At 37.9% G+C, this 72,089-nt stretch overlaps 1 protein-coding gene and 1 pseudogene across 1 annotated transcript; one reads left to right on the plus strand and one right to left on the minus strand.

Annotated features, from left to right (window-relative positions):
* Nucleotides 1-29,962: 29,962 nt before the first annotated feature.
* Nucleotides 29,963-30,295, plus strand: LOC148878944 (protein translation factor SUI1 homolog pseudogene; annotated as a pseudogene).
* A 27,320-nt stretch (nucleotides 30,296-57,615) lies between these two features.
* Nucleotides 57,616-67,647, minus strand: LOC148878945 (S-adenosyl-L-methionine:benzoic acid/salicylic acid carboxyl methyltransferase 2-like). The gene is made up of 4 exons (XM_088960294.1): nucleotides 67,490-67,647; nucleotides 66,940-67,350; nucleotides 59,205-59,459; nucleotides 57,616-57,975 (listed from the first exon to the last, which is right to left on the minus strand). The coding sequence occupies exons 1-4, from the start codon at nucleotides 67,562-67,564 to the stop codon at nucleotides 57,616-57,618; spliced, it is 1,101 nt and encodes a 366-aa protein (XP_088816420.1). The 5' UTR covers nucleotides 67,565-67,647.
* Nucleotides 67,648-72,089: the final 4,442 nt, after the last annotated feature.

Below are 72,089 nucleotides of genomic sequence, written 5' to 3' on the forward strand. Positions count from 1 at the left end.
TTCTTCTTCCCCCCTTTTTTTCTTTCTCTGTTTTGAACTCACCTCCCATCTGTCTCTCTTTCATTCTCTGTCTTTCTCTCTTCTCTTCCTCTTTTTTCTTCTTTTTCTTCCTTTGCTTCCCTCCTCATCTGTGTAAGTTTTCACAGAATTTACACTTCTTTTTTTCTTTCTTTCTTCTTGTTCTTCTTCCCTCCTCATCTTAAGGAAAATTATCTTTAAGATAAAACCAATGTCATTGACAGAACAAACTCTTCACCCAAACGGGCCCTTGGTCTAGACTCCAGAGAAGGGGTAGACTGGGAGAACTGTTGGGACTTGGAATAATTTTAGAATAAAGTACCTTGAAATCATGCCCTTTAACATTTTCTACTCATTTTAAGAGGTTGCATTGCCATTTTCAGATGGAGGTACAAACGGTTTATAACAAAAGGTTGATTAAATAATGTGATTGCCAAATACAAGAGATCTTTTCGTAAAATGCAAACTAGAGTGTAGGCTGCTCCTAGCTGAGGAGTTGCCCAGATGTTCTCACATAGTGAGCTGGATCAATCTGAAAAACAGTGCTCAGAGGGACCGGGGTGGAAGACCCAGTGAGTTCGCTACGATGTTTAAGTCAGTATTCTGTGTGTTTCCAAGATAAGTATGAATGCTAGAGAGCTTGAGTGTAAGTAATCGCGCATACCTTCGCCTTTGAGGATCGATGCCCTTATATAGTTGGGTAGCCGTGAATCCTATGAAAATGCTCCGGGATCTCCGGAATGCATGGATAAGATCCGTTCCATTTCCGAAAGGGAACAATGCACCAATTGATAAGGTTTATCACTTTCCTTCGATTTGGGCGGAGTAAAGATAAACCCTATTATTAGACATCGTGATCCTGAGAGATTCGGAGTCCGTTGAGGAAGTTTCTGGAGTTGATTACATGGTGCCTTGGTTCTTTGACCCCGAACTGGCACTTCGGGGTCTTTGGCCCCGAACTAAATTGGGTGTCGAGGTGCCTTTATGTTGAGGTGTTCAAGTTCCAGAGCTCCTGAGCTACTGACAAGGCCTCCCTTGCCGAGTTGTGTTGTACGATTTCTGCAAGTATACAGATCGTGGGCAAGTAATAGTGTGGGAATAGAGTGCCGATCCCACAGGGAAGGTGTTGTCAAGTACCTAATTTTAAGATTTCTCTATTTTTTAGAAATTAGAAATTCAATTCTCAAGCCAAATTAGAAATTGGGTGGGTTTGGGCTGAGTTTCAACCCAACCTATCTAACCCGCCAACCTGTTGATGACGGACCCATTTGGAGAAATTTAATTGGGTTGCGTTCAACACAAACCTGCTTTGACCAAATCCAATCCGTCCAACACATTAAATGAAAAAATAACAAAAAATGTAGAAGAATACAAAAATTATATAAAACACAGGAAATTGCAAAAAAAAATACAGAAAAAGTATGACAAACAGCATAGATATATAAAAGGGTAAAATTCTTAAACTACCCTTATGTTTTAGCTAATTGACAAAATGTGCCCTTACTGTTTGAAAATTGACTAGGACTATCCATACTGTTTCTGACAATAGACTAATACTTCCCTTAGCATTGATCGTTAACAGAAAGATAAAAAAGGCTATTTTACCCTTTATCTTTTTCAAATTTTTAAAATAAAATAGAAAAAGGAAAAAGAAACGCTAGTTCGTCAAACCTTGTTGGAGCTCTTGGAATTGATTAACATTTTAGGAATTTTCAAGTCTAGGATCTATAAACGCTCCATGGTGAACCTCTTGATATATTCTCTCAGCGTTTCATTCAGCTTCTGGATAACGTTGAACAAGCAGGTAGCTGACTTGGAGTGTCTCTTGCTGATAGCAAATTGGTTAATGAAGAGCTTGGAGAATTGATCCCAATTTTTTATGGAACTAGGAGGCAGTCTGGAATACCAGAGTTAGGCTTCCTCTTTTAGGATGGTGGGAAATGCTATGCACATGCTGGCATCATTTGCTCCATAGAGGAGCATGAGGGCCTGGAAGCTGTTCGTGGGCTCCACCGGGTCTGTCTTTCCCCTATAGGATTCCAAAGTTGGGGCTCGAAAGTTCTTTGGATGTGGTGCTTTAAGAATTTCAGGTGCAAGTTGGGTTTCTCGTGTCAGGCTGGGTGGTTCTGAGAGGGAGAGCATCCTGCTGGTTGCAATGTTGTTCTCCCTATGTTGGGCCTCGCTGCTCGTGCGGGCGAGCTGGACTTTTCTTCTTGATTGGTGCATGCGCTTCTTGCTCTTCCTCCTGGTGCATTCGGTGGAATTGGCAACATCGGTCCCAAGAGGAACCTTAGCTTGGCTCTCTGTAGGGGACTACTCATTCAGGGCTGCTGCATCCACTCTGTCTGGGACCTGAACCTAGCTGCGTACCCGTGGGCAAGGTGAGTCTTCAGGGTTCAAGCTAGGGCTGTTCACAGGTCGGGTTGGGTCGGTTTACTAAGGTTTTTCTAACCGACCCGACCTGGTCAGGTTACTTGAGATGGAAACTGAAACCGACCCAGTGTTAAACAAAACTGACCTAGTCAGTTTGAGTCGGGTTGGGTCGGTTTGGGTCAGTTTCGGCTCTAAGTTCATCCATGCCCCCCATGGCCCATGTGCTTGTGTGGTGCAAGTTTGGGTTGTCAGATATTTCAATTTTTATGTAAAACTGAAATATCTTTATTTAACAGTTTTAAATATAAAATATACTTAAATTAATATCAAAATATATATTTAAATAGATTAGGTTGATTTAATTTAAAATCAAAATATATATTTAAATAGTTAAGTAGGAACTAAGTCAGCTCGGTTCGGGTCGGTTTCGGTTTTCACACAAGAAAACTGAAACCGACCCGAACCATCAGTTTATGAATTTGTACAACCCGAAACCGACCGGTGCTGATGAAAACCCGACCGACTCAGGTTGGGCCAGTCCGGGTTGGTCAGTTTGGTCGGGTTCGGCTCTCTTACGAACAGCCCTAGTTCAAGCCATTATTCTGAGGAGGCAAATGCTGGCTACTCCTCAAAACCTCCTGGTTGTTGTGTGGGACCTGCTAGTCGTTGGCTGGCATTCCCTGGCTGTTAAGTGGGTGTTTCTAATTGTTGCGCGGTACTTGCTGACCATCCCGTGAGAGAGGCCAATAGATTTAGTGCGCATACCTTTTAGAGTGGTTCTGGGGTCTATTTATAGCTATCTGAGGTTTAGGTGCCATCAGAAAACGTCTCTGAAACTTCTACGGAGCTGTTTTCACAGTTTGAAGTGTGTTGGACCGTCAGTTGCAAGATTCACGCAGCAATCACAAATCACTCGCAGGTCTTGTGGCAAGCAGTTCGCTGAGTTGCTTCTATGGTCACGGTAACAGTGCTTATGAGGGCGTGGCTCACAGAACGGTTTTGGAGGAGCTTGTATTGTCGACAGGTTGAGCTCACCCCAGCTCGGTCGCACACGTAATGTTGGTTGCAATGTGTTGGCTTGTTGAGTTGTCTTGCTGAGTTGGATGATGTGTTGCCACCAACGTCCACCCTTCGGTAGCTATGCGGGGTGACCAAAATGCCCCTCATTAGTTTATAAGGGAGATCTGTGTGTATGCTTAGCCCCCTTTCAGTAGTGGCAAACTGAGAAAGAGTTCATGATCGTGGGTTGTTGAACAGGGGTTTAGTAGAAAATGGAAATCGTAGTGTGGGTGTTTCAGAGTTAGGATTGAAGGAAAGCAACAAACTGAGAAGGAGGTCCTCTATGGATTGAAGGAAAGCGAGTGTTTCAGAGATTGGTAGCTAGATTTTGTAGAAAATATTTCTGTTTCCGGGGCTGTACCGCTCGTGCACTACAATTTTCATTTCTAGATTTTGAGCCCTACATTGCAGGTTTTGTTTATAAGGGAGATGTTAGTGTACGCTTAGCCCCCTTTCAATAGTAGCAAACTGAGAAAGAGTTCATGATTGTGGGTTACTAAACAGGGGTTTAGCAGAAATTGGAAATTGTAGTGCAGGTGTTTCAGAGATAGGATTGAAGGAAAGCGGCAAACTGAGAAGGAGGCCTTCTATGTATTGAAGGAAAGCGGGTGTTTCAACTTTCAAAGTGGCCAGATTTTGTAGGAAATAGTTCTGTTTCCAGGGCTGCACTGCTCGTGCACTACAATTTCCATTTCTAGATCTCGAGGCCTACGGATTTTGTTCATAAGGGAGATTTGTTTCTAAGTTCTCCAAGAACTTATAGATTGCAGAAAATACTTATGTTCTAGGTTCTCTAGGAACACTGATTTCTATAGCTCCATAGGAATCGAGACGAGGGAGGGGTAATATTGGATTTTAAAAGAATTTTAAATAGCACGTGGTCTCACGTATATATGGGTTTTGACGGAATAATAATGGATGCTAACGATAAGGGAAGTATTAGTCAATTGTTAGAAATAGTAGGGGTAGTGTCAGTCAATTTTCAAATAGTAAGGGTACACTTAGTCAATTAACTAAATCGGGTAGTTTAAGAAAATTACCTTATATAAAATGAGAAAAAACAACAAAAATTGCAGAAAAATATAAAAATTATATAAATAAAAAAATGAAAAAAAAAAGGCTACAGAAATGGAGCCAAATTCATCAGCTCCTCCATAGAATGAGAAATGGAAGAACCGATTAAGGATGTTAAGGCTTCATTTGGTAATCCTTATTTTAAGGACTTATCTCATTTTTGTAGTTGAAATACCCATATGAACACTACGTTTTTTACACCAAAAAGAAGATAAGTCCTTAAAATAAGGAATGCCAAATGCAGACTAAGGTGACGTTTGACTACACATTTTAGAGGTCTGAATCTGAAAATGCTACCTTTCAGACCTCACCCCTTGTTTGGTTGTACCTCTTAAATTGGTTCTAAAACTGATTTTCAAATCGACCTTGGGCTGGCTCTTAACACGTTAAGACACATTTCAGAGCCGGCCCAATGTCCAAAATATCCTTACAATTTTTTGTAAATGACCCGAGTTACCCCTGATACCCCAAACCCAAAAAACCTAAGCATTCAACCTCTCTTTCTCTCTAGCTCTCTCTCTCCCTCCCTCCCTCCCTCCCTCCCTCCCTCTCTCTCTCTCTCTCTCTCTCTCTTCGGTATCTCTCTCTCCGCCCTTGTTTTCTTGCCCATTACAACTTGTAGTGGTGGCTCTCTCTCTCTCCTTGTCTTCTCTCTCTCGCTCTCTCTATTCACCCTGTCTTCCCGCCACCGCTGCTGCAACTTGCAGCGGAAACTCTCTCTCTCTCTCTCTTCGCCTTGTATTCCTACCACCGCCACTGCAAGTTACAGCAGCTCTCTCTCTCTCTCTCTCTCCCCTATCTTCCCACCACCGCCACCGCCGCTACAACAAGCAGCAGTGGTGGTTCGATGAATAATAATAATGCTTTTATTAATTATTAATTATTAATTATTTTTATTAATTAGTTTAATATTTTTTATTAAACATTCATTATTTTTTATTAAATTTAATTTTTTTATTTATTATTTATTAATTATTTTTATTAACTACTAATTTTTAATTATTTCATTAATTTTTTTGTGTAAATTGTTAATTATTTTAATAATTTTATAATCATTAATTATTTTGTTATTTTAATCATTTCATTTATTAATTAGTAATTATTAATTTATTATTTTTTATTTCTATTGTTACAATATTATTTTGAGGTTGAAAATTATTTTTTATGAGGTAATGTAAATTGAACTCAACATTTCTAAATTGTATGTTTTATGGGTAAAATACTAAAATCAGTAAATTTCAGATGGTAAATGGTTGATCCAACAAAAACAAACTTACGGATTCCGATCATCTAAAAAGTAGAAAAGCAACTATGTCTCTTTTTAGTTTTTAGATACATTTAATATCATTTTAACTTTTTAGATTTGAATTTTCAGATTTATCAAACGCCACCCAAGTAATCTATCCAGAAGCTCAAAATTGCCTTATTTATAGCGTACAAGGTTTACATTTCTAGTCCTACGCAAAAGTTTCACGTAGATGAGTTTTGCTACTCTGGCACCTAGTTTGGAGAAGAAATTTTCCTATTTTAAACTTGAAGTCTCACAACCTAGCATGAAACATTGAACAAAAAAAACATCAAACAAGGAATGGAAAAATCTCTGAAAAAAAATTGAAGAAATCCCATATTCTTCGCTTTGAAAATGTTATAAACACACTAATAAGCAACAAACGAAGAAGAGCTGCAAAACCCTATACAGTAGAAGCCAAAAACCCTACAGAGCTCTCTTGAAATTGATCTCAAGCGGCAATGGCGCAATGCGGTTTCCCTGACGCACAGTATCTCGTAGAGGTTGGCTGGTTTCCTCACTGCATCAACTCTTGTTCTTGTGATAATCTGCGTGAAAGGATTGAATTAGGCTTTTGGATGGATTATAACAGGTGAAAGACATGCAATGCAGAGATCCAGGGACCTTAACAGAGGAAATGCAATTTTCCATTGGGAATGAGATTATCTATAAAAAAAAACCTAGGGTTTCGGACATTGATTATAGAAAGAGAGCGTTAGAGAGATTTGGATAGGATTGTGATTGGGGAAGGGGCGGGGTGAAAAAGAAATTAATGGATATCCATTGGATTACCCATGACCCAACCCACCCAACCCGTAAAGTGATTTTTTATAATGGTTAATCGATCCACTATTGGCCCATGCCTAAAAATGCACAGCCCAACCCGTTAATAAGTGTTTAACTATAATATCAGAAAGATATGCAATCATTCAACTAGTATCATAAATGTGATAGTCAATTAGATTTTATTTATCAAAATTTATGGGTGGGCTTTGATTGGTAAAAACTCTTTTCATACCATGCCCTTCCCACATCATAGATTTTCCCGTTAATAAATGGGTGGATTGGGCTGAAAATTGCCACCTCTACTTGTTTGGATGGGTCCCAGCTTAGTCAGATTCAAGCAACCCAATGAGCCCAAGGTTGAGATCAAGCCATCCCACAGACTGAAATTTCAGCCCCCCCCCCACCCCCCACCCCCCAAAAAAAAAAAAAAAAAAAACAGACTGGATCAGTTCACTGCACCCTATTTTTAGTTTTTTTTTTTCAAATCTGGTTCAAAGGGGTCAGTTTAAGGTTCGTCCACCCCTGAACCACCTTAGGCCCCGAAACACCCCTTGTAGGGGAGTATTGGGAAGCCCCCGATATCTATCAATACTTTAAACCTTGATTTGACGGGCTTTGGTTCTTTTGTGATAGTGGGAAGCTAAACACTAAAGCAGTCAGAAACCCACATGAATTTAATTGAATACTAGTTGTTTGGTTACCATTTGTGTGCATGGGTATATATTATGAATTTAGGGTCACTTTGATTCGGAATTGAAATCGGAATGGTCTATTTCCATAGTCTGTTTGGTTCAGACAGAAATGGGAATGAAAATTAGAATCAATATCAATATGATTTCATTCCGAAAGGAGGGGGAAAGAATGTCCATTCCCTCAAATGGGGGAATGTCATTCCACAGCAATGGGAATGCAATTCCGATTCCGCCCAACCAAACAGTTGGAATCAGAATAGTCCATTCCTGTTTCCATTCCAGACCCTCTAGCCTGTAATAAATAGTTAGATGACAAGACTTGAATCCATGTGGCCCATCACTCAAATGTTAAATGTGACTTCAAACCATTAGGCTGTCTTCCATTAATGTGCTAAGTGAAATAGTATAGAATAATATTTAAAATCAGTATTTTGTAAAGGGAAAAATCTATTATACTAGAAAGACATGGTACCAAAGCCAAATCACCTCCGAAATTTTATGAATGCCATTTAATTGGTTACCTCTTTTATGATATCTGTTGATTGATTATAAATTTTCCGGTATCATAGTGTAAACATTAATGGAATAAATAATCTATCAAATCCATATTTTTCTAAAAAGTGATTTTTAATCTTAGAAAAGTTATAGGAATGAAAAATTAATAATAGAATAATTATTTAGTAATTAAAATTTATAAATTTGCACATAATATGCATCTTAGAATTTTTTTACATATTTTAATAAACTATTATTAATATTTTATTTTTCACTAAATAACAAAACATTTATTATTTACAAAAAAAAGATAGTTTACAAATATTCAAGAATTTAATATTAAATTGAATATATCAAATCAACTAATCTACATTTAAATCTAAAATGATTCTTTTTTATTTCAGAAATTTGATAGAAATAAAAATACTAATATTTGAACAATTATTTTAGTAAAAATTTATGAATTTGCATGTGATGTGTATCTCATAAAGTTTAATAGATTTGATATATTTTATCTTAAGGTTATATATTTTTATAAATTGTTAATTAATATTTTAATTTACATTTTACAATAAAATATTTATTGTTTGCATTTTCACCAAACACTTGAGAATTTAAAATTTAGTTGAATTTTTTTTGTTAATGTTAGAACTAAAAATATAAAATACAAAATAATTGATATAACAATGAAAACATAATGGTGGCTTATGCTTTATATCTTAGACTTAAATAGAAAATAACATAATAATAACTTTGTGCATGTATTAATTTGTAAAAATCTATATAATATATCTTAGACTCTTGATTGATGGCATTATCGATAAAGTTGTATGATATCTATGCATCCCACTATTAATTGTAATATATTTTTCATATACCATGGAAATTGGCATTTCTTATATCTATCTATCTATTTATCTATATATATATATATATATGTATATATATTTGTGTCTTATTTATGTCTATTTTGTCCTTAAATTTAGTGTTAATAATGCATCTATGAGATTTGTATGTGTTTCATTAATGTATACAAGCATATCCTTCGTCTATATCCATGTGTTTCTAAAACACATCCATATCCATATCAAAGTTGTATGATACAAAATACAATATTGATACTTTAATCCTTGAGTAGAACTTGTATCTGATTAATTGATGTAATGGATATGGATTTAATCCCATTGGATCTAATTAAAAATTATATAATAAATTGTATAATTAAGTATATATAAACATTAAATACACACTACAAGAAAAGTACATATACCGACAAATATCTTTACCGGGGGTCACAATCCGTTGCTATAGACGGTTTTTGCTAATGGATATTTGCATCTGTTGCTATATGTTTTATAAAATACCGACAGAAGCATTGGTCTGTTGCTAAAACCCTATGTATACCAATGGACATCTTTACTGATGGTCAAAATCCGTTAGTATAGATGTATTTTTATTGACGGATATTTACATCCATCACTATGTCTTATAAAATACTGACGAAGTGTTGTTCCATCGCTAAAGCTCTATATATACTGATGGTCATCTATACTAATGGCTAAACTCCGTCATTATAGGTGGTTTTTACCAATGGATATTGGCATCCGTCACTATATGTCTTTTACATTTTTTTTTTTAATTTTAGGTTTAATTTTTTTTATACTAAAATTGATATTTGAGGCTAAAAAAGACATTTTGGCAAGGAAAGAACTTGGGCAATAGTGGATTGAAAACATTATTATTTAGTGGCAATTTTAATATCCGCCAGTAAAGTTGACATACACTAGCAATTAAATAAATGTCATACTAAAAATGCCACTAAATCCTAACTTTGTTGTAGTAAATTAAGAATTCCAATCCTTTCTCAGTCTTCGATGAGAAACTCCAATTGTTGAAGAGAGAGACAGATCAAGAGAGATCTTCATTACCAAATTGGAGAAATAAGCAATGGTATTCGTGTGTTGGTTCAATGGCTTCAATTGGATAAGTAGACAAGGAGGGAAGGAGAAAGGTGTTAAGGTTAGGGCAGTGTTTCAGAAACCAATTTAAAGGTAGAGTTGTCAATGGACTACAGGAATGGCAACGGGGTGGGGGTGGGGATGGGGAGCCACTTCCCATCCTCGTCCCCACGAAAATCCCCATCCTTGCCAGTAGGGGCGAATGTTATCCCCTTCCCCATCACCACGAGGATCCCCACTCCCTATGACTTTTTTTATAATGCCAAACATTTTGTTTTTGTTTTTTATTTTATTTAAAAAATAAAAATAAAATAGTTAAAATTTACAATCCTATTAAAAAAAGATTTAAATATATCTAAACATTTCAACCATATTTCTATAAATATTAACATACATACATACATAGACATATGCATGTATATATATATATATATATATTAGAGGGGATCCCCATAGGGTGGGGATCAAGGTCCCTGTGAGATGAGGAGTGCTCTCCCCATCCCCACAAGCAAAGATGAAAATTTTCCCATCCTTGTCTCTACAAGGGAAAACAATCCCCATCCCCATCCCCATCCCCATCCCATTCGGGGCGGTTCCCTACGAGGACCAGAGAAATGAGGAAATCTGTCATCCCTAAACTGACTCCAAATCTGATTGTTCCGAATTTGGATGTTAGAAGTTGCATTTGACTAATAATTGGATTGGTGCAAATTTAACCGATTCGATCTGATTAAAATCTAAACCTGATAAAAATTTTATTATTTTATATATTTGTAGTATAATTATGTCCATAAATTAATATCATGTACAATTTTATTAAAACTAATAATCAGATTCTAATTATTTGGTAAGGTTATTATATATTTAATATTTGTAGTATAATAAATCTCTTATTCCATATTAATATTATATTATTATATATAATCTAAAAAGTAATTTTTTTTTATTTATTTAAATTTCTTTCTTTAGTTATAAATTATGAAGCAAAGTCAAATTTATAAAGTGGGGGACGTGGCTATGTTTGCGTGCAGGAAATGGCATTCATATGTGAGAATATACCGGGCATGGGGCACTTTCCCGCTAGCATTCCAGAAAAAATTAAAAAGGCATTTTTCCCACTACCTTGTATAGGTTTCCCTACCTATACAAACCTAGTATTGGTTTCCCTACCTTTTCCTTCAAATCAATCACAGCCTAAGAGAAAACAACAGGTGTCTCTTAAAAAGAAAAACAAAGAGCAAACGAGAGGTGAATACGAGATTACAACCATAGGAAGAGTAGCACAAGGAAATAAAAGTTGTCACATCCGCTAAGAGTAGTTGTTTTAATATGAAACAAGATGAAAATATTGTTAAAGAAAATAAGCTAACATTTATTTTAAGTTTTTTAAAAAATTTCAATTATAAAAAATATATATCCAATAACAGCAAAATAGAATTCTTGAGAACTAAAAAAGAGAACCATGTTTGATCATTAAGGGAAAAACTTAAAACCACTCATACCTGAGTTGAATGATAGAGAGTATTGAAACTTAGATTATTCCAAATACTTACCATATGCTACACTTGCAAGGTACCAACCAACTGGTTGGTAAGGTCTCCTGTTGGTTGTAGCGGAGACTTGGGGTCAAATCCCGCCTGCAATCGGGTTGGGGGATGGGCTACCCCCCGGGTTGTGTATCTTGAAGAAGAAATCAAACGAATACCATATTCCACAATTTGTTCACCTACTTATGTCAGATAATTTGTTCAACCATTGGATGTACTTGTGCACTCTAGCAGAAGAGCTCAAATACATCTTCCATTCTTATGAACAACTATAAACATAAGTATCTATGTTGCTACACTTGTCTTTCTAGTCATATATTTCAAATAGAGAAATACTAGAGATTATTTGTAGTGAAAAAAGCATAAGAATATATAAATGATGAAAAGGCTAATTACTAACTGGTAGCATAAGTGCCTTTTGAGTTCTAAAATTGGCCTCTGGCATTTTAAATAAGTTGATTTAGAGACAACTTTTGTAAGACTATTTTATTATTTGATTATTTTATCTATTTAATGATAAAATAATTAAATAATTTAGCTCAGCAACTTCAACTGTTATCAAACAAACAACTCTATAGTCAAAGTTAAGTCTTAACTGAATGAGCATAAACTAAATGTGAAGGGTTCAACATAGTTTATGCTAAAGTTGTATGGATTGCATTAATCCATCACTAAAGATCCTAGGATATTTTTTTCCACCTCAATACTGACAGTTTTTCGCCATTGTTATTAGCATCCAATCCATGGGTATTACACATAGGTTTATACAAAGGGATCCCATATCCTTCGATAAACCCTTATAGCTACGGTGCTTATAGTTACAGAGGGCTCAACCGTCGGTATAGTCCAATTAGAGCTATACTAACGGATTTGTTGTTCTTTAACAACAATAAATGTCTCTTCTTTTGTAGTGACAATTATGTAAAGTTTATAACTAATGAATTTAATATTTTATGTTTAACCACAATAAGGGGTTGTAGATTAAATACAATTAATGAATAGAACAACCACTTTTGCATTTTGTGGTTCCAAAAACAATATCATTTTTTGATTGATGAAAGGCAATTTCCACCCAACCTAGCCTCTGACAAGGTGGGTTTTTTTTTTTTTTTTGAAAAATGGATTTTGGGATGAAGGTAGGTTTTGGGATTTTACAATCGTAAGAGTATGGGTAAGGTATGGTGTTAGGATAAAACCAATCCTCTGCTCATGCCTTTGGAAGTTTTGACAAATAACAGTACAAGTATTAACTGGGAGCTGAGCTGTGGGCATGTTCGTATATCATTTGCGCATCAAATGATTCTATAAAGGAAAAGGAACAAATGGCTAAAATTTTAAAATGAATAACAAAGAAAGAAAGCTATAACACAATACTTCTTATTTTTTTGAATAGTTTTACAACGAGGGTAGCCCATCCCCCAATCCAGATGCAAGCAGTATTAGATCCCAAGTCTCGGACTTACCAACCAGCTAATTGGCACCTTCCAAATACTTATCATATATACTGATGATTAAGCACTATATTGGAGGTCACCTGTAGTAAAATTAATTAGTATTACTTTATAATAATATGTAATAATAAATTAAAGACAGCCTGATACTGCTAATCTTTATTTCTTTTTGGTCATGGAAACGATGACATTAGTAAATTTAGTCTCCTCCTTAGACATGCGGTCGGCCAGGATCTCTCTCTACCTCCAAAATATTTCTTCCATTAAAGCCTTCCCAAAATGATCAGCAACTAATGGTTCTGCCACACCTAGATCTCATGTATCTGACTACGATGTTTGCACCCCTGAGCTTGTCTGCTTCGTTATTACCGGGCTTATCTTCAAGGTTCCAGTTTACCCGAGAAATTTCTAGTCTATCAATGTCAAAGGATCCTTCTCTTCCTATCACATATATTCTTTATTTCCCTTGGAGATGATGTATACTTGGCAGATTAAATGTATCCATTTTTCCTCTTCGAATAATCCCTGAATAATAAACCAAGAAAGGCATTCTGTTAACAAATATATAGTTAGAAAACAGTAAAACTAATATCATCTTTATGACAATTAATTAAAGCTAGTGTTTACTATGATACAAGAAAATATATAAGCAATGAACCAATATCATAAAATTGATAATTAAGTAAACAATCAAAATTTACAGAGGGTTTTGATTGGTCAAAGTTTTTAATATATCATTAACGTAGCTGGTTGGACCAGTGACCCAGTGATGCAGTCACAATTCCATTACAGATAAACATCTAACCCACTATGCTACTAAAAACTGTTGATTCTATCAATGGTTGATTTACCCAGATGGTTAACATGTAAAAACATCTAAACTTCTGACCCTTTCAATGGATAAATAGTATATATGAGATCGCATCAGCATCCCACAGCTGGGCGTCTCACAGGCGCCCCACATAATCAAGAAATGCCATTACCATTTGTCCTCTTGCTCGTGCAGATCCTTTTAACATGTGCGGAAATAATGGGATAGATAGTTCGTCCCGTTAGCTTCCAAACTCTCCCCAAAACGGAAAAAGCCAAAATCATATTCCCACTCGCCTCTCTCGAATTTGACACCTGTTTTGTCTGTCTTTCTCGTCTTGTCCTACGAGACGTGGTATTATTAAAATAAAAATAAAAAGTTAAAAAATTGCAAGTGATTCTTATTAAATAAAATATAAATCATTTAATCTATAATTAATAAATGTTGAAAATAATATATAAGTGGATCTCATTTGACATTTCTTCTTTTAAAAGAAAATTAATAAATACATTCCACTTGAAATTATAAGTGAGTTCTGATGATGGTGGATTTTAATATGAGGGCGGATTTTGCCTTCCAATCATATTGTCACACATGGCACCTAGGCATCTTGGCACATAGGCATTCCACTTCGGCCTCTGAGTCAAAAAATTGGCCATCAACCAAAAATTGATTCATCATTTGGCGCCGTCTGTGGGAAATGTTATAAAAAGCTAAATTCTCATCCTCCAAAAGGCTAAGTCCTCTTCTTCCAAAAAGCTAAGTTCTCACATCTTAGAAATTAAAAGCTCTCACTATCTAGTTTCCATTTTTTATGAACTCAAAGACTATGCGGGAAGTTGATGGCTAACAGACTAAGCAGCTCTACCAACTTTATTCTAACTCGGATAAAGGCTCATCAATCCTCTTCACGAGGTACCCTCTACAAAGATGAGCTCTTCATGGCTTCCACGAGACTAGGCAGCCACAGACTGCATGGACGCCCCTGCCGGTCGAGCCTTCCAAGGCTCCCATGCAAACTGGTGACCTAAAATCAGTAGTGCTGCCCCCGTAGGTTGAGCTCCTAGTAGTTTCTTGTAGGAGTGGGTAACCAACGTCACTAACGAGGCTGATGCAACACAGCCATAGTTCTAAGGAGCCAACCTAGCACCGACCTAGCGGCCTGGCCCAAGCGCGACCTGGCAGCCTAGCACAGGCACGACCTAGCAGCCTAGCACAGGCACCGACCTGGTGGCCTAGCACAAGCACCGACCTGGCGGCCTGGCACATGCGCCGACTTGGCGACTTGCAAGACGTGCTCACTAACGAATCCTTGGAAGTTATCCCACGTGCCGTACAACCTAGAGGGTGATCAACGTGCATGGCGGTTACCTCCAGGAATCTCGGACCAGTTAGACACGACCTCTCGGAGATCTCGGGGGTGGTACATGAGCAATGCCTATATAAAGGCACCAACCCCAGTGACAAGGGACAAGTGAGCAAGCAAGCAAGTAAGCAACTTCTATCTCTCAGAATTTGTGATTTTTAGATTGCAGTCTACTATGAGAGTATTGACTTAAGCATCGAAGCGACCTCGCCGGGTTAGCCACCCTAGGTCCTCTGACATTTGGTTCCTTGTAGGTCTCTAAAGAGCAACGAAGCTCATCAATTCAGCTTGCCACTAGGCAGCCCTGCACCTGGTCAGCCCGACGTCTCACGGGCAGCCTTACACCTGGTCAGCCCAGCACTACATAGGCAGCTCGACACCTGATCAGCCTAGCACCTCATAGGCAACTCGGCACATAGGCAACTCGACACCTTGATGTGGCTCATTGTGACACTAGCAAGTGCAATAGCCGTTCAAGTAGTAAAGTAGTGAATAAAGTATCATTCCCACGAGGATTTAGAAAACAATTACCAATATTAAATTGGGCACTTCTTATGTGATCAATCAATAAATCAAAACTTTATTCAAAAGCTAAAAATCCTAAACTAAAATCTATCTAAATCATTGGCCCAATTGCCTTCAAATCAAGTTAGAAGAGTAAGCAGTAAATGCCAATCTCAGAATTCAACAATCTATCAATTTGGATCATTCGAATAAATCATGATTGAGCCTTGGTTTGGTGAAACCCCAAGGTCATGAACAACCTCTCTCAAGCACATGTTCATCCTATGCATGAGTGACGGTTCTTCTAAGAATCTAATCCCCATGCATGCATTTCTTCAAACACTTCTAAGGCATCAATTCAAATTTGAATTTGTCACCAAATGAATTGTGCAAGTTATCTCTAACCTTACACTTAATTCAGTTCTTGAATAGTAGATCTGAATTCCTAGAGTCTCTCTCAAGCACTCTAGGAATTCCAAGCTTTAGATCCATTCGGCCAATCTGAAATTTGTAGATATGAATTCTCTTTCAAGCAATTCAGATCTTGCAATCTCAGATCTGAGAATTCAGATCTGAGTTTTGAAGGTTAATTGGCCGAATTAATCTACAATTTAACCCCTATTCAAGAAACTTCAAGTACAATTCATAACCATTTGAATGAATCAAAAAGAATTTGATTGCTGAACTGAAATTTTACAAGCTGAAATACATCAAAAAATAATGAAAGAAGGAGAAAGATGAAAGAAAATATAACAAAGAAACTGAATTCAAATTAAAGGAGAATGAAACTACAATTGAGTTATTACAAAAGATCTCTGAATCATAAACCCCCAATTTTGAATTCACCTTCTTCTTCTTGCTTGCTTGACTTGAACTTCCTTCAGCTCTTCTTTTTCTTCTTCTTCCTTGCACCCATCCCTCTTCTCTTCTCTTCTCTCAAGGTGGCCAAACCTCTAAGAGTGGGAGAGCCTTCCTCTCAAGCAATTGAACACCTCTCCCCCCTCCTAGAGGCCTCCTTATATAGTTTTTCAATGGGGCTCTTGCCCCTTCTTGAAGCCTCTGAATGGGGTGTATTACACCCCTTTCTTGAACTTTCTAGAGCTCTCTTGAAAGCCTCCTAAGGGCTGCTATTTGGGTTGCACTTAGGATCTTCTTAGCACATGATAGCTATGCTTTGAGCTGCTCTTTTGGGCTGAGAATGGGCCTTCTTTGTTGGGCCGAATTCTACTCTTAGCTAGGCTTTCTTTTCTTGGGTTTTCTCAAGGAATCCACTTGCTCTTCTTGGGCCGAAGTGCTCTCTTTTGCTTCCACAACCGGGCTGGGCTGAAATTGATCTTTTTGAACCTTCTTTTCTTGCATTTTCCCTTCATTTTCTTGGATTAATTATCCCTAAAACTTATTATTGGCATTAAGCTAAATTAAGCCAAACATTAATAAAACTAGCATAAAAATCCATGCTAAAGTACTCAAAAATTATAGATAAATTGTAGTTTCATCAAATACCCCCACACTTAAGCTTTTGCTTGTCCTCAAGCAAAGACATCAGCCATAAACTGAACATTCCCCCCCCCCTTCTATTCTCATCATTTACCTAGTGAACTTTTTAAGGTAAAAATGCATTGAGTAGTTAGGGAACTTTTGTAAGTACTCAACTCTTATTCTTGTAAATTACCATTTAACATATGTATAAGATCCAAGGAAAGGAGAATATGAATTTCATCATAGTCTAGCCTTCACTCCTAATTCATATATAAATCAGTTCCTTAATTGTCAAGGTTAATAATCAAATTTCACTAAGTTTCACATCTGTAACTAAATCTTAATGAGAGTTCAACTTTAGAGTGCCCCTTTGAACCTCAGTTGTCACCACAATTACTTATTTCTAAGGGTGAGTGCATCTTATGCTCCATCTCACCCTTTTCTTCTTTTTTTTTTTTCGGTGTGAGTGCATTTTATGCTCCATCTCACACACATTTCTCTCTTTTTTTTCTTTTTTTTTGGTGTGAGCGCGTCTTATGCTCCATCTCACACTGGTCACTTGCTTGAGGTAGGTAAATAGGAATCATGTTCTGTGCTGCTAGTTTTACTATTCAGCTCAAAATAGCGGAGTCAATTTGGGCTTTTGTCCTTCTTTGCAATTATTGAACCTCAAGAATCAGCACTTCAGATGTGCACTAGCTCTCTTGACCATTAACCATGAAATCAAGGGCTTCCATACACATGAAGATAGTTAGGGCTAGTCACGTTGAAAAGCATATTCAGCTCCCCTTTTCTCATGCATATATCAAATTGGGTCATTCACAAGAATAAAAACTTAACAAGTATATCAGTCTCCCTCAACTCATTGAATTCCTTCTTAAAAATCATCAAATAAATAGTAATGAACTTGAGGGGTTCCAATCTTTTTTGGTTATGTCATCGCCTACATATGTGTGTTAGGGTGAATGAGGTGCATGATTTCAGCCCCCATACCCTAGCCTCGGGCTCACTCCCCCACACTTAAGATGAACATTGTCCTCAATGTTCCTAGTGTTATGGGATCACAATAAAATCAACAAGAGAAATTCCAAGTAAAGAGAAGGGTAAAGAGGACTTCCTGAAGATTAATTTCCAGATATGCAAGAGTTCTTTTGGTGGAAGCCTCTTCTACTAAAATTTACTTGCAAGAGAGATCATGAGCTTTGTTCTAACTAAAAATAATTTAAACCAAATAATAAAAAGACTATTATTCACAATTCAAAAGAATGTAAGTAATCCTAATCTACCAGCTATAGAAGAAAAATTTACAAAGCCAAGTAATTAATAAGACAAACCAAAGTCATTTGCTTCTCTCTTTTTCTCTCTCTCTTTGGTGGGAGCCTCTTCTGCTAGAATTTACTTGCAAGAGAGATTAGGAGCTTTGTTCTAACTAAAAATAATTTAAACCAAATAATAAAAAGATTACTATTCACAATTCAAAATAATGTAAGTAATCCTAATCTATCAGCTATACAAGAAAAATTTACAAAGCCAAGTAATTAATAAGACAAACCAAAGTCATTTGCTTCTCTCTTTTACTCTCTCTCTCTCTTTGTTTATTTGTTTATTTTTTTTTATAAACAAGAAAAACAGAGCTCCATCATTGAAAACCAACATTCAAGTGTGAAGTAGATCATTAATGAAAAAGAAAGCTAGCTAAATTAACAATAGATATTATTACACACTATTCTAGACTAAATAGAAGTAAGCATATCTAACATCTACTGTAATCAGATCTAAAATCAATTGCTGAATTTAGTATCTTTAAGCTGCTCTTCATGCTCTTAATAGAATAAGACCTGAAGTCTTAGTTTTTGATAATAGTCTTACAAAAAAAAACCTAACATCAATAAGTCTGAATTATGATGCAATTAGGTCTGAAATAAATCTGAACTCAAAAGTTTAAGACTTCTTATTTCAAGTCCCAACTTATATGTCTTGTATGCCTCAATAAATTGCAGAGACTTGAAATCAGATCTGCAAACTTACCTACTGAGAACAGTCACTTTTGGATCTGAGTTAAAATCTGAAATTACAGTAGTCATTTATACTAAAACCAGTGGTTATTAGCATTCAAATAACCACTGATTTTATATCATAAATGGTTTTGATTATTAAAAAGGGAATCCAAACCAACAATCTTATTTACATCCCTTAATTGTAGAAGCTGAATTCAGATACAATTTATTTGAGTTCAAATATACTTATTGGAACTATTGCACATCACCATTTACATCTGCTATACTATGGGCTGCTATTCAGAGCTGAATTGTCAATGTGCCTTCAGAGGACTTAATTTGAGCTATAACTCGACCTGAGCTAGGTTTGGGTTCAGGTTTATGAGCTATGCAAGTATATGGCTTCAAGAAATCTTGAAGAATTCTTATGACCTGAAATCAGGTCTGATATTGACCTGCATAAGCTGTTGCTATTGAAAGTAGTTTAGTTCACAATGAATCAATATTTTGGTTCAGATTCCTTATGAATTCATACAAATGTCTCATAAGCCAAAAATAGCAACCCATAGTGCAGCAGTAACAAAATAATCATTCCAAAAGTGTGATCAAGGGATTGCCCAAATTAGATAGCCCAAATAATCATTTAAGAAATGAATATCTTGGCAAATTAGATAGCCCAAATTATAATCTATATAAGGGATATCTGTAATGAAATTTTGTGGTAAGGTGTTTATAAGTATTTAGGGCTCTTTAAAACCCATTAACTCTAATTTCCAATTCGGTTAAAAATTTCCATGCATGGCACGGATTTCGAGTTCCTACTAGTAACAACAAAAATTCTAAAATGAATAGTAAAAAAAGAAAGATAAAAAGAAAAAGCATAGCACAGAATATAACACAAACGCTTCTTACCATGTCTATAATAATGAGGAAGTTTTACATCGGAGGTCACCTCTAATAAAATCAATATTACATTATACTCAGTTGTAATAATAAATTCAAGACAGCCCAATACGGTTAACCTTTATTTTCTTCTGGTCACGGAGACGATGACATTAGTATATTTAGTCTCCTCCTTGGACATGCGATTAGCCAGGATCTCTCTGTACCTCCAAAATACTTCTTCCATTAAAGCCTTCCCAAAGTGATCAACAAGCATTGGTTCTGCCACAGCTCTCATGTATCTGGCTACGATGTTTGCACCTCTAAGCTTGTCAACTTCGTTATTACCAGGTTTGTCTTCGGGATTCCAGTGTACCTCAAAAGTTTCTAGTCTATCAATGCTAAAGGATCCCTCTCTTCCTATCACAGTCTTTATTTCGCTTGGAGATGGTGTATACTTGGGCAGATTAAATGTGTCCACTTTCTCCTCTTCAATTAATCCCTACATAATAAATCAAAAAAGAAGTCTATTATCAGATATACATTTGGCTTTGAAGGCCTAGATTTTAGTAGTCTTGCACTACGACACTGTTGTAGTAAAAGGAACTCCTCTTTTATGATAGAAGAAAAATTCATTTCCCCAAAATTATGTATTAACAATTTAAATTATGTTTTTCTGGATTATTAATTTAAATGTTGTTCAAATATTTAATAATATGTAATAACTTCAAATAAATAAAATACAAATAAAAAAAAATTAAATATTTTATAGATTATTTAAATATTTAACTACCTAAATATTTATCATAACTATATTTTAAATAGTTAAATTAACAACATTATGTAATTAATTTAAAAAATTTTGTCAAAGTAGAAAAATAATTATAGCATGATATAGAAATTAATAATAATTTAATATATTATGAGATGAATAATGAAATTATGTAATAATAATATGAATTATGATTTTATGGATAATTAAATTTAATAAATAATTAATTATTTAAAATTTATATATTTTACATATTATTTAAGTATTTAAATAAATAAATATTTTAAATAATAAAATATTTAACATAAATAGATTTTAAATAGTTAAAATAAAGAAATGGTTAGTTGAAATCGACTGACCTTTTGTGAAAATGGACCCACTCAAGCTTTATCGATTTGTGTCAATTTTTTTGGTTTGGTCAGTTGGTTCAAAACATTTAAACTTAAAATTAAATTTAATTTTAAACATTATAGTGCAATTATTAAAAAACAAATTTAAAAATTAGATTTATGATATAAAACATTTTAAAATAAGAAATATGTGTAATTTCTCACTTTTCTATATTAAAAATTATATTTAAATATAAAATATTAATATATATCCATGATTAGGTCATTCGATTTTGGTTAGTTTACAAATGGCCAAAGTGAAATTGATCCAATTTGGTCGAAATAGGAAATTTTTTAACCAAAGTCGACCTAAAATACTAGAAAACCGACCAACTCAGGTCGAGTTGATCGGGTTGGTCAATTTCATCAGTTTGGTGAATAAACCTAATTGAAATTAATTATTGTTATTTTTGTTTTACAAAAAATTTATTAAAAGCAGTATATAAAATATAAATAATTATTAATTATTTTAAAAGTTGAAAATATAAAACAATTGTATAGCCTTATGTATTACTATTAGGGTCATTTACTAGAACACATTATAGTTTTCATTTTACTAAAACATCCCATATATTTTACAACTTATTTACTTAAGCATCTTTCATAAAGGAGTATTTGTTTTGCCATTAGGCCGTCCATGCATTTTTATTCCAAAAATACCCTTAACATTTTTTTGTACGTAAAATAAAATTGACCAAATTTAGCCAATAGTGTAGTTGCTCGTGTCTTATTAAGGGCAAAAATGGTATTTTAATTTTAATTTTAATTTTCTTTTGATTAAATTTATTTAAATGAGTATTAAGCTCAACATTGTCATTTTCCATTGTCACCTAATGGAAGGTTGATTAAATCCATTGCAAATTATAAGTGGTGTTTTAGTAAAATGCTAACTATATGGTAGATTTCAGAAAATCCATGAAACTATAAGGGGTATTTTAATAAATGACCCTTTCTATAATTTAGCTTTTGTTTAATAAATCTCGTGCATCGCATGTGTCCCCGCTAGTATATATTAAAACAAGGAACTCTAAAAATTTTCTCATTTTTTTGAATTTTTTATTTTTTTAATTCCATGCCATTTTTGAAACAACCAATGAGATGGACTTTCCCAATAACCTAAATAATTTCTTCTCCTAAAATTTCTCCTAAACTACTTTCCCTAATTTCTCAAAAATTTTCTCTAATTCCTATTTACCTTCTAAGTTATCTCAAAAATTATTTATAATTTAGTAGAGAGTTTCTCTCCTAAATTATCTCTAATTCCTATTTATCATCTCCCCTACATTTTATCTATATCTTTCTAAAGAAAGTTTGGATTAAAAAATTTAAGAATTATTTAAATATTCTAACAAAGTTATATAACAACTTTAAAATAATTATTATAAACACAAAAAATAATTTTATATTTTTACAAATATATCACGAAATTATGTACTAACAATTTAAATTATGTTTTATAGGATTATCAATTTAAATGCTTTTCAAATATTTAATTATATGTAATAGGTTTCAATAAATAAAATTTATATAACAAAAAATTTTGAATATTTTATAGATTATTTAAATATTTAAATAACTAAATATTTATCATAACTAGATTTTAAATATTTAAAATAATGAAATTATGTAATAAATTTAAAAAAAAAATCTTCAAAGTAGAAAAGTAATTATACATAATATTGAAATTAATAATAATTTACTATATTACAAAATTAATAATGAAATTAATAATATTGAAATTATAACATAATATTGAAATTAATAATCATAACTAGATTAATCCAAGTGCAAATTATAAGTGGTGTTTTAGTAAAATGTTAATTATAGAATAGGTTTTAATAAATCCATGAAACTATAAAGGGTATTTTAGTAAATGACTCTTTCTATTATTTAACTTTTGCTTAATAAATACTATGTATCACACTGGTCCCTACTAATTTCTCATGTATAACTGGGTGCTGGGCTCTCAACATATTTGGATGTCTTTTGCTTTTTAGGAGAGTAGTATCAAATGAATATAGTCTGAATATCAACCTTCAACCTTGTATAAAAAGAAGGGGAAATGAAGTTTAAACTCACTCAGCAAAGTTTAATCCCTCGAAAACCAGTAAATTAAATGGAAACCGCTGCAAGCCTCCTCATATTTAAAAATCCCTGTGAACCCCCCTCCCCCAATCAATAGATATTCCATGTCATCGCTATAATTTTTTTGGACGAAATTATTCCCTAATGTTTTGATCATTTCTCCACGGTGGTTATTTCTCAACGTCACTGCATGATTTCGATCGATATACTTTTAACTAACGCCAGTTCGAAGCTAGCAGCATGAGTTTTAATAATTTTTACAAATATTAGTGTTAATAATTTTCCATAATATTGTCAACATTCAAATAATTTTGCTAACATTTAAAATATGTTTTTAAAAAATTACATTTGCATTTTGCTTGGTGCATTCTGCTTATAATAGATTTGGGTGTTCTTGGGTTAATTTTTCTTGGTGCCATTAGAAGGTCAGTTTTTATTTTTTTTATTTTTTTGTTCATGATCTTCTATTTTTTAGGTAGGTCATGCAAGGTTTCAATTTATTCATAAAATGAACAGAGGGGCTCCACCTCTTTTTTTTTTTTTTTTTTTTTTTCTACACATTAAAACAGGGGTTCCGCCCTGTGTGTTTTAACGTATTAAGCATAGCATGTCTCTGTTTTGAAGGGAAAATAGTCTCACTAGTTTGTTCATCTAAAAGACAGATCAGATCGGCAACGTCGTCTTCATCAGGTATTAATTTCGGTTGGCACCTCCTCTTATTTTTATGTGTGAAAGCAGGGGCTCCGGCCATATCTTTTCTCTTGTTTTATCTTTTTTTTCCCATGTTTTCTCATGTCTAAAGAACAATACATTTGGGTCCCCCCATGTCCATGTGCGAAGTTTTGAAGCAAATGACCCTGACATGCTGTTGCAATCGCTCTATCAAGTAATTACTGTAGCAGCGTGTCGGGTCAGGAAGATGTTCTTATATGGGTCAACAGGTCGGGTTTCTTATCTGGGTACTGTGTACTTGAATTGAATTATTGTATTAACCTATTGATAATTAAGAGTATAGTCAGTAATTTATTTAATAATCAATAAAGTAGCAACAAATTATTCCGAATTAACGGTAAATTTAGTGATACATAAAATGATCAATAATTATTAACATAACCAATTAATTGAATGACATAATTTATTTATATTTTGTGAATTATATTTGATTAACAGTAATTTCCTGTTATTTAATCTTATAGAATGAACTAACAGTAAATTACAATAATTTAATTTTTTTGTTAATTACTGTAATTTTCCATTAATTTCCAACGGATCAAAGAGAGTTAGTTAAATTAAATTAACTTGATTACCTTTAATAATTTACTTTATTAGCTTAATTAAATTAAGCTAATTAATTAAGACTAATTAATTAGTAATTAATTAGCTTTGTGTATGCCTACCCTAGGTTATCTAATCATTTACTTTATTTAGTTAATTTACTTATTGATTAAAGTATTAAGTTATTAATTAATTAAGTTTCTTCCATATAAAAATTAAATATAAAAATGATATAAATTAATAAAAATATTTTGATAATTTTCAATAATTTTAGTTGGTGTAGGCTGCTCCTCAACATCAGCCAACGTAAAATCGGGCATCAAGGCAAGTACTTGGGCCTTGGTGTCTTCAATGCCCTCTAGATATGAAGCCACACTATAGGCAACTAGTGCCTTGTCGTAGTCCTCCGATGCGTTCCAGGCCTCCACGGCCTCCTCTGCTCGCTTTTCAACAGCTTTGTGCCTCTCCTCAGCCAAGAGCCTCCTCTCCTTGGATGCCTTCAGATTCTTGTTAGCAACCTTCAATGCGTCCTTTAGAGCCTTCACTAGCTCCTTTTTGGCCGTGATCTTAGCCTCCAAGACCTTCCTCAGGTCATGTTCCTCATGCATGGCCAAGACGATCAACTCTTGGCTGCTTTCTGCTTCAGCAACCTAGAGCTTGAGTTGCTCTCTCTTCTCCTCAAAGGTCTCCAACTGAGAAAGAAGAGCCTCCACTTTGTTGCATAGGCCGATGGCATAACAAGTAGCCTACAATAGAAACACAATCATTAGAAAAAGGAAAGCAAGAACTAGAAAAATTATTCTAAGTGACAAGACAAGTACTACTCACCTCGGCCATGCGGTCCATAAGGGTATCCCGAACACCTTGCACACCCTTCTGGGTCATGGCATGCCTATCGGCTAGTAGCACCATCCCCGTGAGTAAGTCCCAGCCGATCCCTGGGGTGCTGATGGAATCCCCGTCTTTGACATTCCACAAGGTAGGGAAGGTGCATCGCGTCATCAGCGACATGTCATCCCTTAGCTCGAACGAACTATGAAGCCCCTCGGTTGGGCGCCCCCTCGGCATGCCTGCGCCTTTGTCACCGCCCTTGGCTGGGAGGTCCTTTATGGCTAGCCTCTTGTCCCTTGGTGTGCTCACACCTTTGTCATCAATCTACCTTAGCTAGCCACTTCCCTCTCTCAGCCCCAACACTAGTGGGTGCCTACAGCCGAGGGGCTTCTCGGCTGGTGCCTCTCCTACCGATGCTTTCTTCTTTGGTGAGCCCTCACCTGGGTTCTTCTTTAGTGACTTTGCCCCCTCCAACAGGAACTCCTTGGCATTCAGTTGCATCTCTTCAAAAGCACAATAGGCATGTCAGTATTACTCACAAAAAATCAAGCCGACGTGTTAAGCCGACAAGAGGAGCTTCCTCACTAAGGCAGGTGAGGCTGAGGCGAGCCCACACTAAGTCTTCCTTCGATACCAAGGGCTCAGCTCTGATTGTCCCATTCAATCAAATTCAGGCTATCACCTTGGCCTCCTTGTCCTTGTACCAAGGTGTTATCCTCTTGACTATGAAGTTCGACTTCCCCCAATTTGATCTAAATGACCAACCCTCAGGACAAGATGCGAAGAAGTACTTCTTCCAGTTGTACACGGATGACAGGTTGTCTACCACCCTCCAATGAAGTAATAAATACCCACCTCGGAGGGATGCTACCTCAGGATCAATATGCACCGGAAGATCTTCATCGTCAACTCAACGCCTCGGAGCTGATCCATCACCATCACGGCGAAAATGGTTCTGACAACATTGGGGGTCAACTAACTCAGTGAGATGTTGAAACACCTCAACAACTCGGGGATGAGGGGAGGAAGGAGAAACCTAAGGCCAAACTGGAGGTAATGCTTATGCATGTACAACTCACCCTTGTCTTGTTGCCACAGCCGATCACCAATGTTAGGGACCCTAAGGCTATATCCCTTTAGGATGTGATATTCCTTATTAAGACCCTTCACTTGCTCCATGCTAAGTGTGTTGTCCAGCTCAGAGCATGAAAAGCGCTCTATTATTATGCCCTAGATCACATGCTTGGCCACCAACCTCAAGCTTGGCTTAGGGACTTCTTCACCCTCCATCACCTCGGGCGACCCCAAGGCACCCTCGCCATCCCTCGGCCTCGTCAACCCGAAACTTTTCCTAGGAGAATCATCGCCCCCTCAACTACACTTAGAGCATATAGGAGCAGTCCTCTCCCTCAACACTTGGATCTCAGGCCTCAGGTGAGAGCCCTCGGACACATAGTCATAGCTCTCACTACTGTTGGCCGACATGTTGGTACAAGGCGAGCTCGCTCCCAAGAGGTCAAGGAGGTCAAAGCATTGGGGACCATAGTCGGAGTAAGACATGGCTACAGTTTAAGTCTTTACCTAGTGAATGAGGTCTTTTGAAGTTTAAAATGCGAGCAAATTCAAAGGCAGAGGTCTTTGAAGGTTCAAGCTCTTGAAGGCAAATGATGAAGACTTTCTCGACGAGTGCCCTATTTAAAAGAAAATGGACGGCCCAGATCATCTCAGATCCAACAGCCATGAGTCGACCTAGCAATCCGAACTGACGCCCAACATATGTCATTCGCATTGGAAAGACGAAACAACGTTGAGCGAGTCAGCCGGTTCACTCACCGATTCAGTGGTTCACTCACCTCTTGATGAAGGAAGATTTGGCCCGACCTCACAGTTATGCAACACGTGGCAAAAGCAACAGCTCGGCACAAAAGCAAGCCTAAGGCGCGAACACCAAGGGGAGAAACTAGTGGACCAAACTCCCTACTAGGGGCCCGAACTCACCCTTGGCCCCAAACCAGAAAGTAATCCAAACTGGCCTGCCTTGCAACAGTTCGGGACATACCTCGCCGAACAGGCCTACCTTATAACAGTTCGGGATACACCTCGCCAAACTAGCCTGCCTTGCAACAGCTCGGGATACTCCTCGCCGAACTGACCTGCCCTATACATACCTCTAAACTCAAGACTTCGCCTCGCTCACCACTCCACATCACCTTCAGGGCACCAAAACCAAACAAACCGTACTATGCCTGACACTGAGGAAGTCCGTACCCGAGGGCACCGCACCTGACTGACTTGGGATCTGACGCTTGACGGCCGCACTCTAAACGACCACCTGCCACCGCCACCTGACACCGCCATCTCCAGTTAGAGAGACGGTTAGGCAGTGACAGTTCTGTCCCAGTAGAAAGGACGATGGCCGAATTGACAGACGCAAGGGTAATCATACCCGACCTGACAAGGGCCTCGGAGCGAGTGCGCGAAGTGATTATAAGAGCCCCCTGCCCCCAACAAACAAGGTATGTGAACTTTGCGCTATCTGGTCTACACTTTGCCTTTGAGAGATTACTGACTTGAGCTTCAGAGTTATCACACCGGGTTCCCCCCGGAGTTCTCTCATCTTTCCCGTTTCAGGCTCCCCGATGCTCTAGCTCAGAGGCGAGTTTGTTGACAGCTAAGACCGGCCAGATTGCGCTCCATCACCTCTCTTGAGCCAGAGTCAACTCAACCAGATTATGACCCGACGCCCATCTCTGTACGGTTTTAGCCAATTGACAATGAGACCCATCACGCATATGGTCAATACTCGGCGTCTAGACCCGTCTTGTACACGTCTACTACTTGTCGATGTCAGCACCCATCTTGTGCATAGCCACGACAAGATGATCCATCACCTGTACCACCCATGGCAGCGCCCAATGCCAACGCCTGACCTACGCACAAGTTCACCAAAGCTTCTACAAAGCACACAACTGGGGGGCACATGCATATTGTACCCGTACAAGGCAAAGTAGCGAGCCCTTGACCCCCCATAACTCTCTCAAGAGGCGGACTCCTCAGCGAAGCAGCTGCCACAAAGGCAAGTAAGGGAAGGCCTCCGAAGCTGAGGCTGACACCTTTGCTCTTCTAAGGCAAGGCTCTCCCTAGCAAAGCCGAAGCCAAAGCCAAGGTCCTTGCCAGAGCAAGCCACTTAATGCCTCCCAACAACGACGATACACTCTTTTCGGCTGAAGCTGAGGTCCTCACCTAGATGTAGGTGCACATGGCAGGCCCAGGATAGCAACACGCAACACAAGCTGGATCGCATCCTGGTTGTCCACTCATAACTAACTCCAGGCAGGTTCAAGTATAAATAAGTGGCATCACTCCCTAAGTAAGCCATCTTGGCATTTATTGCTCTAAGTTCTCTAGCTCCCTGGTGACCTCGTTTGAGCTACTCTACTTAGGCCTTGTCTGCCCCCTCAGTACGAACTAACTTGACGTCAGAGTCTCCACCCTTGGGATAACACCTGGGGCCTCTGACATGCTTCTTCCTTCACAGGTCGAACTTATAGGCCCTCAACTCTATCAGCCCTCAGACACATCAACTAGCCCTTGTCTATAGATGCGTAATTACATTGTTGCCCTCGCCCATCCTTGACAACAACAATTCGGAATAATTTATTGTTACTTTACTGATTATTAAATTTATTATTAATTAAATTACTGGCTGTTAATTATCAATAGGCTAATACAATAATTTAATTCAAGTACACAGTACCCAGATAAGAAACCCGACCTGTTGACCCATATAAGAGCATCTTCTTAACCCGACACGCTGCTATAGTGATTACTTGATAGAGCGATTATAGCAACATGTCAGGGTCATTTGCTTCAAAACTTCGCACATGGACATGGGGGACCCAAATGTATTGTTCTTTAGACATGAGAAAACATATCAGAGCCCCTGTTTTCACATGTAAAAATAAGAGGAGGAGCCATCCGAAATTAATACCTGATGAAGACGACGCTGCCGAACTGATCTGTCTTTTAGACGAACAAACTACTGAGACTATTTTCCCTTCAAAACAGAGGCATGCTACGCTTAATACGTTAAAACAAACATGGCGGAACCCCTGTTTTAATGTGTAAAAAAAAGAGGCGGAGCCCCTCTGTTCATTTTATGAATAAATTGAAACCTTGCATGACCTACCTGAAAAATAGAAGATCATGAACAAAAAGATTGACCTTATAATGGCATCAAGAAAAATTAACCCAAGAACACCCAAATCGATCATAAAAAGAATGAACCGAGCAAAATGCAAATGTAATTTTTTAAAAATATATTTTAAATGTTAGCAAAATTATTTAAATGTTAACAATATTATGGAAAATTATTAACACTAATATTTGTAAAAATTATTAAAACTCCTGCTGTTAGCTTCGAACTGGCGTGAGTTAAGCGTATAAAATTCGAAATGACCAAATATTTGGAGATAATTTCGTCCGAAAAAGTTATAGCGATGACATGGAAGGGGGTTCACAGGGATTTTGAAATATGAGGAGGCTTGTGGCGTTTTCCATGTTATTTAGGGTAAAATACAGAAATCTCCCCTGAAGTCTCTTAAAATCATAAAAATCTCTCTTAAAGTTTTATTTTAGCAAAAACATCCTCTAAATTTTTAAAAAATTTGACAAAAACACGATAAATCGCTCAATCATTTTTTCTAAATACCTATTTTACCCCTACCGGCATGTTATCCCCTTTTCCTCTCTTGTCAATCTCTTTCTTCTTCAACTGGCCATACCTTCGAAACTCCATTTGTAGTCCTCCACTTTCAACATCCAAGGTTCATGTTTGAACTCGACATCCAGATTCCTGCAGCCTTCCTTCCCTTTATAGAGGCAAAGGCTGAGGACTCAGGCGCTAGGGCAAAGGAGTATGTGCATGTGCATATACAACATAGAAATGGTCGAAAAATCCTAACAGTGCAAGGTTTGAGGAAGGAATTCAGTTACTTCAAAATATTCAAGGATCTGGCGAAGGAATTTTGTTGCAATTGTACTATTGTCCAGGACCCAAATCTAGGTCAAGTTATTCAACTTCAAGGTGATCAATAGAAGAATGTGTCGACATTCCTCGTTCAGGCTAGAATTGTGAAGAAGGAACATATTCATGGTTTTTGAGCAGCAACAAACCAGTCCCCACATTATCATACTTTACGCATGTCAGCAAAGAACTCCATTGTCCGAAGAGGAGGGACACAGCATTGATTTCACCAATCCAAACCCATTATTTATCTCTCATTTCTTCTCCTCCCTCATCACTGTCCCTGCACAGCATTGAACCGCCCCCACACAGCCCGAATCTCCACCGCGAATACAACACCACCATTGGAACCACGGTGGTCGCCATTCCCAACCAAGCGTCGTCCAAAGAAGAAGACAGGCCGTCAAGTTTGCATTCAGATCGATGGTAAGTATTTTTATAGCCGCTAGCGCTTAGCATGTATGCCCATGGTTTCATTCTCTAGAACGATGATTAAACTCAAACTACGAAAGTTGTTTACCATGACTTTCGCTGCAACTACGAAAGTCTGCGTTTCCGTCATTTTTTTCGGTGGAAGGACGACATTTGTCCTCTCTCTTAGCTAGTTCATAGAGTTTTTTTCTTACAAATGATTCATTGTTTTATAGCTAGGGTTTTGGGGACCACTCATAGAGATTCATTGACAAACCCACCCCATTCGGTCCGGGTAAAACAACACTTGCAAATGAGGTAGATAGCTAGGTTTTGGGGGACCACTCACAGATCTGGGTATTTATGTGGTGTGTTGGAACCATGTATTTGCTTTAATTCATACACATGGGATTCACATGCGGACCTAGGTGCTCACCAAAATGTCTAAAACACTATTTCCACATGAAATTGCCAATACCAGTAAATAAATGTAGGGCCCATGATTGGGATATTATAGATGGGGAATTTAGCTTATGTTTTAGCTTGTATATGCTTATATATTATAATGTGGCTTATAGTCTAGCTCATAGTGTAGCTTATGGTATAGGTTAGTGTAACTTATTTTGTAGATTATGGTGTAGGTTATAGTATAGCTTATTGTGTAGCTTATGGTGTAGGTTATAGTGTAGCGTATGTTGTATGTAGATCAAGAATGTATATAATCATGTGGATATATTAGCTTATAATCAGCATATTGTGTAGCTTATAATCATTTATAGTGTACCTTATAGACTACAATAATTGTAGCTTATAATCAGCATATTGTAACTATATTTGTCCATATCTACAATGTAGGTGATAGATGGGAGTAGATACATGTTCATCATCAATTATGGTGGTCATTGAAAGACCATAGATGGGAAATTATCATATGTAAATGGTCAGGTTGGACATGTAGATAATGTGGATAGTGACAAAATATGCTATTTAGACATCTTGAATGACTTCTGATCATTGGCTGGTTTACCTCCTAAAAGCATGGTGATTATCAACTACAAGATATTAGGATGGGAGTTAGATGAGCATTTAGGTGTTCTTGGTTGTGAAAATGATGTGATGGTAATGTTTGCCACCCATAGGAACCTCCGTGAGATAATGTTCTATACTACTTATACTGAAGCTAAGTGTGTTAGTATGGATGATGGGTGCAGTGGCAAGGGAAAGGACCAATTGCAAGATGATGATGATGATGATGGTATTGACTATTATGTAGTTGATGTTGAAGGAGGTATAGCTAATGATAGCCATGGCCACGATGAGGGGATGGAATGTGATGATATATATGGTTATCATGATACTGATGATGGGGAATTTAAATGTTTGTATGATGATGGTAAGGGTTATGAAGATGATGATGGTGAAGATTAAGAAGATGATGATGGTGGGGATCATGAGTGTTCAGATGATGATGTTGGGGATCATGAGCATTCTGATGATGGCAGGAAGGATCATGAGGGTTCAGATGATGATGGTGGGGATCATGAAGGTGTACAAGATGGTGGTAATGAAAGTGTACATGATAGTGGTGGTGCTAATTTGTTTGATTATGAGCCTATTAGTGAGTATGATAGTCCAAGGGATTGTGGAAATACAAGGGATTTTGACTTTTCCAATTCAAGATTTTGGGTTGGTATGGAGTTTGGCAATATGAAAAAGTTTAGGCAAACATTGAGGCAATATTGTGTGGTGGAGGGTATAGAGATCAAAAGAAAGAAAAATGAGAAGAGTATATTTACTGGGGTTTGTTTTGTAGTTGACTGTGGCTAGAGGATTCATGCATCCTTTAGCCACGATGGAGGTAGCTTCATAGTGAAGACCCTCAATGATACATATAGTTGTTTGAGGGCAACTACAAATAGGGAGGCAACAAATACATGACTATGAATAAAGATTGAAGGGCCAGTAAGGGTTGATCCTAACATGTCAAGCCATGTGCTTATGTCTGAAATCAAGAGAATGTATAGGGTAGATGTTTCCGAGAGGAAAATATATAGGGCTAAGCTTAAGGCTGTTGATAGGATTAAGGGCTCATTGGCAGAATCATATGCAGTACTATTCAACCTTTCTTGCAAACAACCCTAGGTTTGTTGTGAAGCTACATAGCCCACTTGCCTTAGAATAAGACACATTTGGGGTTTTCAAGAGAGTCTTCATATGCCTTGCAGGTCCAAGGGATTAATTCTTGGATGGCTGTAGAAAGATTATTAGACTGGGTGGTTGCCACAACAAGATTGGTGCAATAGGGGGTATAATAATCACAGTTGTAGGGAATGATGACAATAATGTCATATTTCCTATTGCATATTGAAGTGATGAGATATCCATCATATGGATGGCCAAACCCTACAGGTAGGTTGGGAGAAATTTCAAAAATTTTCTCTCCCCTCATTTGGGAATCATATTCTCTGTTTTAGAAAATCTGCATTTTCAAGGATCAATCTTGAACCCTAAATCAAACCAGATCTGAAAACAGAAGCAGGAGAGGGATATACTTGATACGGAGAAACAATATCTCCCAATGGAGGTGTTCACGCCCAAGGTAGGAACCAAAGACTGCTCCCACTGAAATGGTGTAGTGTAGGATGGAGCAAAATCAGTAGTGTTCTTCCAAAGAACCAGATCCTTCACAAGAATCAGGTGGACGACACGTGAGCACGACTTCCAATCAGCCCTTTCACAAAGGATTGATATCAAGATCCAATCTTGATCACTCCTATTGTCGTGGAGATGCACTGGTAATGGCGGCAACAGTAGGAAGGAGGCGACAGGGAGAAGACAATGCAATCTTACTGGAAGTTGTTTTCTCTCTTCTGTAATCTCTTCTCTGTAGATGAGAATGTGATATTCTAATAGGTTGCCACCCCTTCCTTCTTTTATAACCTTAAAAGGGATCAGCTCCTAATCCTATTAGGAGTTGCTGATCCAAATCATATTTGGATCTGAATTCCCCTTAAGTGATAAGGATAAACCCTTATCTTATCTGCAGATTAGATCAGCCCTCTCCTAATCTTATCAGGAGGTTTTCAGATTTGAATTTGTATTTAGATTTAGGCTCTCTGAGTTGATAGGGTAAGACCCTATCCTATCTACTAATCTAATCTCAGATTCGCCCCTTTATTTAACTGATCAAATCAGCCCAGTTCAAAATGGGCTTTAGGCCCAATAAGTATAAGCGCTCACCTAGCCTTCCAAACTGCTGCCTAGTTGGGCTTCCTTAATGGCATGGAACCCAAGCATCGATCTACACATCAGCCACAAGGGTTCAATCCAGCCTTTGTTACAAGGCCTAGTCGAATTCATTGGATAGCCCAGTGAACCCCTGAGCCCATCACATGGACTCTATGGGCCCAACACTTACACTAAGTGGTCATTGGGCCAAGCCACCTTGTAAAACCCAGGGACTGTGGGCAGATGTAACCATGGCCACAGGCGAAAAGGTTTCCTTATAATCGATGCCCTTTTTTTGAGTATACCCTTTCGCCACAAGACGAGCTTTGTAGGTCTCAACCTTACCATCGAGGCCCTTCTTCCTCTTGTACATCCATTTGTAATCAATTGCTTTTACCCCGGGGAGCGGATCCACTAGAGTCTAGACTCCATTGGTCTCCATTAGTCTATCTCAGTTCTCATGGCATCTACCCACTTCAGGGAATCTATGTCCAACATAGCTTCCGCATAAGTCATGGGATCCTCCTCACTAATCAAGGCTTCCTTTAGGTAACTATCCTGGTCATAGCCAAAACGGACTGGTGGCCTAGATACCCGGGTAGATCTTCTAGGTTGGTCAATACCTGGAACCTATGGGACACCTCCCATTGACCCTGAGCTCTCCTCATCAAGAACTATTTCTTGATGACGTGAGTCTAGGATATAATCATTCTCCAAGAACTGTGCATTTCGGCTGCAGAACACCTTTTGATCACTTGGGTCATAGAATAGGTAACTCACAGAGCCCTTTGGGTAGCCTATGAATAGGCAACGACTGGTCTTGGATTCCAACTTATTCGCACTCGTACTTTTAACATGCGCAGGACAACCCCAAATCTTCAAGTGTCTGACACTTGGTTTTTTTCCGGTTCAAAGTTCACATGGAGTATTCAGAACCGATTTGGTTGAAACCCGATTCAGCACGTATATCGTAGTCTCTAATGCGTAACCCAAAAAGGATGTAACTCTGAGTGTACAAGAAGTGATCGGATCATATCCAATAAGGTCTTATTCATCCTCTCTGAAACACCGTTAAGCTGTGGTGTAGCAGGAGAAGTCAACTTTGATACTATCCCGTTGTCTCCCTAACTATTTCCCGACCTCTTGTCTGAACTCTTTGAACTTTTCAAAGGATTCAAACTTATGTCTCATTAGGTACACGTACCATACCGAGAATAATCATCGGTAAATGTAATGAAATGCATATGCTAGTTATGAGTCCTAACACTTAGGGAACCACATACATCACTATGTATAAGGTCAAGCATGCATGTACATCTTTCAGGCTTACCGTTAAATGTCCGTTTTGTCATCTTACTATGAAGGCAAGGCTCACAAGTGGGAAGATCTTCTACAGTTAAAAAATCCAAATGACCATCCTTTACCAGCCTTGTGATATGGTGAACACCAATATGGCCAAGTTGGTAATGCCACAGGCACATGGGATTAACTATATCACGAATTCTTTTCTTGGGGATATCAGCTGACGTAGTTTCAGCTATGTTAGTTTCTAGAGAAGGATGTAGAACATAGAGACCATTTTCTAGTTCCCCGTATAAGATGAATCTATTGTTTCTTTTAATAGTAACCGTATTATTAAAGAAGACAGAATAACCACCCGCACACAGTTTTGAGATAGAAATCAAATTTGTTCTTAAATTCTGTACAAAAAGACAATCTTTAAGTACAATTATTCATTCTTTAAAAATCAACTCTACGGTTCCCATGGCCACAGCTGCAACACTTGCAGAAGTCCCCAAGTAAAGCGTTACTTCTCCTTCACTCAGCCTTTTGCTTACCTTGAACCCCTGCAGTGAGTTACACGCATGAGTTGAAGCCCCGGAGTCAATACACCAGGACGTAGAAGCTACCAACAAATTGGTTTCAATGACACAAGATTCGAGATTACCTTTCTTGGATTCCAGGTATTGAGGACAATTCCTCTTCCAGTGGCTAGTCTGCTTGCTATAGTGACAGGCATCTGATGCCTTGTCTTTCATCTGCTTCTTGGGTTTGGTGGCCTTCTTCTAGGGCTTTCTCTTTGCCCTCCTCTTCTTTTCCGATTTGCCTGCTTCAACAAGCATAGTAATGGGCTCATCCTTCTTAATCAAATTTTTGGCCCTCTGCAACATATTGTTGAGTTCCTGCAAGCTGACATTCAACTTGTTCATATTGTAATTCACGATGAATGGATTGAAGGACGGAGGCAAAGAGTTGAGAGTAGCATCTATCTGGGTTACCAGATCCAGCCCGGATCCAAGAGCCTCCAGTTCATTAATTTAGCCCATCATCCAAAGACAATGGTCGTGAACTTGTTGGCCCTTGGACATCTGCGCGGTCATGAACTGCTTCATGACATTTTGTCGAGTAGAACGGTTTTGCTCTTCATACATTGTCTTAAGATTGTCCAATATGTAATTGGCAAGTTTGATCTGATTGAATTGCCTCTGTATTGGATTATCCAACGAGGCAATGATATAGCAACGGGCAAGGGAGTTTTTCTCCTCCCATTCTTGGTATTCTCTTCTCCAGGCCTCAGAAGCCCTATCTCTTAGATGATTCGGGGCAGGATTCTTAGCCACCTTATCTAGTTTTTCAGAGGTCAAGACCAGCATAAGGTTACGATACCAGTCAGCATAGTTTGGTCCCTTAAGCTTGTTGTCGTCAAGAAGCTTTGCAAATTGTTCATTTGCCATTTTCTGATAAAAGAGCAAACATTAGTCCACAAACTAATTTGATTCATGTTCATTACATAGATATGGCTTTTAATCTATGTTCCATTCCCATTTGTTCATCTCTAAGATTTCCCTCCTATCTCAGTGACGGAGACAGCGACTTGTCTCTGGAAATGTGGGAAACCACATAGGGTGCATAGAGCCAACTGTTTCAGCTGAAAAACCCCTCCACCTTTTTGTGAAGGATCATATCCACTCATCATATGAGCTTTCCCGTTGGCCTCTGTCAGACAAGGTTCATAGCTATTTTAGGTTAAACCTTTCATTCTAGTGAGTGCTTACCCATCATATTCGTGAACGCCAAGGTACCATGAGAGAGTTCCCATTTTCTGGTGAAGCCCCTCCCACGTCGGTCTGTGACGGCCCTATCATCTTATGAAACACTCAGACAAATCCAACAGCAAATGGATAGCCCATTTTTTGGTGCGTTTCCTCATTACTGAATGACCCATTTTCATGCTAATGATGGAAGGCCTTTAGAGAGTTTATCATATGAATCTCCCTATCACATGCACTCATATTGCTGGAGGGAACAAGAATTACGCCCTAGTTCAGTTTAGGTCAAACCAGAGTGGCTCCCACTGACTTTCATAAAGCCAAATTTCAGTGGGCCCTAATTGGCTAGGGTTCCACATGTATCCTCTTTAGGAGGTGTGGGGCCCACCATGAAGGGAGATCATCTAATGATATTTAGAGACACCATGGCAATGATGTGCATTCAGCCATGGTATGCGCAAGAGCCACTATTGTATCTGCATGGGCCAAGTACTTATGGCCCATGAACGTTGCACATTACACATCCATACATCACATGTAGGGATAAATTGATCCAATCACTTAAATATCTGTATAGCCTATAATTAAAGCCCATTTTAATCTATAACATTAACAATTAACATTATCTAGGTATATGGGCCGAATTAGGGTTAAGCAATTCGGCCCATATAGCTTTCCTACAAAAGTGGGCTTTTAGTAGTTTTAACAATATAAAATTGGGCCTTACAGGTTGGGCCGAATTAAACTCTTAATTAATTATCAATCCTTAGGCCCATCAGTGGGAAATTAGGGCTGACAATCAGTCTTGATTGAACCCTAGATTCGGTCCAACCAGTTTGGACCAATCTGGTTCGATTGGGTCTAGGGTTTGATCTTTAATTAAAGATTTAATCCAAGAAACTGATATGAAATTAAACAATGATCAAAGAAAAGCAAGAATCAGTCAAGGAGGGTTGTTCGCACATCACATCCTACAAAACAAATGTTAGATCACAGAATGCGGTTTTATAAATTGCAAATCGCAGATAGCGATATTCCCATATGCGAAATCTCCTTCCTGCACCACCATCTTCGATCCAAAAATAATAAAATAGAAGCCCTAAAGTTTTTATTAATATTACATCAGATTGAATCCTATACATTCAGTCTAAAAAAAATTATTTTACAGACCAAATGTAAGAAATAAATCAAGAAACTACAAAATCGCAGTTTTCTGCACCAATCAAGATTTCGATCTCTAGTTGTACAAACAACCCATAAATCAATAAAATTATAAAGAACAATTCTAAATAAAATTCAGATTTATAAAATTTAATTTCAGACCATTCGCCCTTTTTCTGGGAAACAATTTTCCAAAAACACCATAATCTGTGCAAATCGGGTAGAATGCTTTTGCCCATTTGCGCAAGTTCAGATCTGCTTTAATTCGGTTCAAGACTTGAACTTGGGCTCTGATACCACTGAAGTGATGAGAGATCCATCATATGGATGGCCGAACCCTGCAGGTAGGTTGGGCGAAATTTCAAAAATTTCCTCTCTCCTCATCTGGGAATCACATTCACTGTTTTAGAAAATCTGCATTTTCAATGATCAATCTTGAACCCTAAATCTAACCAGATCTGAAAACAGAAGCAGAAGAGGGATATACCTGATACAGAGAAACAATATCTCCCAATGGAGGTGTTCACGCCTAAGGTAGGAACCAAAGACTAGTCCCACTGAAGATGGCGCAATAAAGGATGGAGCAGAATCAATAGTGTTCTTCCAAAGAACCAGATCCTTCACAAGAATCAGGTGGACGTCACGTGAGCACGACTTCCAATCAGCCCTTTCACAAAGGACTGATATCAACATCCAATCTTGATCACTCCTATTGTTGTGGAGATGCACTGGTAATGGCGGCAACAGTAGGAAGGAGGCGATAGGGAGAAATCAATGCAATCTTACTGGAAGTTGTTTTCTCTCTTCTGTAATCTCTTCTCTGTAGATGAGAATGTGATATTCTAATAGGTTGCCACCCCTTCCTTCTTTTATAACCTTAAAAGGGATCAGCTCCTAATCCTATTAGGAGTTGCTGATCCAAATCATATTTGGATCTGAATTCCCCTTAAGTGATAAGGATAAACCCTTATCTTATCTGCAGATTAGATCAGCCCTCTCCTAATCTTATCAGGAGGTTTCCAGATTTGAATTTGTATTTAGATTTAGGCTCTCTGAGTGGATAGGGTAAGACTCTATCCTATCTACTATTCTAATCTCAGATTCGCCCCTTTATTTAACTGATCAAATCAGCCCAGTTCAAAATGGGCTTTAGGCCCAATAAGTATAAGCGCTCACCTAGCCTTCCAAACTGCTGCCTAGTTGGGCTTCCTTGTATGGCATGGGACCCAAGCATCGATCTACACATCAGCCACAAGGGTTCAATCCAGCCTTTGTTACAAGGCCTAGTCGAATTCATTGGATAGCCCAGTGAACCCCTGAGCCCATCACATGGACTCTATGGGCCCAACACTTACACTAAGTGGTCCTTGGGCCAAACCACCTTGTAACAACACCCAAGGACTGTGGGCAGATGCAAGATTAGCCCAGTTTGAAATGGGCTTTAGGCCCAATAAGTAAAAGTGCTCACTTAGCCTTCCAAACTGCTGCCCAGTTGGGCTTCCTTGTATGGCATGGGACCCAAGCATTGATCTACACATCAACCACAAGGGTTCGGCCCAACCTTTGTTACTGGTAGGGAGGCAATTGTACTTCTGTACTGAAATGTTGCTCTTTGGCTGTCTGTTTTACAATAGGCAAACCTTTTTTTTTTTGGGGGGGGGGGGGGGGAGGGGGGTTGAGCCCATCTAGGCTTTCAAGATTTTTGTTTCTTCATTTACTTTGTAGCTGCTCTTCCCCTTTCAGTTATTGAGACCCTGATTCTTGTGTAGTGGTGATCCCTTGGGTGGTGGTGCTATGCCATGCTTGCATTTTATTTTGTTTTCCCATGCTTTGGAATGATCTGTGACGTACCTGAAATTAGTGAACTTTGATCTTGACTTAAAGTGCCATTTTTAAGAGCAATTTTAGTGAAAATATTCCTCCTGTACCTTTCAATGTTGTCCTTGGGAGTTATATGACTATTTGAGGTGCTTGCTTGGTTATCAACTTTGCGATTTTTCTTTCATTCTCTCTTTTTATGCTATGATTGGTTTGAAGGAAAAGGTAGGAAAAGGAAAACATAGGGAAACCTATACGAGGTTTGTAACATTTCCCTTCCTTTCCCTACTATTTCCTTCAAACCAAATACAACCTTAAATCTTTATTTTTTTGTTGAGGCTTCGGGTTTACCATCTGATGGATGGTCTTGACCGGTCAAGAATAATCCTAACAATCCTTACAATAGTCCGTGTGTCAACATGCTTTCGGTGACCAAAAGAAACCAACAGCTTCCTCGACCAGGTGTCGACCCTTTTTTTTTCATGGCTTACCCCTCGTTTAGGCAAATCATGTTTATGTTTGGATGACTTGACCTCGGTTCAATCTCTATTCAAGTTTAACTCCGTTCTAATCAAAGGACTCGATGAAACCCCACTGGCCACCTCATTGTGGCATTTGTGTAATGTATATTCCATATACCTACTTCCGAAATAAATTGGGGTACTATGTTTCAGAACAGTTTTATTTAGGAGTTTGATGAACCTGAAGTTGATGTCTAAAAAGTCAAAAATCTATTATTTTATTATATGGGTCAGTATGAGGGTTTGCTCGTTTCCTCTTAATTCTTATCGTTTGAGAGGAATTTTGTAACTTTAAGAGGAAAATGGGTGTTCGTTGCCTCTTATCTCTTAAAGTGGAACCTTGCAACTTTTTGTTTTCTAATGATTTCCTCAAAAATCAAACAAAGGTTCTCAATCATGTGTTAAAATGGACATTTGACAATGCTAACAACATTCTTTGCATTCAGAGTTTAGAGGAAAAAAAGGTTCACCAAGATCAATTTATCTCTTAATCTAATTATTGCACTTTCAGATGTCAGAGCAAGCAAACAAGTCCTAAATGATTTTCTGCTTTTAAAAGGTTATGAAAAGGCAAGGTTATTTGAGTTGGAGCAATTCATTTTAAACTGTGAAATTTACATTTTTAGCTCTATAATTTGAATGTTCAATAATATTTTAAATTATAAAAAGAATATTAAAAATATTCAATAAAATAAGTTTCAATTAATTAATAAATATTATGATTTATTAAAATATATAATTATTAATAATATTTATTTATTATTGTCAACTAATGATAAATAAATATTTTAGATGTAAAAATATTTATTAAAATATATAATTATTAATAATAAGTTTCTATTAATTAATAAACTAAAAGGGCATTTTTTACCATAAAAGGGTATTTTAGGAATTATGGTCAACATTATCATTCATGTAGTGTCACATGCAAACGGGACCCGACGGTCGACTAACGGCAGGGGAGGATTTGGACAATTGTCAAAAAACATAAGGGTACCACAAGACAATATCTAAACAGTAAGGGTACCGTTTGACAATTTCGTGAGAAGTAGGGGTAGTTTAAGAGATTTACCCTTTTGTTAATTAGATTCTTATTGTCATCAAATTAACAAAGGTGATGATGCTCTAACTGTACCTTTTTCTACTAGACTAACAACTCAGACATGGGTGAGTATGTTGGCAAGTCGGGTCTGCAAGGCAAACATACACCAAAGAGGTTGAGGTGTGGACTCGGGTAAAGGAGCTCCGAAAGTTAAGTTAGAATCGAGTTGAGAGAGAGAGGGAGGGAGAGAGAGAGAGTTGAGCATAAAGATCAGAGCAAAGTGAGGGCTAGAATGTGAGAACTATTGAAAGCGTACCATTAAAGGGCGAAGAGCTTCCCTTATATAGGACTTTAGGTTTGGTATTTCTATGAGGCTGGATAGCTTGCCAAGTTGCATAATCAGTCCGAGGTTGTTGTTTTCCTTCTCAGCCAGGTCTAGCTACCAATCTCCTTTCAAGCGAGACAGGCATTACTTGGGCAATGTAAGCCGGTCTATTGAGGAGCATTCTTCCAAGGTCCTGCCACGTAAGATGTCAAGGTGGTTCTAGGTGTCCACAAGGCAATGAATAATTGGCAAGTCACTTTTACCCCTCATCAATTGCTCCCCACTTTCGATTCCGAGGTGAATGACTCAAGCGAAGGAAGTATATCATTATCATTTGGCTATTTAAGTGAGCTAAGGGCGGTTTGATGAGGTTACAAGTTGGTATCGGTGGGTGGCAACAGGAAGGAGGCGGCAAGAAAGGATTTCGTAGGGATGCTTAATTCTTCATTCTGTGATTTCAGCTCTCAAGAGGATGTGATTATCTATCTTCTAAAGGCTACCACCCCCTCCTTATTTTGTAACCTTAAAGGATCAGCTCCTAATCCTATTAGGTGTTGCTGATCCAAATCAGACATCCCTTTAGGTGATAAGGATAAACCCTTATCTTATCTGCAGATTAGATCAGCCTTCTCCTAATCTCATTAGGAGGTTTCCAAATCTGAATCATATTCAGATCTGGACTCTCTGAGTGGATAGGGTTAAGACCCTATCCTATCTGCTAATCCATCTCAGAATTCGCCCCATATTTAAATCATTAAATTAGCCCAGTTCGAAATGGGCTTTAGGCACATTAAGGTTATGTGCTCACTTAGCCTTCCTAACTGCTGCCCAGTTGGGCTTCCTTGTATGGTGTGGAACCCAAACATTGATCTACACATCAGCCACATGGGTTCAGCCCAGCTTTTGTTACAAGGCCTAGTCGAATACATTGTTATGGACAGTGCACCCCTTGAAACCCATCATATGGGTTCTATGGGCCCAACACTTACCCTAAGTGGTCATTGGGCCAACCCACCTTGTAACACCCAGGGACTGTGGGTAGATGCAAGATTAGCCCATCAGGTATTGTCCTCAATAGTCTTACACTTAACCTCTCAACCCATAATAATCAAACACTGCCCGACAAGAGAGGACCTCTCCCTCGGCTGCAAGGAACAGTGTTGCACTCTCTGCTTATATGGATCCCGAGAATTAAAACCTTTGCAAAAATTTTAGAAACCATAATATATATACTTTTATATCTCATAAAATATATTTTGCAAAACAAATCTCAACGATTGAAATCGGCTACCGGCAATGTTGGTTTCCATCAGTGAGAGTGCATCCTCGATCATTACCTTTGTCCGACAAAGGGGCTGATCCTGTCACTATGATCACCCACTCAGATGAATTCTCAGATTGTCCCAACATACCCAGGTTTTGACCCTCGCGAAGGATCTCACTGATTGGTACATCAAAGACAGCCCAATCTGGCACCTAGTGTAGTATCATAATCGAGTCTAGGGGTTGGGTGTAATTTTTCAGTTTTGCCCATTAATCTCCAAGGTCCAGGGCAATACTAGAAATCTGGTCCGGTTCAAAGATTCAATTAATCATATACTGTATGTGCCTTGGGTCTCACCCTGGTGGCTGAGATAGGCCACCCCAATCGACTTGGTGATACATTAGTGTCAGCCTTATCAGGATAGGTCTCCCCAAACCGACCCATTGGCTGTGAACATTCTAAACTAACACGAGTCTCATTATGTGTCCAGTTTAAGGGTAATGCATAGAAACACACCAAAGGAACATGAATCAAATATGTACTTTATTCATTTACAATAAACTCATAATGTACATCATTCTGATTGAAGCTAAGGGCATACAAAAACTGTCTAACAACTCCCACTTGCACTTAGGTCCAATTTGGTACAAGCCAGAGTCCCATGCTTTCCACGTGTTTCTTAAACATTTTCTGTGATAGTGGATTCGTCAATGGGTCTTCTACATTTTCTGCTGACGCTACCTTTTGAATTAGGACGTCCCCTCTACTAACAATCTCATGCAGTATGTGGTACTTCCTCTCGATGTGCTTTGACTTCGAGTGGGCTCATGGCTCCTTAGCCTGAGCAATGGCTCCATTGTTGTCACACAACAACGGGATGGGTGATGCGCTGAATGGAACTGCTCCCAGCTCATGAACGGACTTCTTCATCCACACGGCTTCTTTGGTAGCCTCACTTGTGGCAATGTACTCGGCTTCGGTTGTGGAGTCTGTAGTCGACCCCTATTTGCTTCCAACAAATAGCACACGATTCTATCGTGAAAACATATCCAGATGTAGACTTTCTATCATCTGGATCTGATTGGAAATCGACATTAGTATACCCCTGGATCTGTAGTGAGCTACCATCGAGTACCTGACAAAACTCTTTTGTCCTACAAAGGTACTTAAGTATGTTTTTCACAGCAGTCTAGTGCTCCTACCCTGGGTTGGCTTGGAATCTGCTTACCACACTCACTGCCTGGGCAATGTCAGGACAAGTGCATAGCATGACATACATGATGCTCCCTACGGCAGAGGCATAGGGAACGTTCTTCATGCCCTCAATCTCCTCAGAGGTCTTGGGAGACATCTTCTTGGAGAGAGTGACTCCATGCCTGAAAGGAACATTTCCTTTCTTGGAGTTCTCCATGCTGTATATTTTGACTATTTTTGTCAATGTAAGCAGATTGGGATAATCCTATTATCCGCTTTGATCTATCTCTATAGAGTCGAAGACCCAGTATATAGGAGGCTTCTCCAAGATCTTTCATGGAGAATTGTTGTGAAAGCCATACTTTCACTGTAGTTAACATTCCTACATCATTCCCACTGAGTAGAATGTCATCTACATATAGAACCAGAAAGGTAACCTTATCCCCACTGGATTTCCTGTAAACACAGGGCTCATCCGGATTTTGCTTGAAGTCAAACGATTTGACAACAGAGTCAAAATGGATGTTCCAACTCCTAGAAGTTTGCTTAAGTCCATAAATGGATTTATTGAGTTTACACACCATGTGTTCCTGACCAGTAGCAATGAAACCTTGCAACTGCTGCATATAGATATTTTCAGTAATATCTCCATTTAGGAATGTAGTTTTGACATCCATTTGCCAAATCTCATAATCATGGTATGTTGCTACAGCTAGCAGGATCCTAATGGATTTAAGCATGGCCAAAGGCGAAAAGGTTTCCTCATAATCGATGCCCTCTTTCTGATTGTACTCTTTCACCACTCGACGAGCTTTGAAGGTCTCAACCCTACCCTCGGGGCCTTTCTTCCTCTTGTAAATCCATTTGCAACTAATTGCTTTTACCTCGGAGGGCGGATCTACTAGAGTCTAGACTCCATTGGTTTCCATTGAGTCCATCTCAGCTCTCATGGCCTCCACCCATTTCTGGGAATCTATGTCCAACATAGCTTCCGCATAAGTCACGGGATCCTCCTCACTAGTCAAGGTTTCCACCAGGTAACTATCCTGGTCATAACCATAATGGACTGGTGGCCTGGATACCCGAGTGGATCTTCTAGGTTGGTCACTACCTGGAACTTGTGGAACATCTCTCACTGCTCCTGAGCTCTCCTCATTAAGAACTACTTCTTGACGATGGGTGTCCAGGATGTAATCGGTTTCCAAGAATTGTGCATTTCGGCTACAGAACACCTTCTAGTCACTTGGGTCATAGAATAGGTAACCCACAAAGCCTTTTGGGTAGCCTACAAATAGGCAACGGCTGGTCTTGGATTCCAACTTGTCTGCACTTGTTCTTTTAATGTGTGTTGGACAATCTCAAATCTTTAAATGTCTGACACTTGGTTTCTTTCCGGTCCAAAGTTCATATGGAGTGTTCGGAACCGATTTGGTTGGAACCCGATTCAGCACGTAAATTGCAGTCTCTAATGCGTAACCCCAAAAGGATGTGGTTAACTCTGAGTGTATGAGAAGCGACCGGACCATATCCAATAAGGTCCTATTCCTCCTCTCTGAAACACCGTTAAGTTGTGGTGTAGCAAGATGAGCCAATTGTGATACTATCCCATTGTCCTTTAAGTAGTCCTTGAATTCGTCAGAGAGATACTCGCCACCTTGATCTGATCGAAGGGCTTTAATTTCTCTCCCTAACTGTTTCTCGACCTCTTGTCTGAACTCTTTGAACTTTTCAAAGGATTCAGACTTATGTCTCATTAGGTACATGTAACCATATCGTGAGAAACCATCGGTGAAGGTGATGAAATACATGTGTTGATTCCGTGTCCTAACACTCAGGGGACCACATACATCACTATGTATAAGGTCAAGTGTGCCTGTACATCTTTCAGGCTTACCATTAAATGGCTGTTTTGTCATCTTACCTTATAGGCAAGGCTCACAGGCAGGAAGATAATCTATAGTTAGAAAATCCAAAGGACCATCCTTTACCAACCTTGTGATTCGGTCAACACCGATGTGGCCAAGTCGATAATGCCACAGGCATGTGGGATTAACGGTATCACAGACTCTTTTCTTGGGGTCTCAACCAACGTAGTTTCGGTTATGCTAGTTTCTAGAGAAGGATGTAGAACATAGAGACCGTTCTCCAGTTCCCCGTATGTGATGAATCTGTTGTTTCTTTTAATAGTAATCGTATTACTAAAGAAGACAGAATAACCATCTACACACAGTTTTGAGACAGAAATCAAATTTCTCCTTAAATTTTGTATGTAAAGACAATATTTCAGTATAATAGTTCATTCTCTAAAAATTAACTCCACGGTTCCAATGGCCATGGCTGCAACACTTAAAAAAGTCCCCAAGTAGAGCGTAACTTCTCCATCTCTCACCCTTCTGCTTACCTTGAACCCCTACAGTGAGTTACACGCATGAGTTGAAGCCTCGGAGTCAATACACCAGGACGCAGAAGCTACCAATAAATTGGTTTCTATAACACAAGATTCGAAATTACCTTTCTTGGATTCCAGGTAGGTAGGACAGTTCCTTTTCTAGTGGCTGGTCTTCTTGCAGAAGTGACAGGCATCTGATGCTTTGTCTTTCTTCTACTTCTTACCCTTAATGGCTTTCTTCTGAGGCTTCTTTGCCTTCCTCTTTCTCTTGCCTATCTTGCTAGCTTCAACAAGCATAGCTACCGACTCATCATTTTTAATCAATTCTTCTGCTCATTGCAACCTATTGCTGAGCTCTTGTACGCTGACATTCAGCTTATTCATGTTGTAGTTCATGACGAATAGATTAAAGGAAGGAGGCAAAGAATTAAGGATAACGTCTATCTGGGTCGCAAGGTCCAGCCCGGATCCAAGAGCATCCAGTTCATTGATGTAACCCATCATCCGAAGACACGACTTGTTGGCCCTTGGACATCTACGCGATCATGAACTGTTTCAAGACCTTCTGTCGAGTAGAACAATTCTGCTCTTCGTACATTGTCCTCAAACTGTCCAATATGTCTTTGGCAAGTTCAATTTGATCGAACTGCCTCTATATTGGGTTGTCCAATGAGGCAATGATATAACAGCGGGCAAGGGAGTTTTTCCCCTCCCAATCCTGATAGTCTCTCCTTCGGGCCTCAGAAGCCCTATCACTCGGACGCTCTGGGGCAGGATTTTTAGCCACTTTGTCCAACTTTTCAAAGTTAAGACCAGCATAAGTTTCTCATACCAGTTGACATAGTTTGGGCCCTTCAGCTTGTTGTCATCAAGCAGCTTTGCAAATTTTCCGTTTGCCATTTTCTAATAAAAAATCAAACATCAGTCCAAAACCTAATTTGATTCATGTTCATTACATAGATATGGATTTTAATCTACGTTCCATTCCCATTTATTCATCTCTAAGATTTCCCTCCTCTCTCAGTGATAGAAACTACGAGTTGTCTCTGGAAATGTGGGAAATCACATAGGGTCCACGGAGCCAACTGTTTTAGCTGCATAACTCCACCACCTTTCTGTGAAGGATCATATCCACTCATCATATGAGTTTTTCCCTTTGGCCTCTGTTAGACAAGGTTTAGAGTCGTTTTCAGGTAAACCTTTCTGTCCAGTGAGTGCTTACCCATTATATTCATGAACGCTAAGGTACTGTGAGAGGGTTCTCATTTTCTGGTGAAGCCCCTCCCACATCAGTCTATGACGCCCCTATCATCTTATGAAACACTCAGACAAGCCCAATAGCAAATGGATAGCCCATTTTCTGGTGCATTTCCTCATTACTGAAGGACCCATCCTCGTCCTAATGATGGAAGGCCTTTAGAGAGTTCATCATATGAATCTCCCTATCACATGCACTCATATTAGCTGGAGGGAACAGTAAATTACGCCCTAGTTTAATCCAGGTCAAACCAAAGTGGGCCCAAATCGGCTAGGGTTCCGCACGTAACCTCTCCATGAGGTGTGGGGCCCACCATTGAGGGAGGTCATCCAATGACCAAAAGGGACACCATTGCAATGATGTTCATTCAGCCATGGTGTGCGCAAGAGCCACTATTGATTGAGCATGGGCCAAACACTTATGGCCCATGTACGTAGCACATCACACATCCATACATCACATGCAAGGATAAATTGATCCAATCAATTAAATATCTATAAAGCACATTTGAAGCCCATTTTAAATCCATAATATTAGCCATTAATATTATCTAGGTATATGGGCTGAATTAGGGTTGATTGGTTCGGCCCATACAGCTTTATCTGTGAAGTGGGCTTTTAGCAGTTTTAACTACTTAAAACTGGGCCTTTACAGGTTGGGCCAAATTAAACATTTAATTAATTATCAATCCTCAGGCCCATTAGTGGGAAAAGTTAGGGCTGAGATTCATCCATGATCGAACCCTAGATTCGGTCCAAACAATTTGAACCAATCTTGGTTCGAATGGGTCTAGGGTTTGATTTTTAATTAAAACTTTAATTCAAGAAAATAATCTGAAATTAAATACTGATAAAAGAAAAACAAGAATAAGTCAAATAGGGTTGTTCGCACAATCCATCCTGCAAAACAGAGGTTAGATCACAGGTTGCAGTTTCACAAACTGCAAATCGCAGATAGCGATTCTCCCATCTGCGAAATCTCCTTCCTTGTGCCACCATCTTCGATCCAAAAATAAAATAAATAGAAATCTTAATTTTTATTAATATTATATCAGATCGAATACCTATACATTCAGTCTAAAATAAAAAAATATATATTTTATAGACCAAATGCAATAAAATAATCCAGAAACTGCAAAATCGCAGGTTCCCTGCGCAAATCATGATTTCGATCTCCTTTTGTACGAACCACCCATAAATCAAGAAAATCATAAAGAACAATTCTAAAAAATAATCAGATTTATATAAAAATTAATTTCAGATTATTCGCCCATAATTTTGGGAATGATTTCCCAAAACCCTTTATCTGTGCAAATCGGGTAGAACACCTTCTGTCCATTTGCGCAGGTTCAGATCTGAAATAAATTGGTTCAAGATTTGAACCTGGCTCTGATACCACTGAAGGGATGAGAGATCCATCGTATGGATGCCCAAATCTTGCGGAATAAGGTGGGCGAATTTCAAAAAAAAATTTCTCCCCTTCAACTGGGAATCGCATTCCCTATTTAGAAAATCAAATTTTTAAGGATCAATCTTGAACCACAAACTGAACTAGATCTGAACAAAAGCAGTAGAAGAGGATTATACCTGATACGGAAAAATAATATCTCCCAACGAAGGTGTTCACGCCCAAGGAAGGATCCAAAGACTGCTCCCACTGAAGATGGCGCGGTGTAGGATGGAGTAAAATCAGCAGTGTTCTTCTCCAAGAACCTAGTCCTTCGCAAGAAATAACAGGATGGAAAGTGAGCACAACTTCCTATTAGTCCCTTCACAAGGAACTAATGTCAAGATCAAATCTTGATTTCTCCCACTGAAGTGGAGATCAAACTGGTAGGGTGGGCGGCAAAAGGAAGGAAGCGGCAAGAAAGAATTTCGTAGGGATGCTTAATTCTTCCTTCTGTGATTTCAACTCTCAAGAGGATGTGATCATCTGTCTTCTAAAGGCTGCTGCCCCCTCCTTATTTTGTAACCTTAAAGGATTAGCTCCTAATCCTATTAGGAGTTGCTGATCCAAATAATATTTGGATCAGACATCCCTTTAGGTGATAACGATAAACCCTTATCTTATCTGCAGATTAGATCAGCCTTCTCCTAATCTCATTAGGAGATTTCCATATCTGAACTACATTCAGATCTGGACTCTCTGAGTGGATAGGGTTAAGACCCTATCCTTTCTGCTAATCCATCTCAGAATTCACCCCATATTTAACTCATTAAATTAGCCCAGTTCGAAATGGGCTTTAGGCCCATTAAGGTTATGTGCTCACTTAGCCTTCCTAACTGTTGCCCAGTTGGGCTTCCTTGTATGGCGTGGAACCCAAACATTGATCTACACATCAGTCGCATGGGTTCAACCCAGCCTTTGTTACAAGGCCTGGCCGAATACACTGTTATGGACAATGCACCCCCTAAAACCCATCATATGGGCTCTATGGGCCCAACACTTACCCTAAGTGGTCCCTGAGCCAACCCACCTTGTAACACCCAGGGACTGTGGGCAGATGCAAGATTAGCTCATCAGGTATTATCCTCAATGGTCTTACACGTGACCTCTCAGCCCATAATGATCAAACACTGCCTGACAAGAAAGGACCTCTCCCTCAGCTACAAGGAACAGTGTTGCACTCTCTGCTTATATGGATCCCGGGAATTAAAAAATTTGCAAACATTTTAGAAACCATAATATATATACTTTTATATCTCATAAAATATATTTTGCAAAACAAATCTCAACGATTGAAATCAGCTACCAGTAGTCCTGGTTTCCATCAGTGAGAGTGCATCCCCGATCATTACCTTTGTCCGACAAAGGGGCTGATCCTGTCACTATGATCACCCACTCAGATGAATTCTCAGACTATCCCAACATACCCAGGTTTTAACCCCCGCTAAGGATCTCACTGATTGGTACATCAAAGACAGCCCAATCCGGAACCTAGTGTAGTATCATAATCGAGTCTAGGGGTCGGGTGTAACTTTCCAGTTTTGCCCATTAATCTCCAAGGTCTAGGGCAATACTAGAAATCTGGTCTGGTTCAAAGATTCAATGAATCCTACACTGTATGAGCCTTGGGTCTCACCCTGACAGCTAAGACAGGCCACCCCAACTGACTTGGTGGTACATCAGTGTCTCCCCAAACCGACCTACTGGCTGTGAACATTCTAAACTAACACGAGTCTCATTATGTGTCCAGTTTAAGGGTATTGAATAGAAATACACCAAAGAAACATGAATCAAATATGTATTTTATTCATTTACAATAAACTCATATTGTACATCATTCTGATTGAAGCTAAGGGCATACAAAAACTGTCTAACATGTTGGGTACTGAGTGAGAGAAAGAGAGGCAATAGGTCGTCTGTGCCGAGGATGGATCCTTAGTGCAATATTGGGGAGGTTCTCATAAAGAGTCTTTTACCTCCCATTAGTAACCTAAGACCAAGTTAGAGTTTGGTTTGATGAAGTTGGCAGCAGAGGACGTCCTCTGCCTTGCACTTCCAAAAGAAATTCTATACATTTTGAGTTTAAATGGTTGCCATTAACTTGGCTTCACCCCACTTAGTGAAGTGGTCAACAACCATGACCATTAACCTCCTTTGCCCGGTTGCTAGTGGGAAGGGACAAAGGATGTCTATCCCCCACTGAACTAAAGGCCACGGGCTAGTAAGGTACTATAAGTCGATGATGGGCTGTCATGGTATGCTAGTGTGATGCTAGCATTGGTCACAATGCTGCATGAGCTAGATCGCGTTGGCTTTCATGGTCGGTGTGAATGTCGAAAATAACCCGACAAGTCACTTCATTGCCAATCAAATGGAGTTGCCACCCATGAAAATCGATAATCGGGAGTGATGGGCCTCCCTAAATTATATTTCATAAATAAATTTGAAATTAATAGTGACTCCACACCATTCGACTTGGAAAGGCAAACAAATCTGGGTATGTTGAGAGAGAGAGAGAGAGGGAAGGGGTTAGGCACCCCTCTCTCTTGTTAATGTGAATACTAGATTTCCCTCTATAATTTGAATTTGAATCGAAAACCCAAGTCCTCTAACCACTTGAAAGGAATAGAAATGCTTCTACCTCCACTTCTTGACCATCCCACTTTTAAATGTAGGAGCCTAAGCAAAAGGACAAGAGATGACTCCCTCACCCCTTTTTATTAAGAGCCCCAACCTTCGGACTCAAATGGCTGGTCTGAAGATTAGGGAAGAAACCTGAGCATCTCAAATGCCAAAGAAAACTATGATACTAACACTCGAATTTAAACACGCAATAGAAAAGAAAGGTTGAATTATCAATCTAAAATTTAGAAATAAAATTAGAGAATAAGAACAAAACAATAATCAAGCCAGTAAACCAAAATACGGAATGTAAGGCAATCCAATTTCATCTCTTGTGGCCTTTGTGAGGATCAACGGTGCTACAAGAGGTCTTGAAGGTTTAATCTCCTTGGAAAATGACTTTTAGATAGAGGCATTTCGGCTCAACTTCGAACAGGAAACTAGTGAAGGCCAAGGTGTGGATGTTAGGATGTATCCCATGGAAGACAGAGAAAGAGAAATCCTCCCACTGAAACATTCGTACGCCAAGATGCTCCCTGGGTTTAACAGGAAGATGGAAGAACCAAACTCTTGAACAATGACCTCTTTTTGTTCGAACCAGCTTCAGTTCTCCCTTTCTCTTCGAATGAAACCTCTCACTCTCAAACCCTCTCTTGCCTCTCTATTTTTCTCTCTCAAAGCCCTCTCGTGCCTCTTAAAGCTCTTTGAGAGGCCATTTTCTCCAGTATGAGAACTCACCCTCTTACCAAGGAACCCCATTTCTCGTGTTCACCTCTTTTTGTATTCTTCCTCCCTCGGTCTCTCCTCAAAAACCTTTCCCTACCCAAGACCGAGAGAACCCCTCTCTCTTTCTTCTTCAAATCGAACCAGGAATCTCTCTCTCTCTCTCTCTCTCTCTCTCTCTCTCCTGGTCTTCTCCGTTAAACCCTTCTCTTCTTAATCGTCTTCTCTCTTTGAAACCTTCTCTCACAAATCAAATACAAAGGGGTTTCCTCACATATCCCACTTGACCCCCTTAGGACCCTCTCCTCTTATCCAACCTCAACTTTGACCTCCACCTCTTAAAAATTCTCTCATTTGAGCTCTTGTCTTGGGAATGGAGCCTTCTATTTATAATAGGAGGGAGGGGGTTCTATCAACTCCCAAGATGGAAGATGGGTTTTATCATGTTAGGTCTTAAACGGATAGGATTGTTCAGTAATTTGGGGTCCAATGGGTAGTTTTGTAATTTGTGGTCCAAATGGGTAGGCTTAGAGGGGCAATCAATTAACTTAAGAAATGAAGGGCATTTTGGTAATTTTAGGTATGAATAGTATTTTGGTAATAGGTATTTTGGGGAATGAAGGGTATTTTGGTTATTTAACATGATGGGTATTTTAGAAAATTTGGAAGGAGGGGTGTTTTGGTAATTTGGTTAAGGGTATTTTGGTAATTTGGAATAGGGAATATTCTTGGAGTTTGGAGGAATGGGTATTTTGGTAATTTGGAATGGGGATATGTTGGGAGTTTGGTCTAAGGGATATTTGATAATTTAGAGGAAGGAGCAAAATGGGTAATCTAGTATAAGGATAATATGGAGGGAGGGGTATTTTAGTAATTTTCTATGAAGGAGTATCAGGTGAGATCAATAGTGGATTTTGAGGATTTGGGCATTGAGACTTAGGTTCTTCGGGTTATAGGAGGATTGGAATGGTCTAATCGGGTATTAAAGGATTAGTTGGGGTTCAGGTGGCAGACTAAGCAAAAATCAGATGCTGACAGTCGGTCAGTAGTAGCCTTACTGGAGAGCATTTTGAACAAGTGCCTTGCCCCCAAGTGTTCACTGCATAGGCCTTCGTGAATTTCTTAGAGCACGTACTCAACTTCTAAGTCTTTTATGCTGATCTCCTATGCAAGGGACAAGCCAGCATCAAGGCTTTGTACTCGGCTTCATTGTTGAATGCTTGGAATCCAAACTTGAGCACATACTTGAGCTTCACTTCATTGGGTCTTAGTAGGATGAATCCGGTTCCACTCTCTCTTTGGTTTGATGAGCCATCTATGTGGAGGATTAGTGCTTTGTCTCTGCCTTGGGAGGAGGTGCTGCATTGGTAGACACCATTGAGTTCGATGGTAATTTGTCTGACACAGAGATCGGAGTGTTGAACATACATTTTGAGATAAAGTCTGCTAGGACCCAAGCCTTGATTGATGGGTGAGGTTCAAATCAGATATCGTACTTGCTTAATTCAATGGCCCACTTGGTCAATCTTCTCAACACCTTGACCTTCTGCGAAAAGTGAGATTCTCTATGTTGGGGTACTTGGTCTCGACTGCATGTAAGACCCTACTTACGTAGTAAATAGATTGTTGTACTTTTTTTACCATCTAGACCAGTACTGAGCTGTTGACTTTGTCAATAGCTAACAAGTATTGGAAGAGTTTGTCCCCTGGCTCAAACCTTGTAAACAATGGTGGCAAGCTCATATAACTCTTGAGTTCATCAAACACGGACTAACACTTCTTGGTCCATTAGAAGTCTTTGGCGTTTTTAATTGCTTAGTAAAAAGGGAGGCACCACCCTGCTGATCTGGACATAAAATGGTTGAGGGCGGCGACCCGACTAGTGATTCTTTGGATTTCCTTAATGGACCTTAAGGGTGGCATGTCTACGATTGCCTAGATCTTTTCAAGATTGGCTTTGATGCCACGTTGGATCACTAACTTAGAAATTTTCCTGATGTGACACTGAACACACATTTATTAGGATTAAGTTTTAACTTATATTTTCTTAAAACATTGAAGACCTTGGTGATGTTAGCAATGTGAGAGCTGGAAAAATGACTCTTTGCAACCATATCGTTAACATAAACTTTAACTTTATTTCCTATTAATTCATAAAAAATTTAATTTACAAGTCGAAGGGCATGACCATGTAATAATATAGGCCAATCTCGATTGCAAAGTTTGTCTTTTCTTGGCCTACAATATCCATTTGTATTTGGTTGTAGTTCGAGTAGGAGTCCATGAAGCTCAACAACTCGAACCTTGAGGTGGCATCCACGAGCTAGTCTATAATGGGGAGTGGGAAGCTATCCTTGGGACAACCTCTATTCAAGTCAATATAGTCTATGAATATGCACCACTCCTCATTCGCTTTTTTCATGAGTACCACGTTGGCAATCTAGTCTTGGTACTCGACTTCTCTAATGAAGTGAGCATCAAGGAGCTTTTTGACCTCCTCATCAATGGTCCTCCACCAATGTGTGGTGAAGTTCATTTTCCTGTGCTTCACAGGTTTGACCAAAGAGTTCACATTTAATTTATGGGTTATTATAGAGGGATCTAGATCAGGCATATCAGCGGCCATCCAAGCAAAAACATTAGAGTTTAGAGTTAGGAATCTTACCCGCTCGATGCGTAGAGGTTCCTTGAGGAATGACCCGATATGGACTTTCTTTTCAAGCTCAGTCTTGAAGAGAAGAATCGAGATAGATTCTTTCGCGAGCTGTCCTTGCTTGTCTTTGGTCTCTTCAAGCGGGTCAATATATAGGTCAACTACCAACGATTATTTTCCCTTGCCTTTTAAGGCCACCACATAACACTTTTGAGACTCAACATGGTACCCTGAACTACACCAATCCCTAGATTTGTTGGAATTTCATTGCAATGTGGTAAGTGGATACCATAGCTCGGAGGGCATGCAAGAATGGGAATCCTCAGTTCATTGGAAGTCTTTGGCCTTTTTAATTGTTTGGAAAAAAGTGAGGCACTACCCTACTGATCTGGGTAACTTAGGAATTTGCCTGACATGACATCAAACACACATTTATTAGGATTAAGTTTTAACTTATATTTGCTTAAAATATTGAAGACCTCGGTGACATTAGTAATGTGAGAGTTGGAAAAATGACTCTTTGTAACCATATTGTCAACATAAACTTCAAATTTATTTCTTATTAACTCTAAAAAAAATTTATTTACAAGTCTTTGATAGGTTGCCCCATAATTTTTTAGGCTGAAGGGCATGACCCTATAATAATATAGGCTGGTCTCGGTTACAAATGTTGTATTTTCTTGATCTACGGGGTCCATCTGTATTTGGTTGTAAAGAGTAGGAGTCCATGAAACTCAACAACTCAAACCCCAAGGTGCATCCACGAGCTGGTCTATGTTGCACGAGAAGCTATCCTTGGGACAGGCTCTATTAAAGTCTATATAGACCATGCACATGCGCCACTTGTCATTCACCTCTTTTATGAGCATCACATTGGCAATCCAGTCCTAGTACTCGACTTCTCTAATGAAATCAGTGTAGCTTTCTGACTCCCCATCAATGGTCCTCCACCAATCTGCGGTGAAGTTCATTTTCCTATACTTTCCAAGTTTGACCAAAGGGTTCACATGTAATTTATAGGTTATCACTGAAGGATCTAGGCTAGGCATATCGATGGCCAACCAAGCAAAAACATCAGAGTTTATAGTTATGAATCTTACCGGCTCAATGAATAGAGGTTCCTTGAAGAGCGACCCCATCTGGACTTTCTTTACAAGTTCAGTTTTGAAGAGAGGAACCAAGACAACTTCATCTGCATGCTACCCTCACATGTCATTGGGATCTCCGAGCGGGTCGAGATTTAGGTTGATTGCCAACGATTATTTGCCCTTGCCTTTTAAGGCCTCCACATAACACTTTCGGGAGTCAAACTGGTCTCATATGAACCCCCTACTTTGTTGGGAATTTCATTATGATATAGTAAGTGGATATCACAACTTGGAGGGCATCCAAGAATGGACAACCTATAATGGGATTATAGGGCGTGGTGAATCAACTACCAAAAAATCATGTTGCAGCCTCTAGTCATATAATGGATAGCCTGTAGATCCATAGGTTTAATCTTGTGCCTCCTATTTGGAGGGATGCCTAGTGACCATCTCATCAATAGTGGGTTGAGCCTTCCCCACACTACATAGTGAAAGTACATGCATCATATGAATTACACAATCAATGCTAACATATCATGTCAAAAAACTAAACCATGAATATAACAACCAATTTTCTATTTTTTTTTTTTTGAGGTTCAAAAAATGTCATTTTTAGAAAAAAGATTGGTATGGCAGTGACCTTTGATGGTAAATTGGTAATTTCCAAATTCCACCCTACCTGGCAGATACCCATCCCCACTCCCTTTCTCCTTACATATTACACATTGAATTTAATAATATTTTGAATATTATGTGAACGATAATTGATAAATTATTTATTTTCTACATTGGCAACATCCCTCCATGAATTTATAAGGGTGCGACTTGTGTTGGCCCGAGTTACCATTTTACTTTGACTCAGCCTCAGGCCTTTTGGTCTACGCCCACTCAATTTTTCACGAAAGCCCAACCCTAACCTGCCCAAGTTGCACCCCTATAAATTTAATGTACAAACATGGGAGATATTCCCCATGCATGTGCAGCTAGGTGCTTGCCTCTCAGCATGTTTATACGTCATTTTAGTTTTACTTTTAGAGACGTATCAAATGAATATAGTCTGGATATCATCCAGGAACAAATGACTAAAATTTTAAAATGAATAATTAAGAAAGAAAGATAAAAAACTATAGCACGAGATATAACACCAATGCTTCTTACTATATTTATTATAATAATGATAAGGCTTTACATCGGAGTTCACTTCTAATAAAATTAATATTATATTATAATAATCTGTAATAATAAATTAAAGACAGCATAATCTTTATTTCCTCCTGGTCATGGAGACGATGACATTAGTATATTTAGTCTCCTCCTTGGACATGTAGTTAGTCAGGATCTCTCTATACCTCCAAAATACTTCTTCCATTAAAGCCTCTCCAAAGTGAACAACAAGCAATGGTTCTGCCACAGTTCTCATGTATTTGGCTACGATGTTTGCACCTCTGAGCTTGTCAGCGTTGTTATTACCTGGTTTGTCTTCAGGATTCCAATTTATCTCGAATGTTTCTAGCTTATCAATGTTAAAGGATCCCTCTCTTCCTATCACAGTCTTTATTTCGCTCGGAGATGGTGTATATGTGGGCAAATTAAATGTGTCCACTTTCTCCTCTTCAATTAATCCCTACATAATGTATAAATAAAAAAAGCAGCTTGTTAACCAACAAATCGTTTCAAAGCAGTGAAAATATTAAGGTCTTTTGGGACAATTTATTAAAGCTAGGGTTCGACTATAATATTGATAGGGGAAAAACATATAACCAATCAACCATTATACTAAAACTGATAATTGTTTTATCTTTGGAAACAGGATCAGATTGGCGCCCCACAGCGCCTCCCACATTTGCTATGGGAAATATTTCCAATGCACGGTGAGATGTGCATGTGGAGCGCTTGTGGGCGCTTTATGTTTGTGATTTCTTTGAAAATCATGTATTTTTTAATTAAAAATAAGTGATAAAAGGCTAGAATGTGCCCAACCCTTCCTTTTTCCCTTTCACCTTTTATTACTCCTCCTCATCATCAATGTTTTTAATTCGTCAGTAACTCCTTCTTCCCTTTCCGAGATTCTAAAAAGCTGACAGTCCACATGAGATGTGCATGTGGAGGTAAGGATTTATCAAAAAAGATTTGTAAAGATTTATCAAACGACACCAATTTTCACTAAACCTATGTTTGGTTTGAAGGAAAAGGTAAAAAAAAGGAAGGGGAGATAAGGAAACCCATACAAGATTTATAAAGGTTTTCTTACCTTTTCCTACTTTTCCTTCAAACCAAACATAGCCTAAATGACATCTTAGATAGTTCAAATGTATAATTAACTGGATAGAAAAGCCACTCATCATCATCATTTTCATTATTATATTAATCTAGTAGACAGGAGCTGATGAGTTTCATTCCTATTACAATAGTGAAAATTGTTCAGTGGATTTAAAACTTAAAATAGAGAACTTGACGGAAACAAGGCTGAATCAAAGATTTCTTTTGTCAAACGAATTCTGATGGGCTCCGCACTCAGCCTGCCCCACAATCCATCTATTGTTCACCTAGGGGATGGGTTATGGGGCACACGTGGAGTGCGTTCTGTGGGTTGTAGCCCATCCCATCTGTTATTAAACCATATCCATATGCTACAACACTGTCGTAGCACTTCACTGAAACAAACAAAAAGATCCAGGGATTTTTAGCCCCCTAATAACACTTTTGATATAATAATCGGTATCTTTTTGGGGTGACTATTTAAATTAGAATTAAATGAAGTGACATCTCTAGATTTTTTGGGGTAATTAATTTAACAATTCAAAGCCGTTTTCTCATCAGTAGCTTTAAAGAACTCTCCTTTTATATTCTTACCTCAGAAACCATGCTATTGAGTGCTTGTGCCAGCAGCTCCCAAATATAGCAACACTCTTTACCAGTGGGAACTTGGCTCCTCCTACCCAGAAGTGTTGAGATCATACGCCCTCCTGGAACCAACTCTTTTGAGTGAGACCTAAGGAACACTGAAAAGTCTCTTTCAAATTGCTCTAAGTATGCTTTTAAAACGCTGGGAGGGCTTGTTTTAGCCATGTAAATGTTCCCTTTATTACTTTCTACTCCTTCAGGAACCTGTCATCATATATATATCATCATCCTTAATTGGTCTGCAGCTTAGAAGAAGTAATGAGTATATGATTTTGTCAATTGCGCCAACTGAACGTCCAAACAAATCAAAGTTACGTTGCTTATCTGAGACAAAAAATGTAGACTGTATAAAGAATGAACGAAGTGAAGGCTCTGGCTTGGGAACAGAGCCATGGAAATGACCTTTCCCTGTACAACACAAAAGTTTCAGTGAACCAAACTAATAAACTCTTATTCTTTGATATGATGGAAATTAATTAAGAAGGTAGCTAGCAACTATATATCACTTGCTTTGAGCAAATTAAATCAAAGAACCTCTGTAGATGGCATTAGTTGGATGGGGATATATACCTGGAGAGATGAATTACAGGCGTAACTGGTTTCTCCAATCCCTCCATTCATGTGCAGAACTTCAACCACCTCCATGGCTTTGTCCAATTAATGTTAGACTTTGTGCGATGGAAGATTGGGTGGAAAGTATTTTTATTCTACGTTTCCAACTTCTACCCATGTAATTTTTGCAAAAAAAAAAAAAAAAACACTTTTATCATGTGTAAAAGTTAATAATCCATTTTTTAAAACTCCTAATTTAACTTATTGCCTACTAATCAGAACATTATAACTTCCCAAATAAAAGGATTTTTCTATTATTTATTTATTTTCGCTAATAGATACTTCAATTTAATATTGAATTGAAGAATAAATTGAAAATTTTTAAGTGTTTAAAAGCATGTCATCATTATCATTACAAGTAGACCCCTTTCATAAGAATCTCTCAACAAGAGCCACAAAAATGTTCAAAATATCCATGCATTTACAATTAAGCTGATTTTTACAAAAAAAAAAAAAAAGAACAATACAAACTTTATGAACAACTAAATAAAAAATAAGAGAGTTTAAAGTTGTAGCTTTAATGATTGACATGAAGGGAAAATGTGGAAAATAATTCAATTACCCATAAAAAATTTGGAAAATAAATATAAACATTTTGAATCAAAAGTAATTATATGGATATTTTGGACATTTTCATGCCTTCTGTTATAGGATTCTAAGAAAAATGGTCTATAATTAAGACTATATTAAAAAGTTGAGAGGAGATAATTGCACTTATCAAACTTTGGAAAGTTTTATAAAAAGTCATAAACTTTAAGGGAGGTTTTAACAATTTACCAATCAGAAATGTCAATGAAGAATTCAATAAGGTGAAAGAATCTCTTAATAGCCATATACGGTTATATGGTGCCATAAATAATGAACCGGGACTATTATACACCAACTTTAGGCAATTTGGGATATTTGAGATTGTGTTTGGTGTGAAGGAAAAAGTAGGGGAATTGCAAAATTACATGGAACGAAACCAACAAAAAAATAGCGAAATTCCAATATTATAATCTGTACTGTTTCAATATTACATAGAATTGGAGTCCTTTCTTTCTTTCAATCTAAAGAAAACAATCTCAACCGTTTGATTCTATATTGTTTCACAATACATACTCCAAAGGAAATCAGCATTATATCTCTATGAAATTAACTTTCCAAAACATTAACCTCTTCCCTCATTTGTTCCATACTTCTCACGTTACTATTCCAAGACTCATTGTTTGACGCCGTTGTTTTGAGATTATAATGATCCATTAGGGTTAGAGAAGTGGAAAAAAGGGGAGAAGACAGAATAATATTTTAAAAACTCCGCTCTATCTAAACAATGAATCTAAGCCAAAATTTTACATTATATTTCTTTAATAAATGTTTTTATTAAATTCTTTTTTTTTTCAAAAGAAAATAAACAAACGAGCATGGTTTTCACTTAACTTTTCTAGTTTTCTTACATGGCAGAGCCATTTTGGCGGTTCTCTAATTAATTTGTACGGGTGGTTGGATAAAGTGTATTGCTACTACTGACACTAGTGACTATTCCGACGTCCCTACATCATCCGTCATTGTTATATGGTTTCAGAAAGTGACATCAATCATTCAAATACCCCTTTTTTTCTTATTTAGGGGGAGATGTATCTTTTCAATAAACGGTGGTGGTAGTCTGCGCATCATGGTTTTTTAACCGCTGCTCTCTGATAAAAAATCGTTGAATTAGTATGATTTGTTAATTTAGGCGATTGAATCGTTAATCCAAAAATTAGTGGTCAAAATAGTTTTATTTTTGGGTCGTTTTTTAAAACTATAATATGAATAGAATTCTAGAAACAATTCGTACATAGTAAATCCAAAGTGAAATAATTCAAACATTGCAATTGATATTGAACTACCAACATATATTATTTAATATATCATATTTATTTATTTATACAAATTTTCCCTGCAAAATTACTTAACATTTTATTACCTTTTAATAGCGGGGAACCGTGCAATGCACGGAATTTGTTAGTGAAACAAAAACCAATGACCATTATAAGGAATGAATGTAATGCTGTCTAAAAGTGTTTTAAAAACTTATTCGGAGGTTGAATCGCTTTATTTAATTTATGTTTTTAATTTTTTGTTTATAAAAAATATAAAAATTGCAATTTGAGGCCAAAAGGGGGGTCATCGGGTTGAACGGTCCAACCATCCATCTGTCTAAATCAGACGATTTTTTACCAAGTCAATGGTTTTTTACCTTCTCTGGTTTTACTCAAATCGCACTCATAATCTTGATCGGGTGATGGTTCGAATGGTTCAACCGATCAAGTCAATGACAAGTTGCAAACACTTATTAGAAATAACTAATATTTATTTTAATAATTTGTTACAAAAATAATTTAGTAATTTGGATTAATTATATTAGTAATGATTAAAAAAAATAATAAATTACTGTTAATTACTTAATAAAACAATTATTTTTTCATATTATTTGTTAGTGTTCTATTTTATTTATTTTATTTCATTAATGATTAAGTGTTTTAGTTTTATGTAAATATTACTTAAATATTAATAAATATATAAAATTAGATTGAAGTCATAATTAAATTAATCTAATTCCAAACTTGAGGTTTAAGACTTCATATTAGGCTTTGGTGAATCCTCAACCTAACCCAATCCTCAATTAATTTGCACCCCTAAGAACAATGTGACATTCCTGATTAGACTAAACCAAACAGAATACAACCCTTGTATGTATTATTTTTAGATTTTAGCTATTTCTATATAAAAATTATTAATATTAAAACTAAAGTAGTTATGAGAGATGGGACAACTACCCCATTGTGTAGCCTAACAAACCAATGCTCACATATTGTGAAAAAAATGAATAAATAAATAAAACTATGAACAGAACAACCACCTTTTTTATTTGGTGGTTCCAAAAGAAAATGTCACTTTTTGAAAAAAGTTTGGTATGGTAGTGACTATGAATGCCCAAGGAAAGTTGGGTAAAAGTGACCTGCCCCTACCCCCACCCTTTGCCTAGGCAAGTTGGGTAAAAGTGACCTGCCCCTACCCCCACCCTTTGCCTAGGCAAGTTGGGTAAAAGTGACCTGCCCCTACCCTCACCCTTGGCCCAGGCAAGTTTGGTAAAAGTGACCTACCCCTACCCAACTCATATATTAAATTTACTAAAAATACTCTTATTGCTTAGAATTGAATTATTCTTGTAAGGCATGTAAGCATATGTATTATTTATTAAATTAAAGGGTAAATTGCAAATTAGTACATGTACTTTAGGCCTAGTCTTACATTGGTACCCAAATTTCAAAACACTCCAATCCAGTACTTGAAGTATCAAACGTCCCAATTTAGTCTTTGTCGTTAGCAGTCCGTCAGTTATTTATATAATGTGATGACATGTGTGGCTTAAAATTTTTAAAAATGTCAAATTACCCTTCGAAATAAGACATTGTTCATCATCATCTTCCTTAAGAATCAAGGTTGAATCAAAGCAATTATGAACAACTTGAAGGACATTTGGGTTTGGGCATTTGGATTGTTGATAAAGAAAATTAGATGACACCTAAAGGGCATATGTATCTTTTCACATGCCACTTAATGGCAATTAACAATTTTGGACTAAATTGGGACGTTTGGGGAATTCAGGTAATTGGCACCTTTTGAAATTTGAATATCAAAGTGAGACTAGGCCCAAAATATAGGATACTAATCTACAATTTACCTAAATCTAATAATATTTTGAATCTTATATAAAAGATAATTGATAATTTATATATTTTCTACATTCTGAACATCTCTCCATAAATTTATAGGGGTGCAACTCAGGTTAGCCCGAGGTTAGCAGTTTACTCTAACGCAAGCTCAAGCCTTTGGGCCAGGCCCAGTCAAGTTTTGGCAAATTACAGTTCAAGTATGTGAGATATTTCTGATGTATAACTGGGTGCTGAGCTCTCGACATATTTGGACGTCTTTTGGTTTTAGGAGACTTGTATCATATGAATATAGTCCGAATATCAACATTGTATAAAAAGAAAAGAACAAATGGGTCCCTCCATTCATGTGCAAATTAAAACTTCAACCACCTCTATGATTTTGTCATATTAATATTAGACTTTGTGGCTTTGTTTGGAAAGAATATAATATAAATATGTAAAATGCAAAATCTTATATTTATGTTTGCACGCGATAGAAGATTGGGTGATAAGTATTTTTATAACCGCTGGCGTTGAGCATGTATGCCCATGGTTTCATTATATTCCCTAGCCTTTCTCCTAATGGCTCCCGTTGTTCTTTTATTAAATGTGCTTAATCTGTAAATGGCATGCAATTTATCGAAAAAAGTAGATATAATGCTTTTAAATATTTCAAAATTCCTAATTTGACTTATTGCCTATGAATAACGACATTATAGTTTCCCAAAAAAAAAGGATCTTTTTATAATTATTTTGGTTTATAGACACTTCAATTTAATATTGTAATTCAAGAACAAATTGAAAATTTTGAACTTACATCATCTTTTTGTTAATTATATTCTTATTGTCATCAAACTAACAAAGGTGATGATGCTCGAAATGCACCGGTTTCTACTAGACTGACAACTCAGACATGGGTGAGAAGGTTGGCAGGTCGGGTCTGCAAGGCAAACATACATCAAAGAGCCCGGGGTGTGGACCCGGGCTAATGAGCTCTAGTAGTCAAGTTAAAACCGAGTTGAGAGAGAGAAAGAGATCAGAGCAAAGTGAGAGCTAGAATGAGAGAACTATTGAAAGCGTACCATTAGAGGGCGAGTAGACCTTTAGGTTTGGTATTTCTAAGAGGTCGGATAGCTCGCCAAGTTGCATAAGCGGTCCGAGGTTGTTGTTGTCCTTCTCGGTCAGGTCTGCCAATCTTCTTTCAAGCAAGACCGGTGTTATTTAGGCAATGTCACCGATCTACTGAGGAGTATTCTTCCGAGGCCCTGCCACGTAAGATGTTGAGGTGGTTTCAGGTGTCCACATGGCAATGAATAACTGGCAGGTCACTTTTATTTATCATCAATTGCTCCCACTTCTGAGTCCCAGGTGAACGATTCAAGCGAATGAAGTAGATCATTCTCATTCGGCTATTTAAGCGATTTAAGGGCAGTTTGATCAGGTCGCAAATTGGTATCGGTTCGGTTCCGATGGTTGATGTCTTCTGACAAGTCGTGTGGTAGGCTCACGTTGACGTGATGCAAAATTTAGTTATTGGGACATAAAAAATGCGCTAAAATGCCTTGGGAGTCGATCTGTCGCACCCTTAGGAACCATCGGGTTAGATTGATCATGGTCGTTGATGAACCAAGTCTTCCACCTATAAATAGTGGTGCCTGGGGGGTACATTTCACTTGTCCTTGGGGAGAGATCGACGCAATTAATGGGTTTGGCAAGGTTGGTTGGTCCGTTCCTTAGCATCTTCAAGCGGGTGTTCATTCTTCCCTTCTTTTTACTTTCCTTCTTTAACAATGTTAGGTAACGAGTCTGAGGGAGAGAGGCAGCAGGTCGTCTGTGCCGAGGAGGGATCTTCAGTGCAAGACCAGTTAAATTCTCATAAAGAGGCTTTGACAAGGTGCGACTTGGGTTGGCCTGAGTTACCCTTTTATTCTCAGGCTCAGAACTTTTGGGCTAGGCCCACTCAATTTTTGACAAAAACCCAACCCTAACCTACCCAAGTTGCACCCCTATAAATTTAACGTACAAGCATGGGAGATATTTCCCATATATGTGTAGCTAGGTGCTTAGCTCTCAGCATTTTATACATCTTTTTACACTATAAGAAAAACGGTCAAAGTTATCACGTACCTTAAAAAAAACTTTCAAAAAAGAATTATCAAACGACACCAATTTTCACTAAATGACATCTTGGGTTAGTTCAAATGTACAGTTATCACGGTCAAAGTTCTCTCTCTCTTTGTTCAAATAAATCGGGCTCTCTTCACCTCTCTCTCTATTTATCTATCTATTTTGTTATTCAATTCTGAAGTCTTGATATCTTGTCCACTTCGTGTTACAAATTTATTAATTAATTCAACAGTCACAATTTCATTGAAACCAACTTCTAAAATTCTACTACCGGCTTCTCTGTCGAGGAAAAAAATAGCTGCAGGAAATGAAAGTATGGAAAGAAAAAACAGGGGGAGAGCTCAACCCATCTCGGCATATGCTTCCCGAGCCAAAGCTAATTGGCAGCAATTGCTATGGGACGGAACATACAGATGAAATCGGCCCATATGCCGACAGCCAAGAGAAAGCATTCCAATAGGCCACAGCAATTATTTATTTCGCCTCAATCACCTCACACGCCAAATTCCCACCTTGACAATGTCATATATGTGTCTGGAACCGTAGACATTTATTAATTAAATGTTTTATACTTTAAGCGATCATTAGGTGTTACATCAGCACAACATATCCGTTAGGAAAAGGGCTAAAACGAAGCTTTTCCCATAACTTTTATTGTTATTCGAGGAGAAAGATTGCCCTTTAGAAGCTTAAAATTCAAAGCGTTTATGTATTAATGTGACTACTTAATTAGAATTAGATAAAGTGACGTCTATGGGATCATAATAATGAGTCTAGATTTTTGGATAATTAATTTCCCAATTATGAGGTGAAATGGACTGTAAAAAGGCCTAGATTTTAGTCTTGCATTAAAAAATGAACTTTTATCTTTTATAATACGAGCTAAAGTCCTTTCCTCATCAATGTTCATCAGTAGCTTTAAAGAACTCTGTTTTTATATTCTTATCTCATAAACCATGCTATTGAGCGCCTGCGCCAGCAGCTCCCATACTCTTTACTGGAGGGATCTTCGCTCCTCCTACCCAGAAGTGTTAACATCATACATCCTCCTGGAACCATCTCTTCTGAGCGTGACTTAAGAAACACTGAAAAGACTCTTTCAAATTGCTCCAAGTATGCTTTGAAAACGCTTGGAGGGCTTGTTTTCGCCATGTAAATGTTCCCCTCATTACCTTCTACCCCTTCAGGAACCTGTCATCATATTTGCTTAGTATATTGTGCCAACTGAACTGAACGTCTAAACAAATCAAAGTTAAGTTGCTTACCTGAGACAAAAAATGTAGACTGTATAAAGAATGAACGAAGTGAAGGCTCAGGCTTGGGAACAGCCTACCATAGAAAGAACCAGGAACTCCAAATATAAAACATGGCCCAGAATCTTTTCCTTGGTCGTCTTGCCTCAATTTCTTGTACAAGTCTGGCAAGGATCTGAAAATAGTATTGAAGTCATTCCCTGGAAGGTCATTCAAGAACACCTTAAACTCTGGGCAGGGACAACCTGTCTCGCCGTATTTGGTGCGGATGAGATTGATAAGGTCAGAGACCACCGACAAGGTATTGGGTCCGGAGGCACAACCCAAGTCTGCAATCCCAAGGTTTTTGGGCAAAGTGGTCGTTGAACAGAGATTGAGTATGGCCTCTGCAGTTATGGGCTTGGTCATGGAAATGACCTTTCCCTGCACAACACAAAAGTTTCAGTGAACCGATATGATGGAAATTAATTAAGAAGGTAGCTAGCAACTATATATCACTTGCTTTGAGCAAATTAAATCAAAGAACCTCTGTAGATGGTATTAGTTGGTTGGGGATATATACCTGGAGAGATGAATTACAGGCGTAACTGATTTCTCCAATCCCTCCATTCATGTGCAGAACTTCAACCACCTCCATGGCTTTGTCTTGAATATTTGTGCTTTTTTTTTTTTTTGTCACTCCAACTTAATTACAGTACTATTAATGTCCGACTTTGTGTGGAGGAAGATTGGATGGTATGTATTCTTATAGCCGCTGGCGCTGAGAAATGTATGGCCATGGTTCAATCTCTAGCTTTTGCTCCCAATGTCCCACGTTGTCCTTTTAGTCTTTCAATGAAAAAAATAAAACCGTGTTTATTTTACATTCCCTTGTTTGACTATATATGATTTACAATAACTACCCTAAAAAAAAATCTTTTTGTACTTTGTTTAAAAATCATCAATTTACCATCTACTGAAAACACCGATGAATACAAAAAACCTATTACCATTTTAAGAAATTTCTAATCAAGTCGAATTTGGATTGGATTCAACTGCATCCAATTCAATGCAACTAATGAAAACTGAAATCTGAATCTAATCGGATTTCGGAATTTTTGGATGGGATTTGCATTTAATTTAACTTTACTCCATATTTCTTAAAATTGAAAAATAAAAAATAAAAAAATGAATTACATTTTAACTTTTATACATAATTAAATTAGTATAGAACTATAGATATAAAATATTAAATTTATATATATTATATTATATTTTTATATATAAGTATATAAACTGTATATATTAAATCAATATATCTATTATAAAATAATCAATATTTCAGGGTTAAGGAGTTCATTGGCATCCCTAATTATCAATGGAAGGTTAAACTCATAATACACCTGGTTGGTATGTGTTGCTATTAGAATCGAAAATCTAAAATAGCTCCCAACTAGGTTGATAATTTTTTTTTTCAAATATATATGGTTAAGACTTTAGACTGAAGCTTTTTATTTTTCAAGTATGGTTTTTGCGCACACACAACACATGCACAAAAAAGGGAAGGATAAAAGATATGATATCTGAAAAACTAAGCTTCATATTAGTCAACCAGAATCATAAGCCAATCAGGTATTATTTATCAAAATTTATGGGTGATTTTTGATTGGTGAAAATTCTTTGAATACCATTTCTTTCTTGCATCATAGATTTCCCTTTGTTAACTCTCCATCCATATCTATTATCATGTAACAGCTTGTGTGGTTTAAGCTTTCTAAAAATCCCAGTTTTGCCCTTTATTAACTTTTAGCTTAATTCTTTATGCCAGGACAAAAATCTTCCCTCACTGAGAAAAGGCAACCTTGAGAAGGTATCAGTCACTAGAGTCTAGAGTCCAGCAGTTTTGTACAGCAGAGTGGATAATGTAGGTTACTTCCAACCTGATCTTTCCAGATGTAGTTTGAGTTTGGTGGGATTAGGCAATTGGTTCCTAACACTATCTTGCCAAGATGGTGAAGGAATGAACATAAGCATCACAAAATCGATGACATTGGGGGAGGAACACTTAGGTTGATGAATTTTCATTAGAATGTTTGAAGTTTTGAATGAACCCCACACCAGATTAAAGTGAAAACCCAGAGAAGTACATGCCTGTTTGTGAGTATGAACAAGGCATCAAGTTTTTATTAGGGGTAGCAACCGTGGGCTTTTTTTTGTAATCAAACCGGTACTATCGGTTTTTGGAAAACTGGTAACTGAAACCGAACTTAAGTCAATCGATTAATCTATTGATCAGTTCGAACCGAACCGTGGGCCTTTTTTTGTAATCACACTGGTACTATTAGTTTTTGGAAAATTGGTAACTAAAAATGAACTGAAACCAATCGGTTAACTGATTGACCAGTTCAGTTCATTGGTTTTGTAATTTTTACAATATATAATAAAAAATTATAAATATATATAAAATACTATATTTTAAATAATAAATAATATATCATATATTATAAATATATATTTATATATAATGCATATTTATTAATTTATAATATATAAAATATATAATATATAATATACATAAATATATAAAAATATATAGAAATATATGTATATTGGTTAGTTTAGTTAATTGTCGTTTTTCTATATTGGTTAACCGAAATCGAATTGGCTGGTTCGATTAACCAATTTTTTGGTCCGGTTTCGGTCGATTTAGTTTTTTGGCTTTTTTTGCTCACCCCTAATTTTTACAGAAGCATGTGTTGAAAAAAGAGACATTTTGCTCAATGATTTCTCAAAACCACAAATAAGGTAGGAAAGGTATGGACCAATAGAAAAAGAAAAAAACAATGTACATCCTAAGCTATATACAACTGAAAAAGAAAATTAATATACAAGAAGAGATGGGAAAAAGAAAAGACTCACTGTGTCAACAAAAACATCCATCTAGCTTGTTGTGACCAAGAAATTTGTCGTTGATAAGATAAGGGAAAATTCCCGATTAGTACCTTATACTTTGGGCCTAGTGCTGAAAGGGATGAGAGATCCATCATATGGGTGGCCGAACCCTGCAGGAATGTTGGGTGAATTTTCAAAAACTTCTCTCTCTCCCATCTAGGAATCACATTCCCTATTTTAGAAAACTACATTTTCAATGATCAATCTTGAACCAAAATTGGACCGGATTTGAAACAAAAGGGAGGAGAGTGATATACCTAATATGAAGTAGTAGTAACTCCCAATGAATGTGTTCACGCCCAAGGAGAAAACCAAAACCCGCTTCCATTGAAGATGACACAGTGTGTAGTGAAGAAGGATTAGTAGGATAGCTCTTTAGCAAGAATGGAGTAGAGGGCTGGTGAGCACGACTTCAGATTTCTTCTTCTACTAAGAAGCAATATCAAGAACAATTCTTGATCACTCCCACAAGTGGAGATCGAACTGGGTAGGGGTGGCAAGAATAGGGAAGAACTCTATAGATTGATGTGTTGTATATAACTGAGGAATTCACCCCCTTTATTTATAGCCTTCTCAGGATCAGCCTCCTAATCTAATTAGGAGAGAGTTCCTTAATCCAAATCCGGTATTTGGATGGACTCTTGAATGGATAAGACTTACCTTATCCTTCAGCTAATCCTAATCAGATTATAAATCCTATCTTGCCTCCTTTTAATTAACTAACTTAAACCCAGTTTGAATTGGGTTTTAGGCCCATTAAGTTTATGTGCTCACTTAACCTCTTTACCTACTACCCAATTGGCTTTCTTTGTATGGTGTGGGACCCAAACATTGATCTACACATCACCCACGTGGGCTCAGGCCAATCTTTTTACAAGGCCTGGCCGGATTCACTGTAAAAGACAGTGAACCCCTGAGTCCATCACTATGGGCTCTTAATGGGCCCAACATTTACACTAAATGGTCCTTGGGTCCAACCATGTTATGAAAAACCCAATAACTATGGGCAGATGCAAAATTAGCCCATCAGGTATTACTACCCTTAATGGTCTTACACTTAACCTCTCAGCCCATAATGATCAAACACTATCCGACAAGAGAGGACCTCTCCCTCGGCTACAAGGAACAGTGTTGCACTCTCTACTCACATGGATCCCGGAAATTAAAACATTTTGCAAACATTTTGAAACCATAATATATATGTATATCTCTATATAAATATATTTTGCAAAACAAATTTCAACAATTGAAATCAACCGCCAGTAGTTTAGGTTTCTATCAAAGAGAGTGCATCCCCGATCATTCACTTTTTTCGACAAAGGGGCTGATCTTGTCACTATGATCACCCACTCAGATGAATTATTGGACTGTCCCAACATACCCAGGTTTTGACCCCCACTAAGGATCTCACTGATTGGCACATCGAAGATAGTCCAATCCGACACCTAGTGCAGTATCATAATCAAGTATAGGGGTCAGGTGTAACATTCCAGTTTTGCCCATCTATCTCCAAGGTCCAAGGCAATACTAGAATTTTGGTATGGCTCAGGGTTTAGAAAACCCACACCTAGTGCACCTCATGTCTCACCCTAGTAGCTGAGACAAGCCACCCCATCCAACTTGGTGGCACATTAGTGTCAGTCTTGATAGGATAAATCTCTTCAAATCTATCCAACAGCTGTGAAGATTCGAAACTAACACGAGTCTCATAGGTGTCCAGTTTAAGGGTATTATACAGAAACATACCAAAACACATGAATCAATTATGTACTTTTATTCATTTACAATAAATGTCATCAAGTACATCAATCTGATTGGAGCTAAAGGCATACACTATCTAACAAGTGCCACTTTGGTTCCAGAACATTAAAATGCAACAATTCAGCACCTTAACTTTCAAAACATGTCAATCTAGTACCCACCGTTAATCAGCCCATCAACCAGCCATTAAGTGATATTTGAAATGACACAAATGCCCTTAGGGTGCCATCTAATTCTCTTTATCAACCATCCAGACGTTGATAAAAAATGAATAGTCCCAAATTCTTACCTCTTCTATTCAAGAAAGTTGGGGTCATTAGAGGCAAGAATTTAAGACTGTTCACTTTTTATAAACATCTGGATGGTTGATAAAGAAAATTAGATGACACCCGAAGGGCATTTGTGTTTTTTCAAATAGCACTTAATGGTTGGTTGGTGAACTAATTAACGGTAGGTATTGGGTTGGCACG

This window comes from Nelumbo lutea, chromosome 1 (assembly GCF_056320005.1).
Source record: "Nelumbo lutea isolate HS-2025 chromosome 1, American lotus-T2T, whole genome shotgun sequence".
Classification (NCBI taxonomy): domain Eukaryota; kingdom Viridiplantae; phylum Streptophyta; class Magnoliopsida; order Proteales; family Nelumbonaceae; genus Nelumbo; species Nelumbo lutea.

What these genes read in the sequence shown, in the direction of transcription:
- LOC148878945 (XM_088960294.1), bottom strand. Translation starts at nt 67,564, where the DNA reads ATGGAGGTGGTTGAAGTTCTGCACATGAATGGAGGGATTGGAGAAATC. An exon ending in CCTGTAATTCATCTCTCCAG is followed by an intron (nt 67,351 to 67,489) that starts GTATATATCCCC and finishes TGTGTTGTGCAG; the next exon opens with GGAAAGGTCATTTCCATGAC. An exon ending in GTCTACATTTTTTGTCTCAG is followed by an intron (nt 59,460 to 66,939) that starts GTAAGCAACTTA and finishes ATATGATGACAG; the next exon opens with GTTCCTGAAGGAGTAGAAAG.